Source organism: Microtus oregoni, unplaced genomic scaffold (genome assembly GCF_018167655.1).
Source record: "Microtus oregoni isolate MIOR12 unplaced genomic scaffold, Mior012 000003F_ref0000135, whole genome shotgun sequence".
Lineage (NCBI taxonomy): Eukaryota > Metazoa > Chordata > Mammalia > Rodentia > Cricetidae > Microtus > Microtus oregoni.
The window spans coordinates 29,064,273-29,135,475 of NW_024543062.1; the positions used below are offsets into that span (position 1 = coordinate 29,064,273).

Below are 71,203 nucleotides of genomic sequence, written 5' to 3' on the forward strand. Positions count from 1 at the left end.
TTTCACTCTGGAGAGGAAAGAAGCTATTGAAGGCCACAAGAATTATCCTTGAAGATTAAGGTGATTGCATCAGTGCAGACAAAATTATTTTTTTTTTAGGTCCTCTTGACCATGTAGTTCAAAATCTGAGGAAGGAGACAGATTTCCCAAACCACTGGCCTGGATGGCTTTTTTCCTCTTCGTGGATGTGAACTCGGTTTGGAGGTACCTCACCGAGCTGGTATTCAAAAGTAACCCTTCCCAATTCCTCCTTTGTTTCCCTGGCCCAGGGTGAGGCATTGCCTCCCCTCCCCGTTAAGTACAATCCTTTCCAAAACTGGGGTTGGATTCTCTCTGGTGGGGGACTCTTCGGGCAGGCTGGCTGGAAAGGGCCCCCATAGGCTGCCAACTTCGGAGGTATAGCTTCGTCTCTGGTTTTGACTCTGGCCCTTTGAGTGAGCGCAACACGTGTGGATTTAATTTTCCTTTCTTTCTTGCTTTCTCCCCCCCCCAAAGGAAACAAGAAAAATAGTCTCTCGTGTCGACAGCGCGACACTGTTCCTTCTGCCAAAGAAAATTTGTCTTTTCCAGAGCCCCAGAGAACAGTGCAGTCCCAAGTTTCCATGGCACCCTTCAGTCGGGGTGTGTGTGGGTCCAGACAGGTTCCTCTCCCCTCGCGGGGAACTCCAGACCTAGAATTATTAGCCTAAGTCTCTGGCAACAAGGTCACCACACACACATTTTGGAGCTGCTGATGGTGTAGATGCGGTGTCTACACCCGCCGGACTTTCTTCGACTTCTGAGTTGCAGATAGAATTTGAATTCCCCGGCTTCAGCGCAGCCCACAAAGTCTCCGGGTCAGCTCAGCTCAGACCCCTCACCCTTAGGGACTGGTGACCAGTCAGATGAGAGGGGACGTGGATAGCAGCTCCTTTGCAAGCAAACTTTGCTGCTCACCTTAAGCACTTGGTTGTCTAGAGAAGCATTAAGTACTTGGTTGTCTAGAGAAGCATTCCCATTTCTGATCTCATAATCCTTGATTTGAAAAACAAAACAACCCATCCACGCACATGAAACTAGAACGATAATCTCGTAACTGGTGGACTATTAGTAGGGCATAGCAAATATTGAATAATAATAAACACAGCCAAGGCTCTTCCCCAAAGGCCCAAAGTTGGGAAGCTGGGAGCTGAACAAAACATTGGTAAGATGGCTCCTGAGGTCCTGGAAAAAAATTATAATAAATCAGATTTCACTAGGCAAGAGGGAAAGTGACCCCCTGAGGGGGAAGAAAACCTTCCCACCCTCCCCAGAAGTCTTCCTTTTGCGATCTAAGTTGGCCAAAGTTTAGTTTTCTCATCATTTCTATTGTCGTTCGAATTCTTATTAACTTTCCCAGGCCTGCATGCCCTCCTCTCTACTTTCTGACCCCAGCGGGAACCCAAATGAGGCAGGGACCGAGCGGGTGGGAAGGGACACTGGACTGAGTGTGTTCCTGTGTTCTTCTGAAATTTGGGTGTGACTTACTTTAAAATGGAAGGGGGAATGTAAGTAGCCACAATAATAAGAGCAACGGCTCCGTTTGTTTTGTTTTGCTTTTAGTAGAATCCTGGGTCTTCCTATCTCTCAAGGTATTAAAAAAAAAATCAAGGCACAATTTTTGCAAAGAGAAGGAAGTACATGCGGAAGAAAAGCCCGCCCAGGAGCAAACCTAGAGAAGCGCTGTTCTTGCAAAGAAAGGAGGGGACAAGGGAGGGAGGTGTGCTGCGGCCCTGTCTCACCGAAGAGAAAGAGGAGAAAGGGACGAGCCTCTGAGGTTCAGTTTGGGGGCTGTAGTGGTTTTCTGTGACGGTTGCTTTCTGCGGAGGGAGCACTGGGCGAGTCTGAGGCTGGCCTGGTGGAACCCTTGAAGGTTGGTCCAGGTACTTATACCCGAAATTGCCAAGCAAAGGGGAAAGTGAAAGGAACTCGGCCCACTTGCCGTGCGCCCTCGGTAGGGGTTTCTCACCCGCCTCCAGTCTTACAAGTCACCCTACTCGGATGGGGGGGCAAGGATTCCGGGTTGCGTTTTTTGGCATTTGGGAGAAATCTCAGATTTGGGGTTAGAGTCATTCGCTTGGGAAACGAAAGCAAAGCTGATGCAGCAGGCCCGGTGGCCTGGACTCTTGGGAAGGAAGGGCAGCGACGTGCCGGTGTCCTGCGTCCTAAGGCCGCAGCCCGCTGTCCCCTGGGGCCTGACCTTGGCTCGGCAGCTGCTGGGCCGCCGAGTCACTGCTGCTTCAGTCCCCAGCGGACCGCGACTGAAACCGGGTCATGCTTCTGGGAATCCTAAGGTTTCGGGGAGCACAAAAACCTCAGAATAGATCCACAAATCTAAGGTCCTGTTCAGATTAAAAGTGTGTGGCTCCCCTGGGGCTGCTCGCTTAGGGGTGGAGTGGGGAACTTACCCTCGGGAAGGCCTGGCACTCGCTGGCTCCGTGTAGGGCAGGCCTAACTTATTGCTGGGCGCCGCCGGTTGGGGGAAAGTCTAGGCGGTTGGTTTCGCAACTCAAAACGGAATGGGTTTTCAAATGTACGCAGACGCTTACGCAGACGCACCCGACCGCTTAAAAATTACACCCATTGATCCAACTAGAAATAATTGCCGATTTCCACAAAACAGAATAGAGAGCGTCGCCCCTCTGCAGGACCCGGCGCTGATTTTTTTCTCCTGACAGTGCACCCCTCTCCACCCCTGCTCCCACCCCGCCCCACCACAGACTCGCACCCCGCCCCCGTCTGGTCACTCTGGGACCGATCGCGTCCCAGGACCTCACTGAAGGAGCGGCATCCCGAATGGCCTTTCTCTCTACAAGGAACTTTGAGAGCCCCTAGTAATTATTTTAGTGCAGGAGTGGACCTGCGCATGAGCTATGGCACCCCAAATGTAACCAGCTAAAACGGCCTCCTCATCAGAAAAATAAAATTGTGTAAGTAAGAAATCTTTGCCTTTTGCAATGAACTCTGGGCAACACTAGTTTTCCCTACAAATGGAGACTGAAGTGGGCCCCCATCTCACTTCTCTTGCCCTCTCTAAGAGAATCGCTCTTGATTCTTCTGGTGCCTCCTGTTCATCACCCCCACTTTCCCAGAGGGCTCTGGGTGTGTTTATTTATTTCTTTATTTCCCCAAGGGTCCAGGCATCCTGGACTTGTGTCTTACAGCAGACCTTGATAGACGAAGATGGAGAGAGAGAACTCAACCTCCCGCCACTGCCCCCCAGTCAAGCGTGACAAGGCGCGGGCTGGTTGCGTGACTTGTGACGTCTCCAAGCCCTATAGGAGCAGCGGCTGGTGAGATAGTCGCTATCGCCCGGTTGCCTCTTTATTTTATTGGGGTATGCCTGGCAATAAACAGTAATATTTAATTTGTCGGAGACCACAAACCGACGGCAGACTGGGAGGTACTTGCTTCTCTCGACAGACCTTGGAAGAAGTCTTCGCTTTAAAGGAGGTCTTTGGGGGGTATGTCCTCTCAAAACTCCTTGTGAACTGCTTTACCTCAGTGAGCTTGTCTTGACTTCTGGCCTGAAAGAAGAGGTGAGTCTTGTGAGGGAAAATTTGGGGAGAGGGTTGTAGCTATTTACAACCGGTCTTTATTTCCCCCCCCCGAAACCCCCAGCTTCCCGGGAACCCTACCTAGGCCTGGCTGAACCCCCTCCTTACTTCAATTGAGAGGCATCTCGCCCTTTGATCACTTGCAAGAATGGATCTCTTCTGCCAGGTTTTAAGAAAAATATTCAAAACAACACTGTGTGGTGGCTGGCTCCGTTCACCGTCTAAGCTCAACGAAGGAAGTGTATCTGGCTGGATTGTTGCTTGGGGAAGCCCAGATTTTCCCTCTCGGGAAGGGCCCGCTGATTATTTATGGGGATTAATTTTATCCTCAAATCTCTGCAAATGTAAAGGGATTGGAGAGGTCTGTCTGGATTTCCCCTTCCCACCACCAGAGAGGCAGGCTCTCAACCCGAGGTCAGGTTGGCTTTCTGTGCCCCGCTCGAAGTTGAGGTTGACTGGGTTCAAACCCAAAGGCCTCAGTGCAGACTTTTCGAAGTCGAGTGAACGTGTTTGCACAAATAAATTGCTGGCCTCGGGCAAGGTCAGCTTGAAGACAGACCTGGAAGGTAGAGGGCGGGGTTTCTCCCTAGTTGGCCCACATTCGCAACTGAAAAGTCCACTGGAGAAATCGTGCAGGGGCGGCCTACAATTTTGCCGCCACAGAGGCTATGTTGTTGCTGGAGCCCAGTCTGGGCATTTTTTTCCCCTCTCTCTCTTTCCAACCCTTGGCTCTAAGGGTGTAGTCTCTAATTAGAGTCCCAGAAAAGAAACGTGCTGAGAGGGTATAAGGAGGCTGGAGTGGGAAACAGAATGGGATCACTGGCGTTTGTTTCAAGCACCGCTCTTCCGTTGTCTCAGTCTGGTTCCGCTCACACCAGAACCCACTACCAGTTTCTGCTATAGACTTGCTTTCTGCTTTCCTTCACCCTCTGGACAGCGGCCTTCAGAGAGGCAGAGGGCAGGCTGAGGAGCACTCGGAGCTGAAACCCAGCCAGTCCTCAGTGACTGATTATTTTTAATAAAACTGGGCACTGCCCTGTGTGCACCCCAGTGTGTGCGTGTGTGGAGGAGTGCACGCACAATGATTTCTTGGCATCTTCGGTCCTGGTCCCCCTTCCCAAGGTACCTTCTTCCCCAAGTCCCAAGTCCTAGAGAACTGGGGGGGGGGGGGTGCGATGAGTCTGGGGTGGAGAAGAGCTGTCAAGTCAAGGCAGCTAGTCCTGGCTCTGCATGGGGCCAGGCAGGGTCACACCACTCTCTGTCTGAGGTAAGCACTGGAGACAGAAATCGGGCGAGGCTGCAGAGGCCCTTGGGTGTGTGCATGCGCCTAATAATCCAGTCTTGGTTCTCTGCATGACCAGGCCTTTGAAATTGCTGGGTTGTCCGAGAGAAGCTGGTCGGCTCTGTCCTGACTCCTTCAGCTCTTCTTCATTGCTTCCTCCCTTCCTTGCTTCCTCCCTCTCTCCCTCCGCCCTTCCCTCCTTCTTCCTTCCTTTCTTTCTGTCTTTCTTCCTAGCAGCCACTGGCTCAGCACAGCCAGATGAGATGAAGGAAGGAGGATGGAAAGGGAGTGGAGGTGGGGTATCACCAGGTCTAGAGTTGACAGTCTCACAGTGATTCAAGTGTGTGTGTGTGTGTATGTGTGTGTGTGTAGGGGGGGTTATCTAGTGAAAATTGGAAAAGGTAGAGGGAGGGAGGGAGAAAGTTGGAGAAGCAATTCTTATACTTTGTGAGCATCCTGGCATCCCAGCTGAGTTAGATTGTCTAAGGGAGGGAGGGAGGAAGGGAGAGAACAGGGAGGGAGGGAGGGAGGGAGAGAGAGAGAGAGAGAGAGAGAGAGAGAGAGAGACTCTAATACCTCAAATTCTGGAACTTTAACCCCGGAAAGAGTCTCTCTGAAAGCAGCTGGCCGAGTCCCAAGACTCTCCCAGGTCCCCCAACTCCCCAACTTTTCCTCTCCGGAGGTGCAATGGCAGAGCAGGGCACTGCGACTGTATGGTACGGTTTGGGGGTGCTCCCGGACCTGCTGTTTAGTTTCGCGTTCTTCTGAGCCCTTCTTCAGCCTGACAACTTAAAAGTATTTAGGGCTAAGGAGCAGCCAGCAAGCTGTGGAGGAGGTGTGCGCTGGAGGTGGGCAGTCGCTGGGAGGTTCCCGTAGTGGGTACTTCGTAGCAACAGTAGCAGCAGCAGCACAAACTCCAGAGTCACCATGCCTGCACCCCCACCTGGCCTCCGGCTTTCCTGCTAAGAGGAAGAGGGGTGGTGGTGAATGCTGCCGGCTGCACAGAGCGAGGTAACGGTACAAACAGATGGCCGGGCGGGAGCAGGCGGCAACAGTCGGCCGGCCCGGGAAGCGGAGAATGGCGGACTCCAGCCTGTCTCCCATTCTGCGGAGTCTGGCTTGCAGAGATTTTATCCGGGCCTGGACCTTTCAAGGCGAGAAGGAGCCGGGAGGCTGCCGAGGCTGGGGGAGCAGCGCTGAGGCTTGCAAGGCACACGGCCTGGTTCTGTCAAACCACATCTTGCTCGCCTCCGCCAGCCCCCCAGCTTCCCGGGATCCTGGCAATGGTTAGGGTGGGTTTCTCCCGGCGATGGCTGCCCGTAAATGCGAGAGTGTGTGGGGCGCCAGCCCTGCTTTCCTTTGTTATGAGAAGACCATGGGGCTCCCGTGGAAGTCTCCCCCAACTCCTGAGGCCAGAGGAAGAAAGCTGTCAGAGAATTGGGCCTCAGAAGCTGTCCGTGACCCCATTTCTGTCTCAGGCCACTACAACCCAGGTTGGGATCCAGTCTTTTTGCCTAAGAAGCTGCTAAAATTGTGTGTGTGTGTGTGTGTGTGTGTGTGTGTGTGTGTGTGTGGTGTGTGTGTGTGTGTGTGTGTGTGTGTGTAGGGGGGCATCTCTTTCATGAAGTCTTCTGGTGTTTTGAGGTGGAGGCGGTGGTAGAAATCCTTCTCTGAGGAAGGAGGCTGATCGAAGAACTTCAACTGCTTTATTCGTTGAAGCCCGGGACTGCCCTAATAACCGCCTGGGTCCCTGGCAGCCCATTCAATGCTTGCTGCCCAAGATTCATCCGGGAATGATTTTAGACTATCCTGGGAGCCAGCCCTGCAGTTTGAGTGAGCCAGTCCTGATTGAAGCTCAGAGAAGTTCCCTTTAGCCTGCTCACTCCACAAAACGCCTCCCCTCCCCTGTTCGCTAGCGGAGGGTACAGCCCACCGGCTTGCAGTTTGCTGCGGAGAGCCAGCAGCAGAATCGCTGGCCTCTCTCAGACCTACCTCCTGTTGTCTCTCGTTGCGACTACTTTTAATTTAAAAAAAAATATATAAGATTACTTGAAGTTGGGAGAGGGGAAGACTTAATTTTAAATGTTGTTTCATGTAAGGCTTGTATAGCAAGAGGTCCGCTATTCTGTTTCCTCCGGGTGCATCGCTTCAGGCCATTTCTCCCCTTGTGTTTTTTATTTTTGCAAGACGCGGGTCATTCTGGGCCTTTTGCCTATTGTGGGAAAGTAATGTTTCTTAGGAGGTTTCATTTAAAAACAAAATGCTGGCATGGCCTCCTGAATTTGACAAAGACCATTTCTCAAAGGGGTGCTGGGTTTTTGTTTTCTGTTTTGTTTTGGGTTCCTACCCGATGGCTTCCAAAAATACCGACGCCTTATCTTTATTGGCTCTTCCAGGAGTTCAGACAAATTTGACGGACAGCTCTCTTATCGCCCAGAGCCTGAGCAGGGGGCCTTGCCGCCTCCTCCCTGTCTAAAGGGGGTATTTCGCAAGCAGTGGTGCGTGGTCGGAAAGTGAAATAATAAAAAGACTTTCCACAGCCTCCTTCAGCTGGGAGTGGAGGATCAAACTGCTGTCCCCGACGTCGCTACACACTCTCCAACTCTGTCTCTTGTCCTCAGAATAGAACCTCGCGCGGGCTCAGGACCCGGGCGCACCATGGCGGATGCAGATGAGGGTTTTGGCCTCGCGCACACGCCTCTGGAGCCTGACTCCAAAGACAGGTCCTGTGATTCAAAACCCGAGAGCGCTCTGGGGGCTCCCAGCAAGTCTCCATCATCCCCGCAGGCTGCCTTCACCCAGCAGGTAAGAAAAGCTGGCCCAGCGCTCAGACCGAGGCCTGAGCCCGGCTCCCAGCCAGCGGTAACTCCCCGCCTCTTTACTGGCTAGGCTCATCCAATCTCCCCCAATTCCACTCTATTCCAATCCACTTTATCGAGGCGTTTATCTTTATGGCCTGCGTATTTTAGAAACCTATTTACATTATTGGAGAGCTCTCAATTATCTGACTATTTGGGGTCAGCTAACAATGGCCCAGATAATTCTCTCCCAGCTGCCCCGGGTATGCCTTATTAAGGGTCGGGTCAGCGGCCGCTTCAGACCGGCATGAGCGATGGCTTGACCCCCCTTAGATCTTTCTTAGCCTTCGCCTCCGCCCGCCTGCTCTGCGCAGCCCGCCTTGCCTCTCACGCAATACCATTTATCTTGCTCCCGGGTCCTGGAGGAGAGCACACGGAGGCTGGGATTAGGGCACCCGGGGCCTGAGCTCCACCTGGCTGGAAGCTGGACTCGCACCCTGTGCCCTGCACCCTGAAACACCCAGCGTTTTGAGTGCTCCAGGTGGACTTAAAAACTAGTGTCACCAGGCATTGAGCAGGGAGACTTGACGGGGAGATGGATTTGATGAAATCCTTCCTGGGGAGTTCAATTCCAGGGCTCTCTCCTTCGTTTCCAGAATCTCTCTCTCTCTCTCTCTCTCTCTCTCTCTCTCTCTGTGGTTGTGTGTGTGTGTGTGGGGTGTGATGGTGGTGGTGGTGATGATGGTGGTAGTGATGGTGGTGTGTGTGCGTGTGTGTGTGTGTGTGTGTGTGTGTGTGTGTGTGTTAATAAAAGCAGATAGGCTAAAGATTAGTTCGGGAGAAATTTTGCAAATTTTTTTAAAAAGGAAAAACAAGTCTACTTTTTAGCGGACTAATAACTGTTTCAAAATGAAGATTTTTGTCTGAATGCTTTGGTATTGGTTTTTAAAAATAACTTCCAGTTGGAAGGGAAAATGTTAAAAGGCTCTGGGCTGCCCCAAGACAAAGGCTGGGCAGGGGAGTGGCGAGGGCCTGGAAGGACTGCTAATATAGACGCTGAGAACTAATTTTTGTTTTTTTGCTGCTGGGGGTCGGAAAGAAACATTTTAAAACTGACAGTTTCCACATAGTACCTCACATGTGCTAGAATCTCAGCACTAGGGAGGACAAGGCAAAAGGACTGCCAGGAGTCTAATACATGTGCAGGGTAGTATATTCCAGGCCTGCCCGGGCTGCAGACGGAGACCTTGTCTCATGTAATAACAACAATGAATAAGATCGGGAAATTCTTGTATGTTTATAGTCACACCCAGTGATGATAATTGGCATTAATGTCTTTGCATAGCTGTATGTTTTGCATCTGGGTGACTATACAAGAATATCCTGGTGGGGTTTTCTAGATTGACACCTTCCAAGTCATATCCCAGCTACTAATGGATCAAAATTAGCTGGCCTGGTCCTCTCCAGAGGAGCGCAGTGGTGGGAGAGATGATTCCCAGGCCTCAGGCTGATGGAGGAGACAGCAGGTACCTTGAGAGGAGAGGTTGCTGGAAGCAGGCTCAAGCCTGTTTTGTGAATTATAGGCCTATGCCTTAGGTTACCCTAGAGTTTCCATCAGAACCCCCTTTCTTTGAACTTGCAGGATTGGGGTAGGGATAATAGAGAAGCAGCCTCTGCACACAGGAACCGGTTGGGAAGAGAAAGGATTGCCCGCTAATGCTTCTCATTGACAAGTTTCTCTCTGTCTCTCAGGGCATGGAAGGGATCAAGGTGTTTCTTCATGAAAGAGAATTGTGGCTGAAGTTCCATGAAGTGGGCACAGAGATGATCATCACAAAGGCGGGGAGGTGAGCCGGCTACTGGCACAGAAGCCGTTGGAGGGGAGACAATGGGGAGACTAGCCAGGGAGAGAAATAGAACAGAGACAATATTTACAACCAGAGCTCATTCTGGTTAAAGAGTCCTCAGCAGGCTGGGGGACCTATCCCAAAGTCTTACTTACCTCTGAGTGAGATTAAAGTGAACAGGGGCCTGAGCAGTTATCTAAAGAGGTTATCATGGCGGGGGTGGGGGTGGGGGTGGGGAGGGGGGGAGAGAGAGAGAGAGACAGAGAGAGAGAGAGAGAGAGAGAGAGAGAGAGAGAGAGAGAGAGAATGGAGGTGGAGAAGGATTTGGACTTGATCCTTTGCCCCCACCTCTATTCCCACAATCTCTGACCTTGGAATAATTCCAGGGTCCCACCCGACAATCGCCAACCCCTGAAACTATTGAATGTATTCGCTACCTCTTTCATTGTTTATAGAAAGCCAGCGAAGCCTTTGAAAGCGAGCGGAGGGCTCCTCCGAGCTCTGTACACAGACATGGATAAACACAGCCGATCAGCCATTGCGCAGGGACTAAAATTGCTCTACAAGGCTGGCCGGAGTTTCAACTAGAAAGGCTAGGCCTGGGGGGAAGGGTGGCAGAGCAGGCGCAAGCTCTGGGTCTCCGAGTGTCCTCCAATGCGTTTGTTTCTCCCGGCCTGGGAAAGCTACCCTATGCTTCCTAACCGGCCGAGCCCACATAGGTCCCCACCATCTAAGAGCATCTAAGAGGAAATTGGCTAGAGCCAGCGTGTGAAGAGACGGAGGCCAGGCCAGTAGGCCCAAGATGCCGGGTGTGTAAAGGCAAAGGGTGGAGTTGATTTTTCCAGATTCCGCGGGTTCTCTAGCCCAAGCCGCCCTCAATAAACTGACAACGGTGACGTTTATTATTTCTTGAAATTAAACAATGTCGGCTCCCCCGCTCAGCCCAAGGCCCTAGTGAACTAGAAGGAGGTGGGTCTGTTTATATCAGACATCTGAGGTCCCCTTTCCCATCCTACTCAGGAAGGAAAGTCCCAGCCGGCTGCCTTTTTCCCCCTCGCTGGAGCCTAGAGGATTTAACTATAAAAGGCTTGCAAAATCAGTCTCTGGTGCCTCTGCCTGCCGGGCAGGAGCTCTTGCTAGGGCAGATAAACACGAAGAGGTCCGGGCTCCGGGCCTGTGACAGAGGCCTTCTCACCGCTCTTCTCACGCCGCGCTCCAATTTAGGTCCAATGACTTGTCCCGATGCGCAAAACCAGTCGGATGCCCTGCTTTCTGTGGCGCTGTGCCTCACCAGACCTTAAGGAAAAATTTCTAGGGGGCCCGAGGCATGGAGTGCCAGGAATCCGAGTTCTGCATCAGTTCGGTGCCTGCCGTTAGCTTTCTAGTACAGGCTTTGGCTTTCTCTAAAGCCGATTCTGGAAAGGGATGGAATTTCTTTCCCTAGTGCCTGGGAGTTTAAGCTCCCCAGGGAAACCTGCCAAGCTCCGTGGAGAAGTTACAGATCATTTATGAGTAACCGCACGCTGGCGATGCGATGCGGGGCTGGAAACTAACCCGGCGAACTTGGGAACCTCTTGGCAGTCACAGTAAACCTGCACCTTCAAAAGCAGAGGACAAAAGTTAGTATCTTAGGTGATGTGTCCCCGGGGTGCCACGTTGGTTGGCGGCCACAGGACCAAAGTGAGAAGGCCGCTAGCTTTGTTGGAATGACCGGCTTTCTCACCCTGATTTCAGGTTCCGCACAGAGTCTCTAAACATAGAAGTCTGTAAGCCATGCTCTCCGGGCCCTCGTTTCTTCCTAGGTGCCTGCAACCGCTGCTGCTGCCTTCCTTCTAACTTCAGGGGAAACCCGGGGTGGATTTCACCGGGGATGGAGTGGGGCCAGTGCTCTTTATTTCTCCAGGAACTGCTACAATATCAGAAAGGGCTTTTCTGAGTATTGGCATTAACTCCCCCCTCCCCGCTTTCTCTCTGTGTGTTCCTCTCCCTCTCTCTCCCAGGCGGATGTTTCCTAGTTACAAAGTGAAGGTGACTGGCCTTAATCCCAAAACGAAGTACATTCTTCTCATGGATATTGTTCCCGCGGACGACCACAGATATAAATTTGCAGATAATAAATGGTAGGCGCCGGAGTTCCAGAGGGCAGAGAGCTGGGAGGGGAGTGCAATGTCTATTCCACCCCCAGGAACTGAACCAGTAAACTCGTTAGTACTTTCATTTAGCTTCCACTAAGGCTCAAGACCTGTGTGCCTATTCTATTGCACAGAAAGGGGCTGCGACAACTAGCTCCCATTTCATAGGCCTGAAAACTAAGGCTGCCAGGAAGCGAGGGGACCCTGTGTACTTCTAACTCCACAAGGGCTACACATTTTTTTTATTATTTTATTTTATTTTTGTTAAAAGGGTATTGTTACCAAGTACTGGTTATATTTCTGCGGGGCACAAAACCATTTACAGTTATTTTTTATGAGTTACCTGCTTTGAACATGACTCTTTTTTTTTTTTTTAATGAAACTGCAAAACTGGCCCATGGCTTTACTGGTAAAGCAGCCAGGAGAGGAGAAGCCATTGCTGGGCTCCACAGCACTGTTGAGAAGTTGAGGCGGAGGCCGGAGGCCGGAGGCCGGAGGAGGAGGGCTCCTTTGAAAGCAGTTAGGGAGTTTTCAAGAATTTTGCATGTGTAGATCTTCAGCTCTCACCAATAATTTGTGTGCAGCAGAGGCCTTGAGGCCCCACACACTCCTGGAGCTGGGCTGGGGAAGGAACTGAGGGTAGGGGAAGAAGAAAGAATCAGCGTGGGGTTCTCTGGAACAGCGGAGGCTGTAACCCGCTGAAGGAGACCAGCTTGTACCCAGACCAGTCGGGTAGCAGCCTTCCTCAGGCCAGCTGCCTCTGGACCACAGAAAGCCCAGCAGCTCTCACTTCCTTCACCCAGGTCCGTAACCGGCAAAGCGGAACCTGCCATGCCGGGCCGCCTCTATGTGCACCCGGACTCCCCGGCAACTGGAGCACACTGGATGCGGCAACTTGTCTCCTTCCAGAAACTGAAGCTCACCAACAACCACCTGGACCCCTTTGGGCATGTAAGTAGCCTGATCCCCATCAGTGTGTGAGACAACCCCCCACCCACTCACCCTCACCCCATTTTCTCACTTCTCCCTGGGACTCTATCGTCTCCTTTTATCTATCTATCTATCTATCTATCTATCTATCTCTATCCATTCATTCATTCGTTTGTTTATTTATTTATTTTGGTTATGCTTCCCCACTTCCCTCGTTCTCTCTCAAAGATTCCATTCACATAGTCTCAAGCTGTCCCTCAACTATTTGGGACCCTCTTCAGGGTAGGATTATCAGTAAGAGCAGCCACACCCAACCCTTCCTCTACCTTTCTGACCTGGATGTTTTTTTTTTTTTTGTCCCATCTTCTTGCCCCCTGTTCTCAGCTTCCCCCTTTCTCACATTCTCAATTCACTGGTACCTCTGCCTTCTTCTTCCTCTAGTTCTTCTATCTTCACCACTCCTTATCGGAGGGGGACAATCCCAGTGGTCTATCCTAGCATCTGCCTTTCTTCTTCCCTGGGTGGCTGTCAACTTCAGGCCACCCTATTTCTAAGCCCTAATTTGTAATTGAACTTTCTCAATGAAAGGGGAATGCCAGTATCCTGCCCCTTCTTTTACAGGTGGCAAGTGAACCCTGGCGCCAGCGCCTGCTTTAAGCTTGGTGTTCTTGGGCAGATCGATTCTATTTTATCTTACTATCCAGTCTCCATTCTCCTTTTCATGCTTAGAGTAGAAACCTAAACCTGGGATCTCTTTAACTCTGAGAGGGAGGCTTGGGGAATCCTCCCAACTACCTGGGGTACAGTGAGTGTGCAGAGCAAGTGTTCATAGTGAATGTGTGTAATGAGTGTTTATGGCTCCTCTCTTTAGTGAGCATTGCCTTCCGTGGGTTCCCAGCCCAGCCTCACCCTTATTTATCCAAACAAACTATCAAAAACAAAAACAAAAACCAACCAAACAAAAACCCCACAGGCTTTTGGGAGAAATAGTCCCAAATCTCTCAATTGCTTTGGCTTTGAATTCTGCATTTAGAGCCCATTGCTAGGTGATTCAAACATGCTCATCTTTGGAAAGCTGTTGCTCAAAGTTGTTTTTGCAAAGGGAAGTGGGGGGTTCATATAGTTTTTTGGGGGTCAGAGGATTCACTGGGAGGGGCATATAGTCTCCAGTTTAGGGAAATGAGGCCTGGATAAGATGGACTTGGGGCTAAGTTCAAATGTTGAATCTGCTCTTTCTGGGTGATAGTGACAGAGGCCACCTGGGACCTCGGTGGCAGGATGGTCCCCTGAGGGTTCTCTCTATGGGAGGAAAGCCTGGGTTGTGGCTCCAGTGGCACAGATGGCCCAGAGCTGTCCAGGTGCAGGACTAGAAAGTTTGGGGTGTTCCCGTGGTTACTAAGCATGTGCATTAAGGTCCTTCCTGCCTCCTCATGTGTGCTGGGACCCTCAAGTGGGGGCTTCTGTGAAACTGTCACATTGTCATCTCAGCTCTAAACTGCCCTTCTGTTTTTCTGGCAGTGCTTTTTGGGGTCACTCTGGAGTAGACATCCAGGAGAGGTCCTTAGCCCCATCAACAAATGCAGGCCACTTAGTGGTTTTTGTTTTGTTTTGTTTTAGTTCCTTCTCAACAACCTAAGGAAAAAGAGAGACTACTCAACCCCAACTTTGAATCTAGAGTCATCCTGATGGAATTAGGGGCCATTAGATCACCCTCTTTCTGAAGTCTCCACACTGTCCCCAGCTGTCAAAGCAATTTGGTTAAGCCGGGAGGACGGCTGTGCTGGCCCAGGGGCTGTGGCAGTCAATCTGGGGCCCCAGTGCAGTCTCTCTGTCGCCACACCGCCTGTGTCAGCCAGCGTCACTAGAAGTCTCTGTGTGTGTGTGTGTGTGTGTGTGTGTGTGTGTGTGTGTTTAGAGGCAGACACCCCCAACGGGTCGCATCTCAAGGGCCTTGCTCCGGGGAGTCTGTAAACCAGAGACACCAAGTGGAATCCTGCCTCTGTTGAGGATTGGGATCCTGTGGGGGAAAGCAGACCAGGTTTGGGGAATGAGTAAATGTGGCCTGTTGCATTAGAGAAGTTTTGGTGACTTTTAAACACACACACACACACACACACACACACACACACACCAGCATCGAAATATGGGCATTGTCTGGACAGCAAACCTGGTTTTATTACTCTGAATGCTTATGCAGTTGCCTGGACTCCAGCTAGAGCTGCAACCAGGCTCCTCCTCCATCTCTGTCTCCTGACAATACTAAGGTAGTTGTAGCAATAGCCACAACAGCAGGGGTAAGCCCCACTCAGGGTACCCCAAGAACGGAGAAGGACAGAACCTCCTTTCCAGCAGACTTCTGTCTTTGAGTCCCATATGTTAGAGAAAAGAAACCTCCAGATCAACCCTCAACGGGGTTGACAGTGGGGGGGGGCACTTCCTCCCCACCTCACTGTTTTAGGAAGTCAGACTCAGCTCTCCCCCACCAACAGTCAGTCTCTCTCTCTCTCTCTCTCTCTCTCTCTCTCTCTCCTCCCTCCTTTTCACGTTTCAAAACAAAGGGCCTAGGTTTGAGATCTGTCTGTCTGGGGTTTCTTCAGTCCTTAGTCTTCCTCAGAAGGACTTTGAGGAGGGGTGTGTGCCATGACTACTTGTATGTATGGACATACATTCTTCCTGTACCTCCCCGGGCCCCATTGCTGTCCGGCTTTCCCAACCCCCACTGGTTCCTGCCTCCAGACTTGCCAGGCTCCCCGTTGGGGGCGGGAAGTGCCCTAATACACAGAGTTAATTTATTAAGCAAACTTTATTAAGAATTCTGATTTACTGCCTTGTGTGCTTTGGGTAGGTTCCTGGAATATTACCTTGACTTTCTCATGTGGAAATTGTCATTTTTGAAATGTTTCTTTTAAACGAAATCACTGGCCCCTTTTCAAAACAGAAGAAAAAAAAAGGCTATTTTTTTTTTCTTCCCGGAGAGCCTATATAATAAAGCTAATTGGCAGTACAGATGGGGGAGGAGCGAGGATCTAGCTGGAAACAAAGGGAGTTTTGATTTTGTTTCTTCTGACAATCTCATTTTCTGTTATTTTTTAGATTATCCTGAACTCCATGCACAAATACCAGCCCCGATTACACATCGTGAAAGCAGACGAAAATAATGGATTTGGTTCAAAGAATACTGCATTCTGCACCCACGTCTTTCCGGAGACCGCGTTTATCGCCGTGACTTCGTACCAGAATCACAAGGTAAGCCCCACTCTCTGGGAGCCTGCAGCGGCAGATGCCTGCTGGTTTACATGGACGCATGCGCTGGGTTCTGGGTTTTCGCCGGAATGCCGTCCTTTAAAGGCTGAGGGTGGGTCCGCAGTCCCGCAGACTCAACTTCTAGTCTCCTTCACGGGCCTGGGCAGGGGTCGAGTTGGGTTTGTTTGCATTATATTCATGGTGGGGGAGGATCTCTCTCATCTACCCTTTTCTACTTAGAACCAAATTTGTTATTCACTTAACAATTGGTGCAAGCCTGCCGATAGGGTAGGGAGAAAGGTGCTAGAATTCTTGGCTAATGCTACCCTTGGATAGGATAGCCTTTTCTGTTGAGACCAGTGTCCTGGGTTTTTAAAAAAGAGGTCCCTCAAGAGGCAATGGGGCAGATAGCATAGCCGATGCTAACGAGTATGTGCGTGGGGGCGGGTGAGCTCAGTGAGGGCTGACCCCCTGTCGTGGACCCTGCCCCACCCCCTCAATCTGGGTGAAGTTAGCTATAGGTTGCCAGGCTGGCAGGGCAGGGCATGGAAGGGTCATAGGCAGGTTTAGTTCCGGGTCATGCAGTGGAGATCATTCTGGTGCTGGTTGGGTGATAGATAATGCCTCAACCAATCCTGTTACAGCCTACTGTGGGTAGTCTCTGAATTCCGACTGTGAATGGCCAGACTATGATGGATGGATGATCCCTTCCAGATCTAGGGAGAGTTCCCCTTCCTTGCCCCAGAAGAAACCCCTGCCCCCTCCCCAACACAATTAACTTTTTAAAAGGGAAAGAACAGAGCTGACCCCAGCAAGGGCGAAATGGTAAGGTCAGCTGAGGTGACTTAGCGAGTCAACCCTGAGTTGATCCTGGGTGACTCTGCAAACCCAACCCTCCTTTAACTGTGGCCATGTCACTGCTTAAAGAGTTCCAGACCCGACACACAAGGACCACAAATACCTCATCCTCCTCCCACTCAGGCAAACCTAGGTTCACGGAGGAAGGGTAGGGTGTGTGTGTGGGGGGGGGGGTATATAAATGCTATGATTTGCTTGTCCAGGTCAAGGCAGCACAACTTGTGGGGATTTACTCTTTCTTTCTAGCTTTTTGTGAGTCCTGGGGATTGAACTCAGGTCTTCAGACTTGGAGGCAGGCCCCTTTACCTGCTGAGACATTTTCTGACCATCGTGTGTGAGTTTTGAGCACAGTTTAATGAACTCTGGTCTAAATGTCTCAGATCTGCCAGCGCGGTTCTTCAGCCACACGTCTGGGCGTGCATTTGATGACTGCACAGAAACCCCACTCACAGGAGCGGCTTCCTGTCTTAGTTGGGTGTGGCACTCTGGTTGAACTGCACAGGAAAGCCTTTTTAGCCAGGTGGAGAGATTTGGGACACACAGAAGAGGGGAGATGAGTTTCTGCCTCCCTTCGTCTTCCACAGAATCTTCCCCACTTCTTACCTGTTGTCCCAGAGTTGTGACCAGAGTCCCAGAGTTGTTAATTTCCCACGTGAAGAGCCCTAGGTGATGCACTTCCCAGTCAAGTTCAAGACCCTAGGAAACTTTCCTCAGGTGGATATGCAACGTGTAACGTAACTGGGCCATGGTTCCTTATGATCTGTGGACAGCGTCTCTAGCTCTATTGTCCCAGCTGGAATGGGTGTTGAGAAGGCTGAGGGCGTGGGTAAGCCCACTGAGAGGTTAACACTACGTGGATTAAGGGGTGGACCCGAGGACAGGGGAGGGGCAGAGTGCTCAGATTCAAAGGCGGGATCTAACTCAGTCTCCCCTCTGTAAAATTGGATCACGACAGCATCCACCTCATGAGGTTCTCTTAAGGATTACAGAAGATAATCACAAAATAAACCCAGGGAGTGGCGTAGGCTTCACGACAAGGCAATGGTGTGGCTCTGGCCCCTGGTCAGTTAGTTTGCGGGTCAGCTCTGTTCAGATTTTTTTTTATTTTTTTATTTTTTGGTGGTGGTGGTGGTGGGATTCTTTGCCTGCTCACTGTCACTCTTTGGTTGTATTAAAATCAGAATGAATGACATTTTAAAATTAGGTCTATTATTGTGGTTAAAAAAAAAAGAACTACGAATGTCAATGTTTGTGAACTTCTTGGTTCATTGTCAATCAAGAACTGGCTTGGTATGTTTTGGATGAAAGAGTCTGGGGGGGGAATATTCTGAATGAGTGGACAGCCAGGAATATCTGAGGAAAGCAAGCCACTGTTTGGGGAGGGGTTCAAAGAACTCAGAGCCCCCTTGATGCTTTCTCCAGAGAGCCAGGTAGGGATGAGTACTTAGCCGGGCTCCTGTCTTAGGCGATAAGGCATACGCACACCCTTTCAGCACAGGACTCTCAGTGGCGACTGTATTTCCTCAGCCCAGCTGTGATCTTAAGCTGGGTTCAGGAGTTATTTCCCCAGATGTTTGGCAGCCTGAAAAAAAGATATTTAAAACCTCAACTCCTCCCCAGCCACAATGGACGTTCACTCCGGGAAACACATTTTGTTCGGGTTTTCGCGGCGGTTGTCAGCAACTCCCAGCACACTGCCTAGAAATGTGTAGGTGTTAAACACCAGTCACTCGGGCACTCCATTTCCCACGGCTCTTGCTACAATGGCCATGCGTGTATGCAAGCATGCATGTCCCCCCATGTTAACTGACTTTTCCATTCCGAGGTGCCTTGCTCCAGCTTGAGCCCTTGTGTATGGAGTCCATATTTATGAGGTACTAGCTTTCTGGCCGGTACCAGGAAATGAAGCCCCTAATAGAGAGACATAATTAAGATTTTTTTGGCTCTCGTGAGTTGTTTTTTTTTCCCCAAAAGTAAGAATTTGCAACAATTATTTTCATTAATTTTTACAACCGCTGTCTCACCAGTTGGAGCCAGCAATTATATTTGCCCCCCTTCCACTCTCTCCCTCCCCGGATATCCGGTTTTATGCTGATTTGAGAAGGGAGCACCTTTGTATAGTAAATAGAAGTAGGTTTCCCAGGAGCTTTTGGTAGATGCGGGGCTTCCAGGTGTGCGGATTTGGGGGCTCCTAAGCTGACGTGCTGTCTGCAGTTTATAGACTGGTTTATAATGTATGAGGCCGTGTGCAAACTAAGATGTGTTTTCCCGCACAGCCTGTCTAGAAGCATTTCTCAAGGATGATTCTCTGCGTGTGTGTACATGTGTGTGTGTTGTATATGCATGTGGTGTATATGTGTGTGTGCACATATGTATATGTGTGTTTGCCTGTGGTGTGTGCACATGTATGTGGACATGTGCCTTGGGATATGTGTGTGTGTGCATGTGTGCACTCTGTACACAGTGGAGGTCAGATGACAACTTGAGAGGATCAATTCTCTCCTTCTCTCCTCTCAGTCCTAGGGATAGAGCTCAGGCTGCCAGGCTTGGGGACACACATCTTTACCAGCTAAACCTCTTCAGGGGCACCACCTTCTCATTGAGACAGGGTTTTTCACTGAAGCTAGAACTTCCCGATTGGCCAGACTGGCTAGCTAATGAGTTCCTGGGGATCCTGCTGTCTCTGTACCCTGAGAGTCTGTGCTAGAGGCAATCTACACCTGTCCCATCACCCCAGCCCTCCCTAGCAGTGCCTAGATCTTGGAGGTGTCTATGTCCATTAAAGAAGGGAGGCTGGGATGTGGTGCAGCTCTGAGCCCTGGAACAGTGTGTGCCAGGCCCTGGATTCTATTCCCAGCACCGCCTAAAAGTAGATACATTTAAAATCAATACTTTATTTATTTATTTATTATGTATACAATATTCTGTCTGCAGGCCAGAAGAGGGCACCAGACCTCATAACAGATGGTTGTGAGCCACCATGTGGTTGCTGGGATTTGAACTCAGGACCTCTGGAAGAGCAGGCAATGAGCCATCTCTCCAGCCCCCTAAAATCAATACATTTAAGTGTATCTGTAACTATTTTTTTTTACCCTATGCAACAAGTTTTTGTTTCCTTTTTTGAAACAGAGTCGCAGTAAGGGGTTTCAGATTCATGTCTCTCCTGCTTCAGTCTTGTGCATGGTGGCATTACAGGTGTGAGCCACCATGCCTGGCTGCTGTCCTTGTTTTGTACAAATTAAGGAATAGTGAAATTGCAAGAGACTTGAAGTGTCATAGAAGAGTCAATGTGAGCAAAAAAGCATTGTGTGTGGTGTGTGTGTGTGTGTGTGTGTGTGTATGTGTGTTTGTTTTGGCCAATTTTTATTTCTTTTTTAAAAAATGATTGTTTGAGTGTTTTGTCTGCATGTATGTCTGTGTGTATGTGTGTCTGGTGCTCACAGGAGCCAGAATAAGGCATCAGATTTCCTGGAAGTGGAGTTTCAGGCACTTGTGAGCCACCATATGCATGCTGAGAGTCAAACATGGGTCTTCTAGAAGGGCAGTTCTGGACTGGGCTCTGATTTCGTCTGGGTTCCCAGTTCATTTGTGCTCAGTGTTGCATTGACTGGAAGGGCACAGCTGCAGGGGCTGCATGGGAGGCGGGGACACAACTGAGGATTGTTCCATCCTGTTAAAGTGGTCTAGTTATTGCTATTTTGTTTGTTTATAATAGAGTCTCACGCAATTCAGGCTGATTTTCAACTCGGTATGTAGTCAATGACCTTGAATTTGTAATCGTCCTGCTTCCATTGCCTGAGTGCTGTGATCACAGATGCCTGACGTGGTGCTTCATTTACGCTTCTGCAATTGGACCCGGGACTTTCTATATGCCAGGCAGGCAACTAAGCTCCATGCCCCCTCCAAATTATTATTATTATTATTATTATTATTATTATTATTATTATTATTATTATTATTATTGGGTCTTGCTTATGTAGCCCAGACTAGCCCCCAACTCTTGATCCTCCTGCCTCAGCCTTCAGAATGTTGAGATTACAGGTATGTGCCAGCATACATGGCTTTGGTTTTCAGTTAATTCTTTGCAAATTCATTAAAAAAAAAAATCCATCCTTTGTTGGATTGTACCTTCTGAATTCAGAAGCTCATGATTCAAAGATAGTTTCTTGAAATGGCACTGCCGGGTCCAGACAAAATCAGAAAGTGACAAGCGTGGCCACGCAGGCCTGTGATGCCAGCACCCAGGAGGCTGAGGCAGGAGGATCAAAAGTTAGAAACTATAATTCAGGAGAATCCAGGCATGACAGAGCCTTTTGGTATTCAGTAAAAAGATGTCAAACTCTTTTGATGTCCACAGAAGGTTCTGAGACCAAAGCCTGCCTTCTGGCTTTAAGGAGACAATTGTTGCCATTAGAGAAGGTTCTAGGACAAGCTGGTCCTGAACTAAAACTCTCTCATGGAAAACTAGAGAGTTCATGGATCAGATTGAGCCGTTCTGTGTCTCATCTTCTCACAGAAAACTAGAGAGTTCATGGATCAGACTGAGCTGTTCTCTGTCTCATCTTATCCAAACTCTGAGAACGATCTCATCGGCCCAACAGTACACACTCTTCAGAAAACAAACCTTGCTTCCCAACTTGACGGCCTGAGCTCCATCCCTGGGACCCACATGGGTGGAAGGTGAAAACTGACTCTCCCAAATTACCCAATGCAGCAACCCCCCACACACTTAAATAATTTTCTGATAAATTTAATAACTTGTCTTAGGGCCAGTGAGATGGTTTAGTTTGCGATACACCTGCTGAGCAAGCCTGAAGACCTGAGTTCAATTCCTAGAGCCTCTCTAAAGGCAGAACGAGAGAACTGGCTCCGTGAAACTGTCCTGTGACCTCCATATCTACTGTAGCACACACACAGACGCATTTACACAAGCAGTAACGACAGTAATAATAAATAGGGGCGGAGATGATGGCCTGGTTGTTAAGAACACATACTGCTCTTGCAGAGGACTTGAGTTTGACTGCCAGTGCCCACTTTAGGTGGCTCACAACTATCCAGGACTTTAGTTCCAGGGGATCCAGTGTTCTCTTCTGGCCTCTGCAGGCACCTTACCCAGGTGCACAAACACATCATTTAAAATAAGGCAAATCTTTTTTAAAAATAATGGTTGATTTTAATTTTGGGGCCGGGGCTTTTCGAGACAGAGTTTCTATGTAGCTTTGGAACCTGTCCTGAAACTCACTCTGTAGACCAGGCTGGCCTTGAACTCACAGAGATCCACCTGCTTTTGCCTCCTGAGTGCTGGGATTGAAGGTATGCTCCACCGTTGCCCAGTTGATTTTAAAATATTGTATTTATACACTTATTTCCTCCCTTGGTTTTGGTTTTGTTGTGGTGTATGTGTGTGTGGTTATTCAAGACGGAGTTTCTCTGTGTAGCCTTGACTGTGGACCAGGCTGGTCTCTGACTCACAGAGATCCGCCTGTCTCTGCCTCCTGAGTGCTGGGATTAAGGGTGTGCACCACCATGTCCACTTCTTGGTTTTTTACTTAACCATGTCCGTTTCTGCAGCTTCTTTGCTCCCCACCTCCAACTGATACAATCCATGAACTCTCTAGATTTCCGTGAGCGAGTTTTACTTTAGAACCAGCTTGTCCTAGAACCTTCTCTAATGGCATCAATTGTCTCCTTAAAGCCAGAAGGCAGGCTTTGATCTCAGAACTTCCTATGGATATCAAAAGAGAGAGTTTGTCGTCTTTTCTTTATTGAATTCCAAGTGATTCTGGTGCTCTTGGATTCTCCTTTGTTGTATAGAGTCGTTAACAGTATTTCCAAGTAAAATAGTTTCGAATAGAAAGGGAGTTGATTTAAATAAAAATAGTAGCTGGGTGTGGGGGCTCATATCTGTTCCCCTATAATCCTAGCACTTAGAATTACCTCAGGCTGGAGGCCAGCCTGGGCTACATAGAGACCCTGTCTCAGAGAAACAAAAGTAAATTTAAAAAAAAAATCTTAAAATTGAGCTGGCTCGGCATATAAAGTACTCGCAACACAAACCTGAGGTCTGGAATTCAGATCACCTAGCAACCACACAAATGCTGAGATGGTACAGCTGGGCACCTACAGTCATGTTACTCAGGAAGTGGAGACAATTGGATAGCTAGGCTAGTTGGATCTACACGCTCTGGGCTTGATTTGGGAGTGTCATATAACAGCTCTGCTCGCTGGAGCAGAGACACCATGCTCCCCTCTCCTGGGCGGACATGGGGATAGCTCTGCTCTCTGAGACACACACCATGAAGCTTCGACCCAGGATGGACATAGGTTAGAATCTTCCTGGTAAGACCAGTGCTCACAGATTATTAGAGATGGGTTGATCGGGATATCAGAATTAGCCAGTAAGGGCTAGAGCTAAAGGGCCAAGCAGTGTTTAAATGAATACAATTTGTGTGTTGTTATTTTGGGGCATAAGCTAGCCAGGCGGCCGAGGTGCTGGGGACGCAGCCCCGCCGCTCCCATTACTACATTGGCTCATGGGAGAGATCCCGCCACAGCATATACGGTGGAGGAAAACCCAGGAAGAAGCCTAGTGTCAACTTTGGGTCTTCACATGCGTGCTCCTATACACATGAACATGCATGTACACAGACATGTACACACACATACATGTAAACAAAGCAAAACAGACCCCCAGTTTACGCAAAGCAGTGTACAGATGCTCTCAGATGTGGCAGAGGCCCTGAAGGGGAACCCTGGGCCCCTGATGGCAGCCACAATGCCCTGGTGTCTGTCATGGGAATCTTTGTGTGGCAGCTAAACTCACACACAACGTTTAGGAAACACTTGTAGCAAATTCCATATGGATGCAGTCTGCCACCTGGATCCACTATTACATCGATGCTAATATAATACGTGTTGATGGCTTAAATTAAAGAGCTGGGCCCTGAACCAAAGTGTGAAAAAACACACAGTTCTGCTTTGGGGTTGTGACACAGATTTTAAAGACAGAGTCCCCACCTCGTTGTCTAGAAAACCATAGAGGGTCAGAGCCACAGGACAGCTCCCCTCTGTGGGAGCCTCAGACCTTGGTGTTTATTGTACTGGGTAGCGTTTTACACCTGGGGTCTGCAAAATGCTGAAATGGGGCATGACCAGACCTTTGAAAGCAATGATCAAGATGTGTTTTCTGCGACAGGGAGATTACCACATTGTGTGGGAAATGCAGTCACCACGTCAACACTCACGGCTGTCTAAGGAAGAGGAGCCAAATGTTGAGGCTTCCTTTCTCTTTGAAATGCAAAATGCTCCACACACATGGGCACGCATGTGCGTTCGTGCACGCGCGCGCACACACACACACACACACACACGATGCAGAATATGACTCCAATTAATGAATAAACCAAATCCAGGTTTTCCCCTTAACAACCTTCTGACCGAGGACATTTTCAAAGCCTCCACTCTAACGTGGAGTCCCGTCACTGTGACGGGCTGTCCGGAGCCTCTTTTCCCACGATTGTTATGCACTCTTGTCCCAAGGTCCTCTTGTGGTAATCAAGTGTGAACCAACTTGTTCTCCCTCCTCCTCTCAGATTACACAACTGAAGATTGAGAACAACCCCTTCGCCAAAGGCTTTCGGGGCAGCGATGACATGGAACTGCACAGGATGTCTCGGATGCAAAGGTAAGAAATCGGGGCAGAATGCACCCCACAGATCCTCCCAGCAACATTTATGCCATCCCACAGAGAAAGAGATCTCTCGTTCTCCTCTCTCTCTCTCTCTCTCTCTCTCTCTCTCTCTCTCTCTCATCTGTCCCTATATGTTCTCTCTCTGTAGGTCAAACGTCAACACAGGTACCTTCCTCAATCACTTCTCTACTTTTTTTTTTTTTTGAGACAGAGTCTCTCATTAAACCTGGGCTCCTGATTCAGTCAGGCTGACTGGCCATTGAGCTCCAGGGATCCTCCTATGACCACCTCCCCACAAGTGGGATTGTGGGCAAGCCTCAGCACACCTGGATTCTGGGTACCATGGGTTCTGGGGATCTGAACTCAGGTCCTCATGCATGGGCAGCGGGCACTTTATGGAATGGGCCACTTCCAGGGCCCCTAGCCCTTTCTCTGATAACCTTTATGATCTGGATGGGCGCTTTCAGGCAGACTGCAGCGTCAACGGTGTGGTAGGATAGGATCCAGCTGGCCCGGGTTCCAAGGCTATATGCCTCCTCTTCTGTGTGTCCCTCCCCCCATCAAACCCTTCCCATTCCCTCATCCGTCTCAGCTGTTGAAGGTTGTTCTTTTGGCAACAGCTCTCCATCAATGAGAGAGAAGTGAGCAACCCCATTTCCTGAGGGCGAAACACAGACCAACTTGACACCAGGTGGTTTCCAGGACAGCTCATGAGCATGGGAGTTCCAGTGGGGAGCCAGTGCCAAAAATCAATTGCTAGCCGGGCGGTGGTGGCGCACGCCTTTAATCCCAGCACTCGGGAGGCAGAGGCAGGCGGATCTCTGTGAGTTCGAGACCAGCCTGGTCTACAAGAGCTAGTTCCAGGACAGGCTCCAAAAAAAACCACAGAGAAACCCTGTCTCGAAAAACCAAAAAAAAAAAAAAAAAAAAAAAAAAAATCAATTGCTAGTTTTACATATCCTGTGGTCACAGTCGCTGAAATGACAGATAGAAAGGGCCGGAACAAGCATACACAGAGAGAACTGGGTCTGATGGAAATGGCTGAACAAGTAAGGCAGGTCGTCAATTGATCTCTCAACTTCCAGCTTGACCACTACATGGCAAGAGAATTAGAAATCACATCTTGAGCTCCTTGATCAAATGTGTGTGTACAAGCACACGCATGTGCACGCACACACATAAGCACACAGTTACACATGCACGAATACACGTGAACACATACACAAGCACACAGATACACATGCATGCACACACATACATGGTGGGTGTACACACACACGGTGTACATAGAGATACACATGCATGCACACACACACGCACACACACACACACACACACACACACACACACACGGTGGATGTAGACATATATTCTCTCATTTTCTCTCTGTTTCTCTTTCCCTCTCAGTGCATTTTGTGATTCAAAATAAAATGAAATCATTGATGACATTCTGGAAGAGAAGAGAGAAGAAAAGGGAAAGTTAGTTATATTTGGAACATGGTCATTCAAAAAGGGTGAGGAATCAAAAACAGAGAAAGGGATGGAGATCCCATAGTCTTGAAGTCTAAACATTGGTCTAAAAACTGTGTGCTATGAAATCAGTTTAACTTAAAAATATTATTTTATTCATATGGATATTTTCCATGCACATGGAAAATGTGCTATGTACATTCAGTGGCCATGGAGGCCAGAAGGGGGTGTCAGATCCCCTGGAACTGGAGTTACAGATGGTTGTGAGATGCCACGGGGGTGCTGGCAATTGCATCCAGGTTCTCTGGAAGAGCAAGCGCTCTTAATTGTTGAGCCAACTCTGCAGCCCCAGGAATATCTAAATTCAATATTTGCAAAATGGATTTTTAAATTGGCACTTGCTATAGTTCTAGGGTCAGTGGAGTCTGTGCCAACACAAATCCCGTCTAAGCAGAGATGGACGCAACTACCCAAGGCTCCCAGACAGCCAAGTTCAGAGTCACATTCCATGCTGATGGTAACTTTGCCTCAGACGTAGCAACAGCCATTCTGAAGCCCTCTCTGAGAGCTCCAGGTGAAGCCCAGGCATTGCCTACCTCTTCCATCTTTCCTACAAGGCCACAGTGGATTAGAGAGGTCAGGAGGCAGTGGCCTGCTCTAGCCCCAGCAGTCCTAAGGCAGCTCTTTCTGTGCTGAGGACCGAATTCAGGGCCTTGCACGCAATAAACCCATGTCCTACTGCTGAGTCCGATTCTTCTTGATGCGTCTTAACATTCAGCACCTGTCTCCTGCCACACTGAACTCCAGCCCTCCTTGGCAGGGGCAGCCTCTTGACTTACATACGTTGACTATAGCCCCTTCTCCTTTGGAGCCTTCTCCAGGCAGTCCCACACAAAGCCTTGCTGAACACAACCAGACAAGATCACTGCACATGCAGGAACTCCCCAGGTTTCTATCACTGTGGAAGGAGGTCCGGGAGACCTCTTATCACTGACTTCACACCCTTCTCATCAGATCCCGCTACCCCTGGCTTTGTTCATTTGGCTCACGGTAAAAGAGGCACTCTGTACGCTTTTTCTTGTTTGTAGCCTTGGGACGTGTGTTCAGTTTGCCCCTGATCATTCCCCTCTCTCCCCTTGCTTTCCTTAATAGTCTTTCCCTGATGGGAAGCTCACAGGAGCAGGTGTCGGATACTAAAGGAGAGGCAGGTGGGGAAAGGGCAGGTGTTTGAGAGCTAGGACACATGGATGTCCTAACCTGCCTTCACTGCCACCGCTGGTCCAGGTCAAGCAGGTCTCTTTCCATTCAGGTGTCAGATGGGAGAGAGGAAAAGGGAGGGTGTAGTAAGAGCTGTGGGCCTCTTCCCACAGCCCGGCTCCTGGCCACCTGGCTAGCTTATACCCTGAAATAACAACACACAAACTGTATTCATTTTAACACTGCCTGGCCCATTTCTATTAATGTGTGTAGCACCAAGGTGTGCTTACCGGGAAGATTCTAGCCTACGTCCATCCTGGGTCGGAGCTTCATCATGTCTGCCCCAGAGAGGAGAGTCTGAGCTCACTTCCTCTTCCTTCCAGCATTCTGTTCTGTTTACTCCACCCATCTGTGTTCTAACCTATCAGGGCCAAGCAGTTTCTTTATTAATTAACCAATGACCTTCCTCCATCAGGAGGGGGTGAGGAGGGAGGGGGGACAAATGGTAGTGGCTTGTCATGTTGGAGCCTAAGATCTCTCAGCCTAAGAACCATAGGTCTCTGTGGTCACAGGAGTTGTGTTGGGGAAATGGGAGAAGGCTAGACCTTCTTGGGGATTATCCAGCTCTTTGTAGGTGGCTTTAGGGACAGTGATGGAGGAAGCAAAGTGGCTGATGTAACAGAGTTTCAAGGTCAGTCAAAGCTGGGGTTATCCCTTGCTCTGTGTCACTTGTAAGAATTACTTGTCTGGGAGGTGGTAACACACGCCTTTAATCCCAGCACTCGGGAGGCAGAGGTAGACTGATTTCTGTGAGTTTGAGGCCAGCCTGGTCTATGAAGCCAGTTCCAGGACAGCCAGAGCTACGTAGAGAAACCCTGTCTCAAAAAACAAAAATGAAAAACAAATAAGCAAAAAAAAAAAAAAAAGCATTACTTGAGAAAATGCCACAGGGAACCTGGGTCCTAATTCAGGGAAACTGTCCCGGGACTCTGAGTTCTGACTTTATTCAGAATTTATTTTGGGCTGTTGTCTCAAGCCCCAGGTTGCTGTAGGTAGTGACAAGGAGGAACCGCAGCTCTTGGAGTCAGCTGTGATAAAGGCCGGCTCACTGTTAATCTTGTAATTCTGTTTCCTGTCCCCCACACACTGAGTGACAGCTGATGGAGGAGGAGGAGGAGGAGGGATGGAATCTGGAAGAGAGAGAGCAGCAGGGCTCTGGAGGCTGTACAACTCTTCTAGGGCAGCTTGGCCAAGACCTGGACACCGTCCCACTCTAGCTCCGTGCTCTCTCTCTTCCGATTCTGCGTTTGGGCAAACACGGCTGTGGCTTAGCTATTCTTCAGGATTCATTTACGGTGTCTGGTTACAGGAGCCATCACTGCTTATAATAAACACGGGAGAGCTGGGGGAAAAATTAGACCACATAAAAGGCCCATTTCCAGCTTCCTGTGACAGTGTGCACGCATTCAGGTTGTTAGGAAAGGTGGGGACTGCCGTAAAAACAGCTTCTCACGGTCAGTGTTCCTCAAAGTTCTGAGAGATGAGTGATGGGGGAGCTGTTTTTAGAGGGTGCTTGGGCTCACCCGCGTGTCAGGGCTGAGGTTTCAAAGATGCTTCTATGTAGAGAATGAGACTAAGTCAACAGGAGGGGAGGAGGGAGGAAAGGAATGAAGGAAGGGAGAGGGGGAGACAAGGCAGAGGGAGGGAGGGAGGGAGGGAGGGAGGGAGGAAAGAAGCAGGCAGGACGGCTCCCAGCTGAGTGGAGGAAATGACTGACACTTGCAATGGGGTCGGCGTCCAGAATAGGTAATGTCGAATAGGTGATGCTGTCGAGATAACACAAAGACAGCAGAAATCGTGCACCTGCATGCACACCCATGCTCAGCCACTAGGGAGGACTGGGACTCCTCTGTGGCCAGAGACAACCCTACACCTTGCCCTTCGCTGATGTCCCTGCCTTGAACTTGGCTTCGGTGTCTATGAAGTATCTAGACAGCTTGAAGACACCTGGGAATTGCAGACGATCAGCGCCTGTGAGGTAATGAGATGCTCTAACTCAGCCTTCCAGCATTGCCGCAAATCCCCAAGATAATCACCTTCATAAGAGAAAAACTTAATTTGGGTCACAGTTTCAGACATTCCGATCCACAGTGGGCGGGTGCATGGTTCCGTGGAAAGGCAGAAGCCCAGGGCAGAAAAGAGCAGCAGATCCAGAGACTCACCTTGTAGCAAGTGTGAGAGGGGGTGTGTGCGGGGAGGGGGGGCATCTTCCAAGATCCCTGAGGAGGGCAGACCTCTGACTTGCCTGCTATATTTTATTTCATGTGTATGATTATTTGTAAATCTGTGTACCACTTAGGTATTAATGCTCTCAGAAGCCAGAAAAGGGCACTGGAACTGGAGTTACAGATGGCTGTGAGCTGCCTTGTGGGGTGCTGGGAATGGAACCTGGGTCCTCTGGAAGGGCAGCCAGTGCTCTTAGCTACTGAGCCATCTCTCTCTCCAGCTACAGGTCCCTCTCAAGTCTTTGGGAGAGACTTACCTACAGGATAACTCTTGATGTCAAACAGACGAATCCCAAACTGTCCTCGATGGACTGGGACGTCCTGTCCTGAGCTTATTCTGTCCGTTCTTTGTGTGTGACTATCTGAGCCAGAAAAAGTGGAACACGGGGTCACCCCCAAATTCCCCAAAATGCATCTCTAGGCTGCATACAGGAGAAAAGGGTATGGGGCGACCTCAGTTCTTCCACAGAGGACCTTGGGGCGGTTGAAGGACCGTGTTGAGTTCCGTGTTGCAGAGTTCAGTGAAACCCGTTTATGATCCACATGCTGACCAGGCCACACACTGCTTGTGATTTCTGGATCTGGGTGGGGCTGGGAGCCGAGGGCTGTGACTTAAGGAAGGAAAGGTAGGTTCTCAGGCCATCCCCTCACGGTCTGCATTCCATGCTGCCAGTGCACTGGAGCGCCGCACACAGCTTCTCCAACACAGGCACTGGCTATAGGAGGAGGTTCTTCGTGCCCTTCATTGACCTAGATGGAGTGACCCTGAGGTTTAAACTGCCTGGCAGGCACAGAACAGGGACGTCCCGTGTTGCTTGTTGGCCGTGCTGGGTGACAGTGCATATCTTGGAGAGGTCACAGGGCTGGTGGGCCTGTCACAATCACACAGGTGACTGAGATGCAGAACCCTCTTTATGAGCAAGGAGGTCCTGGGGGTGGAGGGGAGTCCCCTCCTATATGATGAGAGGTGTGGAGGGGAGCCCCCTTCTACAGAAGTAGGAATGGGCATTGAATTCAAGGCAGCTGCAGAGGCCCCTGGGTGCTCCTTGCAGAATGACCTTGAGCCCTGGTGGCTGTTCTGCTACAGGTGGTCCAGACTGAATGTCCCTCACCCAAAATGTTTGAGCTCAGAGACCTTTCAGAGTTGGGAGTTCTGTGAATTTTGGATCATTGCATGTACATGGACGATTTCAACTGCGCATACGAAGATTCATTTGTGTCTCCGTGCCTTGTACACACACCCTGAAGGGAATACTATACAGTATTTTTATATTTATTGATTGATTGATATTTATTGAGCTCTACATTTTTCTCTGCTTGCTTCCCTTCCTCTCCCCTCCTCTTCAACCCTCTCCCAAGGTCCCCATGCTCCCAATTTACTCAGGAGATCTTATCTTTTTCTACTTCCCATGTAGATTAGATCTGTCTAAGTCTCTCTTAGGGTCCTCATTGTTGTCTAGGTTCTCTGGGATTGTGACTTGTGAGCTGGTTTTCTTTGGTTTATGTTTAAAAACTACTTATGAGTGAGTACATGTGATAATTGTCTTTCTGAATCTGGGTTACCACACTCAAAATGATGTTTTCTAGCTCCGTCCATTTGCCTGCAAAATTCAAGATATCGTTATATTTTTCTGCTGTGTAGTACTCCATTGTATAAATGTATCACATTTTCCTTCAGTCAAGGGGCATTTAGGTTGTTTCCAGGAGTTTTGTTGTTGTTGTTTTCAGCACTTGTCAGTTCTTTGGATTACTTATATTTTGTTCTTGTTTGCTGGGGACAGACTCCGTGGCTTTTGCATATGCCAAATAAGAGATCAATCATTGAGACACATCACCACATTGAGTCCTACACCTACATTGTTTATTGTTATTATTATTATTATTACTATTATTATTATTGTGTGTATGTGTGTATGCATGTGTATGTGTGTGTGTGTGCATATCATGCATGTTTGTATTGGAGGTAAGAGGACAATTTTGTAGAGCTATCTTTTTCATTTTGCCCTTTTGTGGGTCCTGGGGATGAAACTCAAGTCTCTAAGCTGGTCCAACAAGCGCCTTTCCCTGCTGAGTCTTCTTGCCGGTGTTGTACCTGTGCTTTAGATTACAGCAAGCGTGCAGTTTCCCAGTCCAGTGCTCAGAAGGCTTCAGGCCTTGGAGCGTTTGGATTTGGGGGTTCAGGATATGCAACTTGTGTTCCCTGGAATCAGCTAATTTTGTGGGTCAACACACTTCGTGGCTGTGATGCCCTCAGAGAGGAGTGATGCTATCTGTGTTTCTTTGTTCTTTTGAGAGTAAGGTAGATGTGTCTAGATTTTGAGCTGTCCTCAGCAGACAGTGTGGGGAAGTCTGGGTCTCAGGACACAGTAGCCAGGTCAGAACCACCCACCCCCATTGCTCAACAGTCTTGGAGGAACTCATCCTGGCTACATTGTACATGATCATTCATTGTCCTCCACCTCTGCTCAGCCTTGCTTGTATCACTTTTTCCACTATATCCTTTTCCCTTCTTAAAGTCAAATGAAAGCAGCTGGTAGTGGTACAGGCCTTTATCTTGGGAAGCAGAGGCAGGCCATCTCTGAGTTTAAAGCCAGCCTGATCTACATAGCAGAGCTACATAGAGAAACTCCGCTCCCCCCCCCCCCCCACAGGAGCACACACACACTAGATTAAATGAACTCAAGAAAGACCCGGAATACACTATATACACAGGGAAAAAAATTCAACGATTTTAAGGGACTTGTGGGGCTGGGGCCCTTCCAAAGTTACAGTTCTTCTGTTCCTGCCTCTATCCCTTCTGCCTGTAAATCAAATTTCAGCCCCTGACCACATACATGTCTGGCTTTCTTTTTTTTTTTAATATTTATTTATTTATTATGTATACAATATTATGTCTGTGTGTATGTCTGCAGGCCAGAAGAGGGCACCAGACCCCATTACAGATGGTTGTGAGCCACCATGTGGTTGCTGGGAATTGAACTCAGGACCTTTGGAAGAGCAGGCAATGCTCTTAACCTCTGAGCCATCTCTCCAGCCCCCATGTCTGGCTTTCTTATGGAAGGCTTAGCGCTCTTGCTTTCCCTTGCTTGTGGCTGAAGACCATGCCAATGTGCGGTGACCGAGAAGTGACTTGAGACTTCTTTGTGTCAGCAATCCAGACTCCTGACTCTGCTGTAATTGTGGATTCTGCCCCTGCTCCACGGGGTGGGGGGTGGGGGGTGGGGGGATCATGTTTATCTCAAACAAGAGGAAGGTTGAGGTTGTAAGTGGAACGTTAAGCCATTCTTTCCCCTCCTCCCTCCCCCCTTCGCTCTTGTCTTGCCCCCTTCCCTTCCCTCCAGGAACACCTAGTTCTTACCCCTCTGCAAATTACCACCCGCCCTGTGCGGCACCATCACCCTGTGCCATGCTGGCTACTCGGTGTCTTTCTAGAGCTTATTCCTCATGCATGCCTGGAACTCTCTATTCCTTGGCCAGCCTGACTCCATGCCTCTTCCTTCAGCCCATGGCAGCCACCACTCTACTCTCCTGTCAGAAGTTGGCCCATTTTAGGACTCTACCTAGGAGTGAGGCCCCACATTCTATCTTCCTGTGTCTGGCTTCTCTCCCTTAGCACAACACCCTCCAGGTTCATTCATGGTGTCTCCAGTGAGAGGAGTTAGTCCTTTTTGAGGTTGACTTATCTGCTATACACACACTCCTCATTCCCTTTATCCGTTCACCTGTAGGCATAGGTTGTTTCAATTTCTTGGCTCCGGTGACCAGGACAGTGATGGGCATGGGAATCCAGTCACCAATTCTATCCTTTCTGCATGCAGACCCAGCGAGGGACTGCTGGATCGTACAGTACTCCTATTTTTAGCTTTCGAAGGAACTCTGTAATGTTTCCCGTGATGACTGTGCCAGACCGTATCCCCACCAGCAGTGGAGAGGGTTCCCTTTTCTCCACCTTCTCGCTAACACCTGTTATCTCATGTCATTTCGATAGCAGCCATCCTAGCAGGTGTGAGGTGACAGCTCCCGGAGAGACCGACCGCCTTGAGTTTCCGCTGCGGGTGGTGGAGTTGACCCTTTCCTCCATTCCTGTGCCTTGTTGAAGAAATCTCTGCCTAGATCCTTTACACAATTTATATTTTTTATTTAGTTAATTATTTTGGGGGATGCTGGTGGTTCATCTCAGTGCTTTGATCTTGTTAAGCGTGTGACTCACCACTGAGCTACACTCCCAGACTCCCACACCATCATCACCATCATCATCATCACCATCATCACCACCATCTATCTCTTTCCCTCATCTGTATCGCGGCAATATTTATCAGTTTTACAAGCAAATTTGCTAGAAAAGAGTTCTCTATGTCTCTCTGGCAGTCTGTGGCTCCGGGATGGGACAAAAGCTTCCTACACCTTCCTGCTCATGTGTCTTCTTTGTCACATATGTGCCCATCTGTCTGCCTGTCCATTCTTCCAGGCCATCTCTCTGGTGCACCTACATAACCATCCACCCATCTACCATCCGTCTCTCCAATGTGTTCACGCCATTCCTCCACCTATCCTTCTCACTATAACATGAAATTTAAACTAAGCCAGAGGAATGAGCCAATTCACCCCAAACCCTTCAGCGTGTGTATCATTAACTAAGATTCAATTTTTCTTCACAGTTCTTTCTTTTCTTTGAGATTTCTAGAGTGAAATGTACGTATTATAAGTTTACCTTCCAGTTCTTGATAAGTGTACATAATCGTAAAATCTAAACCCCTGTCAAAATCTAGAACATACCAGAAAAATCCCCCCTTTCCCCTTATTTATTAGCATTTATATGTGTGTGCACATATGTATATATGTCTCTGTGTATGTATGAGTGCATATGTATATATATGTGTGTGCATGTGCACATGTGTATGTTTGTGTGTATACATATGTATGGGTGTGTATATATGTATATGCATTGTGTATGTGTGTGCATGTGTGTGTGTGAGTGTGTATGTATGTGTGTATGTATGTGTGTGTGGCCTCAAGGTTAATGTTAGGTGTCTTCCTAGAATGACATAAGGTCCTTCACTTGAACTCAGTGCTCATTAATTCAGCTGGTCTAGACGCCCAGTTTGCTCCTGGGATCCCCTGTTTCTGCCTCCCTTGCACTGGGATTACAGATGGGATTCCAGTCCTGCTTGGCACTATGTGAATGCTGAGAACTGAATTCTGGTACTCAGGTCTTTAGAGCAAGTTGGTTGCCCACTGAGTCATTTCTCCAGCTGGCAAACTTGTCAGTATTTGAGACTGGACTGTTGGGTCTGCGTTGTGCAGTGTGCCAGGCATGAGGAAAGAGTGTTTGATTGACAGCCTGAGCTCTTTAGGGCGCTGCTCCATTCAAGCCCACTGCTGTGCCTTCCGCGGAGCTTCCTCCTTGTGACTCCCAGATGTCCTGCAGGATGGGCCTTGGTTTCCCCTTCCTGTAAACGGAAGAAAAGAGACAAAGGGACAAAGGGAGACAGACCCAGTTTGCTCCATGGCTTCAAAGCTGTCAGGAGCACTTGCTAAGACCACCTTTGGAGTGTCAGGCCCCTTTCAGGGAGCGGGGTGCAAACACACACCTCTGTCTAGGAAACTGGCAAACCCCAAGTATCTGATCTTTGAGATGGGCAGGCAGTTCAGAGCCCATTCAGAGCCCCTGCTAGGTGCCAAGCTCTGCTTCAGAATGTGCTGTGCAGGATGGAGTTGCGTATTCCTGTCCTCCTAGCATCCAGAAGGCTGAGACAGGAGGATCGGGAGTTGGGAGCCAATTTGACTGCATAATGAGAGCCTCTAGCTAGCCTGCCCTATAAAAATCTCAGCTGGTAGAGTATTTGCTTAGCATTCATAAAGCCTGGGTTCCATCCCCAGCACTACGTTACTACATTAACCAAACCTGATGGGCATGCCTAGCATCTCAGCTCTCAGAAGCAGAGGAAGGAGGATGAAGGTCAGGGCTGGAGAGATGGCTCAGCAGCTAAGAGCACTGGTGGCTCTTCCAGAGGTCCTAGGTTCAATTCTCAGCACCTACATATCGACTCACAACTGTCTATAATTCCAATTTCAGGGGATTCAGTGCCCTCTTCTGAACTCCTTGGGCACCAGGAACACATGTGGTGCACAGACACACCTGCAAGAAGAACTCTCATGCACATAAAATAAAACAAATAGGCCTAATTTCTAAAATATAAATTTAAAAAATGGGTCTGGAGAGATGACTCAGTGGTTAAGGGCACTAGTTGCTCTTTCAGAGGACCTGGATTTAATTCTCAGATCCCACATAGTGACTGAAAACTATATATAACTCCAGTTCCTGGGGAACCAGTGCCCTTTGCTGGTCTCCATGGAGACCAGGCACACACATGGTACACAGACACACAGTCACACAAATCACTCATACACATAGAAAACAAAACAAAACAAAAGTTGAAGGCCATCCTCGGCTATGTATTGAGTTTGAGGCCAGCCTGGGTGTTCTCTCTCTCTCTCCCTTCCTCCTCTCTTTCTCTGTGCTTAAGTATGGGCATCCACCCAACCAGGCCAGCATCAGAACCAGGAGCCAATTCTCACCGTTGCTCTCTCTAGAGATGTATAACCACGTGACCCCATAGCTGCAAAGCAAGGTTGTTCCTAAAGTTGTCTTTAGCATGAGGAGGAGTCCCTGAGAGTCTTGGTCCCTCTCAAACCACACAACCCTAGTGGGAAATTTCATAAAGTATTTGGGCCTATTCTCCACAGCAAGATGGTTCTCTCTGCCTTTCTGCTGTGAGCCGAGAACCAAATTTATCCGTTATCTGTGCTGATCTGTATGATGCCTGGGCTGTGTGCCACCTGAGGTGTGCCTTCCTGGTTTCCCATGGTGCCCACATATGTCCGGTCATAACAACTCCCCCAAGTAGATTAGAAGGTGCGCGCACCAGGAAAGCTCCCTAGGGGCCGTATTTGCCTGGCCCATTTTAATTTGGGTCTCAGATGAAAGTAGGGAGCCCGTAAAGGAATGTGCCCCACAAGAACAGGACTTTTATGGCCCTCACCCCACTTTGGTTGTTTAAAAATGCTGCCAGAAATTGGGTAAGCATCTCCTAGAGAAAACAAAACTGAACAAAAGCCCCCTCCACATCAGCTCTCCGCCACCTGCTCTCGTGAAAAGGTCGATTCAATCGGGTCGGGTGCAGTGGAAAACGGATTCATTAGCTGGCGGCGAGCTGATGGTGCAGATTGGCCCTCGACTTCAATCTTCCCTTGTAATATTTTACAACCCAGACCCAGTGACAATGGCGTCATTCACTCCGTGCTCACTCGCAGGGAACAGAACGTCAGGGAGCCTGAGTCAGGGAGGGTCTGCTCTGTGGGTTCTGGCACCCAGGGAGAGCCGAGGGACCCGAGATCTGGCTTGGGTCTGGTGCCTCTGAGCAGAGCCCGTTTGGTGGGATTGCCGGAGGATGACAAGGTCAGCAGGGCGTCAGGAACAGTGGGACTTGCCCAATGACCTCAACCCTGCTCTGTGTAGATGGTTCCCAACTCTGTGATCATAAGCCTGTTAGCAGTGCGCCAGCAGAGCCTTCCTGTCACCACAACCAAGTTTGTCCTCAAGAGTTTAGGAGCAGAATGGACTTTGAATGGATCCGCTTGTTGGCTCTTTTAAGCTCTCCGAACTTGAATTTTCCTATCTGTATGGTTGCTCCTAAGTATTTGCACGCAATGAGGAATGGTCTAGGAGCAAATGAGGGAAGACATTGAAGACAGTCAGTATGGTGGCTGGAACATGGGTGAGTGCTCATGAAACACTACCAATCATGGTAGTGATGGCGGCAATGGTGATGACAGTGGTGGTGAAGATGATGGTGATGGTGGTGGTGATGGTGGTGATGATGGTGATGTTGATGGTGATAGCGGCGATAACGATGGTAGTGATGCTGATGATGGTGATGGTGGTGGTGGTGATTATGGTGAAAACCTGCCCTCCATGGTTGCCTTACACACACATACCTTTTTTCAACATTTACTCTACTGTGATGCTCTAGCTTCTTCACGGGTGTCCTTAAGCTTCAGATGAAAACAACTTGTACCTTCCCGTCTCAGGCACCATGTTGATCCCACCAGAGAGACGCTAACAGTTCCCCTGTACTGATGGATCCTTTGGTGGGTCCACTGAAGAGCTCCGTGGGGTATCTTCCCTGTGTCTCTCTCCCCTCACTGGCTGGGGAGGCACACTGCCTTCCCTTACCCACAGCCTGGCACCGTCAGATGGCCTCGGGATACAGCACCTCAGGCACTAAACAAGATGTTCTTGATACACGCTGGGGATGATGTTTGAGGCTCCTTAGAGGGAAATAAGCTGTGAGGGACACGTGGTTATTGAGGATAATATCGCTTTTCCACTTCTGGAAGTGTTTATAAAACAGGGTTTGGCCTTTCTCGGGATGAGTAATTCTGCAGTTTGGCAAGGCTGGATGGGAGAATTCCATGGAGCACACTGGTACGATCCCTTGTAAATTCCCTCAGCCAATATTTTTGGAGGCTTATTTTCTTTAATTAAAAAAAATAACCATCCCCGTTAAACATATAAAACCCCAAAACGTTTTCTCCCTTCCTCCTGGAGTGCTGACAGCCCAGCGCTTGACCTCAGCAGACCCAGGCAGAATTACCGGTGAGAATTGATGGCTTTGGTAGTGTTTTATTATTTTGCTTTTTCTTTTATTCTTGTTTTTCCATTACATGGTTTGAACCACAAAGCCAGAGCTCTCGAGCTAATGCCATTCTGCTTAGCTTCCTGGCTGACTGGTGGCCATGTGGAGCATCCCAGCTGGCATCCAAGATGGCACAGGCCCCCGGGAGAGGCATAGCCAAGAGACTCTTGGGTGTCATGAGTGGTGGGTGTGTAGTATCATGGAAACTTGGCAGGCTCTTCGTGTCCCTTGCCTGGCCACCATGATGTGTTTTCTCATAACAGACGTAGACAGGGGCAGAGAAGTCTATATCCCTGGTGCATAGAAGGGGACCTTGATCCCAGGCCTCTGTTTTAGATATTGAAAGATGTATTTAGGTAATGGTTGGGCTAGAATTCTGGTTGTGTCTCTTAACAAGTTTTGAGTCTGTGGGCAAGTTGTCTCATCTCTCTGTGCTTCAGCTTCCTAATCTGTAAAATGGGCACAGCAATCATAACACCATCATAATTCATGAAAAGTGTGCCATGAACTCATGCCTGTGGCATTCTCAAGAATTTTTAAGTAGGGGCTTGCTACTGAGATTGTATAATGTACGCCTTGTACTTTATTTCATTTTTAATTTATTGCAGTTCAGTTATTAAAACTCAGAGTCTTATACATCCCATGAGAATACCACTGAGCTCTATTCTTAGTCTGTTATCAATTAACTAATTAACAAATTTTGGTGCTGAAAATTGAATCTCAGCTTACTAGGCATGTACTCTACCACTAAGCCACATCTCCAGCAATGTATGTAATGTATGTATGCATATATGATTTGTGTGTATCATGCATGTGTGTATGATATATATTAGGATGTGCATATGTATGTATGGTGCATGTATGTGTGATATATGTATGTACGATGCATGTATGATGGATGGATGTATTGTGGTGTTGGGAATTGAGCCAAGAGCTTCATGCATGCTAAGTGTACCTCTGTGCTGTACCTCCAGTCCCAAATGTATGCTTTAATTTCCACAAGTAAGCGTTTGTTTTAGCTGCATGGAAGGAGCTGAGTTGGTACCCCAAGCACTTACTTTCACCGTGTGTTTGATTGTTCCATAGTGAGACTAAACCGATTTGGGTCAAAAATTACTTTCAAAAATGCCTAAAGAAATATTTGATTCCAGGTTATGCCAAAAAAAAAAGTTCTGACTCTTGGAATTTCCTGATCCATATGTGTTTTGTATCAGAATATGTTCCTAGTGCCAGAGGTATCTGGCTGAGTGCTGAAGCCTATAAATTTCCTAGAATACTGTGATTAACTCATAAATCACAGGCTTTAGACAGGAGTCTAATCATGCTGAAATGCTTATCAAATTATTATCATGTTATTGTTATTTTGAACTCTGGATCCTCCTGCCTCTACCTCCCAAGTGCTGGAATTATAGATGCAATCCACTCTGCTCGGTTTATTTGGTGTTGGGGATCAAATGCAGGACTTTATGCATACTAAGCAAGCACTCGACCAACCCTACATCCTCAGCTTGGGAGGGACCAGATTCTGAGAGCCTGGGAGGATGCTGAGCAGGAAGCCTCAGGGTGACTGCTGAGGCTCAGCAGGGTGTGTGTGTGATGCAAGAAGAACCTGGATTTGGTTTGGCCTCATCTTGTTGTGTGATTTCCATCTTCTTTATCTTCCCATCTCTCCCTGTCCTGTGTCTCTTCTCTCTACTTAAAACATTAGCCACAGTGAATGGCACTTGCTGTGTCCTCTTCATTCCTTTGCTCAACAACCCTTTAAACTGGGAATTTTTTTAAAGTGGGGCATTTTCACTCGTAATCTCTTGAATGTATATTAAAAATTTTAATTATGCATATATGTGTGTGAGAAGGGGATTATGTGCACACAAGCGCAGGTATCTACAAACTCCACAAGAGGGAGTTGGCTCTCCTGGAGCTGGAGTTACAGGTGGTTGTGAGCTGTCCGATATAGGGGGTTGGTAACCAAACTTAACTACTGAGCCATCTCTCCAGCCCTTGAGAACTTCTTTTAATTATTATTATTAGTGTGTGTGTCCCCATGCATGTGTACATGTGATATGTATTTGGGGCATGCATGTGCCATAGTGTGTCAGAGCACAACATTGTGGAGTTGGTTTTCTCCTTCCATCTTTTCGAGACTTCCAGGGACTGAACTCAGGCCTCTAAGCTTGTGAGCAACTTCTCTACCAACTGAGTCATCTTTCCTGACTGTGAACTAGGGATGCTTATTGCCCCCAACTTACAGATGGGAAAAAGCAAGACACAGATCAGTTAAGTACAGCAGTGTGACAAAGACAGCGACTTCAAAGTCACAACCAGGAATCTGAGCACAGTAGAAAGACCTAAGGCTGTACCTGACTGTCCAGAGTTCTCTGCTCTACTTGAGCAAAGACGTACCCTTTAAAAAAGTATTCAGAAGTTAAGCCTAAATGTCTGGGCAGCCATCCATCTTTTGAATTGGACAATTCAAAGACATGTGGATGAGTTGAAGTAGTTCTGATGCCCAATGTCAGGGTAGGTTCTTAGGTGTCCCCCTGGCTGTTTTCAGGCCTACTTGCTAAATGCAGGAGATGTGAAAAGTGAGTGCCTGAACATATGGATTCGTGGTATGGGATGCCAGAAGTGTCCCTGGGCCATCTTGATCCCCAAAGACCCCTTGGTTTTCATTTGTTGACGTTTCTGGTGGATTCGTTGGCATGTGGCTCAGCAAGGGGGCTCAGCAATAGAGCACCGATGGACCTAACTTTCTGTCTTCTTCCTTCCAGTAAAGAGTACCCCGTGGTTCCCAGGAGCACAGTGAGGCACAAAGTGCCCTCCAACCACAGTCCTTTCAGCAGTGAGACCCGAGCTCTCTCCACCTCATCCAATTTAGGGTCCCAGTACCAGTGCGAGAATGGTGTCTCGGGCCCCTCCCAGGACCTTCTGCCCCCACCCAACCCGTACCCACTGGCGCAGGAGCACAGCCAAATTTACCACTGCACCAAGAGGAAAGGTGAGTGTGGCAGGCCTGCCAGCGCCCCCTCCCTTACTGCACTCCTCCCCAGGGTGGAATGCACAGGGCATTATTCTATTATCATTTTTTCAATAAATAACACAGAAACATAGAAGGGATAGGAGATTCAAACCATGCAGGAAACAAGTAAGAGATTCATTTAGGATGTCTCTCAGTGCAGCCTCCCCTTGAGGAAGATGGAAAATGTCTAGATCTGCTTTATAAAGTATGCATGCGTGTGTGTGTGTGTATAGCATGTGCATACACACACATACACATGCACAGAAATACGCAATACTTACATAAAATTTATACACAGACAAGCATACTAATACAAAGACGCACACATCATACACATTGCACACACATAACACCATACAAACAGCACACATACACCTCCCCTCTCTCACACACACCCTCTCTCTCTCATTTACACCCCTCTCCCACACACATACACAGAGTCTTTACATCCATGCAGTAAGGTGTCTCAGGCATGCCATAGTTCCCTTATCAAGTGAGAAATTGATGACTTTTCCCTAAGCTGTCCGAGCCAAGGAGTTTGTGTCAAGAAAGTAAACTCCATCAGCCCCTTCTGGGAGCCAGAGCCATCTACCATCATAGTTAACATGTGCACTGTGGTTGAGTTTAGCTTATCTGAACATTTGTTTGTGTCTATGTGTTTTGATACAAGGCCTCACTCTGTAGCCCAGGCTGGCCTAGAACTTGCAATCCTCCTGCCTCAGCTTCCTGAGTGCTAATCCTCTCTGGGTTTCTCACTTGTAAATGGGGACAGGCTTCCCAGAGCTGTGGAGGCCTGGTCAGCACCCAGCAGACTATGGCTATCCCACATAGGTGGCATGGAGTCACTGTGGATACTGAGTCCCTGGAGGATGTGAAGATACAGTCACTGTGAGTCACACAGAGGGGACAGTGTGGCCTTCAGCCCATGTTCTTCAGGGTCAGACACGAGGGATGCGGCCCCACCTTTGGGAGTCGGAAGTGTTTTTGTGATGTGGGCTAACTTAACCTTGGTCTCCTCTGATTTAGAAGAGGCCCTGGTGTTATGTGTCTTTTGGAGTTTGATGTGAAGGAACAGTAGGTGTGTGCATATGTTGTGTGCTTGTCTGGGGTGGGCTCCGTCAATGGCAAATGTTTTGTTCTAAAACACCTAAGTCATAGTCTGGCCTGTTACCACTCTCCCCCACCAGTGCCTATTGGGCGCCAGCAGAAGTGCAGTGACCTGTTTCTGGACCTGTAGTTAAGCCACTGTCCTCAGGCGCCGCCAGCAAAGCTACTTCTGTAGAAGTTGTAGTAGAATTCTCAGGAGCTGGGCTTCCCGGAGGAAGAAAACATGTTCTGAGTGACTAGCCTAGGCTGCCCCATTCTTGCATTCGGAAAGGATAGATGTGCTGGCGTTGGTCCTTGCCTAGGGCTGATGCCTGACTTCCAGATGGACCCCAAACCCTTCAAACTCCTTGAATTTCCGAGGCCTGAACAATGTCACCCCAACAGCCCCCAGCCTGGCTCCCCACACATCCACCCCCAGGTGGGCTGGATACCAGATGCGGCAAGCTTGTCTGTTCCCTCGGCTTGCAGAGAGGGAAAGAGTATCCAAGGAGGAGTTCCTGTTCAAGCATCCTGTCTGGTATGATGGCTAAAAGGGTCCTCACTTGTCTCGGTCTCTGAGTAAGTCTTCTCCCAATGTAGGTACGGGGACCTCTACTTAAAGGTGGTAAACTGAGGCACAGAAAAGGGCTGGTGGGTTTTTTTTCTTTTAAGAGAAGGTCAAACTTCGTGTATAGCTCAGGTTGGTCTGAAACTCACTGTGTAGCCCAGGCTGGCCTCAGACTCACTACGTAGCCCAGGTTGGCTTTGAACCAACCTCAGTTGCCTGTATCAGCTTCCCAAGTAGTGAGATTGCAGGCAAACTCCACTGCACCTGGCTGGCCAGTGGTTCACGAAGGTGGAATTGGAAGCTAAGTCTGGTTTGCACACCGATACCCTGTGTCTCTTAGCAGCACACTCTTGTCGGTGTTACCACCAAGCACACTCTCAAAATGTCATCTCCAGAGGGAGACTGCCATGGAGACTTGGTCATACATAGCGATAGAGAACTCAGCAGGTTTGCGTTAGGGAGCTCTGTTGATTAAATTAATGCCAGACCTAAAGAGAAGAGAGGCTAGGAAGAAGATTGAGAAGAATCAAAGCCTGTTTGGGGTCAATACTCATAGCAGAGCCCTTAGCCACGCCTTCTGCATGCATGTGGTGCTGGGAAGGCTGCAAAAATGCCAGAGTCAACCTCTCTGCTTAGATGCACTTAGAATCAGCATAGCGGGCTGAAGCAGGGGTCTGCCTGTTGCAGAAAGGGTTGCAACTGCTGTCCACTTGCAACCAGGTGACCCTGGGCAAATCGTTCACTTTTCTGGACTTGGAGTACCTCTAGTGGTGAGTCCTACCAGTTAGGTGGATGAAGGCATGAGACGAGAGAATACTTGGGAAGTACCTGGCCCGCTACCGGCATAGCTGAGCACCTGAAGCAGCAGCCCAGGCTGTCCCCTGACCTTTATATACGAGGGTCTACACGTGTCCCTCATACATGCAAACATGAATGCCACACACACAGCTTCAGATTGCTAACGGATATCAAGCTGGAAAAACAGATGGGGCATGGGATCAGGGAGAGTGGAAGGCAGCTAGGAGAAGGGTAAGGGAGGGTGTGGGTGTCCACCCTCTCTGGAGAAGGTTGGAGCGTGGGTTCCCAGAGCAAAGGAGAAGACTGGAGAGAGAGGCAGGGCCAATTAGGTGCCTCCTAAGCCATTTCTATTACAGACTCAAGTGCTATCTGAACAGGCATGGGAGGCCGTCAGGGGATCAGCAGCCTGCAACTGTCCTGGTTAAATGTTGTGTTTGGCAGCATCACTTGGCTGTGATAGGAGGGGACAGGAATGACACCAGACACCTGTTGAGGGGTGACTGTAGGTTGTGAGGACTGCCATGGTGGCTCAGAGCTGGAGAAGTGAGTGGAACCAGAACCTTGGACTGGCTAGAGATAAGAATGTGAAAATGTGTCCCCCTACTCTGTCCCTTCAGATTGGACACTAAAGCTCAGAGAGATGGAGAAATTTTCCCAAAGTCTCTTAGTCAGTGAGAGGCCTGGCCCAGCATCCCCAGTGAAGCCAGTGGAGCTGGGGTACTAGGGAGTGCAGTATATACTCCACAGAAAGCCTCTGGTCTTCCCAGAAACTTCTGCCTTCCTTGCCACCTTCTATGCTCCCAACCCCCAAAGGAGCTTTGGGTGACAGGGAAGCCAATGGGGTCAGAAGGCAATTCATCATCGGTCCCCACGGTGTGAGGTGATAAACGAATCAGGGAGGCTTCCTTCCAGTTTGGGACTCCCTAGGAGAGATAACTCTGTGGGTGGTTTCCCCCCTGGCCCCAGCCTGGCCCCCGCTATCTGACTTCCCCTCATTGTCTGTCGGCCTTCCAGCCAGCCCAGGAGCCAGGCCCATGCAATGTCAAAGAGCCCCACAGGCCAGGAGCCTATCCTTGTGTTTGGACACGGCTGTCTCCAGCCTATCTCTCTCAATGGATGGAGTCATAAAAGCTGGGAAGGTCTTTTATCAATGCCACTCCATCAAATCCAGGATCTGAAGATCTGAGCGAGCACTTGTCTTTCTTTCCCGTGTACCCTGACTCTCACCATGCTCTCATTAGCAAGCAAACCTACCCAAATTAAGATGTAGCAAAGACATTCACAGCACTGGCTATCAAAGGGAAGGCCACAGGAGAGATGAGGAGGGCCTACTTGTTTCCCATGCTATGAGGTTTGTAAAGATTTTACATGTGTTTGTTTTGTGTGCATGCGCATGTGTGTAAATGTGCGTGGGTGCACATTTACCACGGTAAGTGTGTATAGTTCAGAGGACACCTTGCAGGAGTTGGTTCCAGCCTTACCTCCTGCGGGTCTCAGGAATCGAATTCAGGTTGCCAGGCTTTTCAGCAGGTGAGTTTACGGGCTGAGCCATCATGCCAACCTGATGTTGTGTGTTTTTAAAAGTTTTTAGAGCTTCAGTGTTTTCCCATAAGTGATTTGTTCAGGGCAGCCTGAGCTGGAGAAATGCCCAGTCCTCCTTCCTCTGCCCTGTGCACCAATATCAAATTCTAAGGTAATATGACTGATGATGAGTGATAAAAGGCAGAACTGGGGAGAAGTCAAAGGCGTACTTGCTGAGAACGTGGTGTACACTGGGCCCTGTAAACAGAAAGCAGACTGGAGAGAGATCTGTTCTCATGAAACATGTATTCTTGTGGGGAGACAGGCATGAAGCCAGTGGGTAAACTCATTGTAGTGGCTTGGGTTCTGAGTCAAGGTGGTTTTGTTTATACTTGAGATCTACCCATGATGCCATTCCAAGGTCTCCATTTTAACTCAAGTACTGAGAGTTTGGGTCATATATATTCAAAATCTATCATCCATTCATTTATTTCTCCATCTATCCATCCATCTATCCATTTATCTATTTAGTCATTCATCCATCCACCCATCTATTAATCCACCCACCAACCTATTCATCCATCCATCCATCCATCCATCCATCCATCCATCCATCCATCCATGTAAGGTGTTGGCTGACCCTATTGAGTTACATTAACAGCAGAAAGTCCAGGGTCACCCATCCTCACTTTTTTGTGACTCAGAAGGTCGGAATGAAGCCATCTTCTGACCACCTGCAGATCCCTCAGCCGAGAGTTCTATGAGCTTGGTTCCAAGGTCTCTGTCTGTGGAGATGCCACAACATTTCATTGCGTTAACTCAGCCAGCAAGGGATATGACCCACTTGGGAACTGTGACCATATTTGCTCAATGGGATCAGTGACTTGAAAAGTGGCCCTGGGAAGCTTCCAGCTCTGGAATCCACCCAAATTCCTCTGAGTATTGGGTGACCTTCAGAGCACCATCTGCCTAGTATGCTAATAGAGAAAATTAGAGAAAGGGAGGAGACATGGCTTATGCAGATGGATAAGGTTTGAGGTAAGAGATTTCCTACTTCAAGTACTGAGCTGACTGCTGTGTAAGGCAGACAGACAGGAGGCCACACTTGGTATTTCCTTAATTAAACCTAAGGAGGAGTTTGGGGATTGCCCCCCGTGACAGTCAGGGACTGAGCTTAGAGCAGTTCAGGTCTCCATCCATGGCTACTTGAAGCATAAGCCTTGGAGTCATGACTCTGCTTTAAAGTCAGGATTCTGAGCTCATCACTAAAACCATTTTATCCCCGATTAAAACAACCCCCCCCCAAACAAACAAACAAACAAAAACATGTCTCTAAGAAAATATTAAAAGAGCAGGGCTTCCTGCAGTACTATACTGTATTGGGTGGTCAGATTCAAGAAGAACTTCCCTGTTACTCAAAAGAATTAGCCGGATTCGCAGGGTTGCAAGTGTCCTTGAGCATTCTTGCTGCGTGTGTGCTTAGAAGCAGAATCCTCAGGTCCTCGACTAGTCAGTCCCATTAGAACACTTGACATCTGCTTACGGCTTTTTCCACCGCCAGGGAAGCTAAGCTCGACCCAGACAATAAAAAGAATGAAACCAGGTCTTCGCCCTGGACACACACTGAGACTGCATGCAGTGCTTTGACCTGACCTGAAGCCTGGACCCTGCGGTAGAATTCCTTTACAGTGTGATGACGCCTGGGAAGACTTGAGAATCCTCAGGTCCTGTGTTCAGCAGGAACCCGGGTTGGGAGTTTTCCTGAGCATTCTGCACCAGATCTTTCTGGGTCTTAAAGACTGGAATGCATAATTTTACGATTTTCCAAACTGTGTTCCGATCTTTTTCTTATTATTCTTCCTCCTCGTCCCACCCCCTTTTAAACTTGTAATGAATCTGGAAGGGATCAAAAACTTAAAAATGGTTCCTTTTTGCCTTTCTTTTTCTCTTGCCAAGGGTACCCTGCAGCTGTACTTTCTGTTATTGAAAGGGGGAACGCCCTTGTTAATAATAATAATAAAAAATCCAAAGCTATGAGCCCAGCCAGCAACAGTGAGATCTTTGGGTTTAAGGTCTGGTGGGCTGAAGGAAGATTGGGAGGAAGGAATCTAGAGAGGAGGCGGCAGGCATGAAAATGAGCCCAAGGTGGCAATGTCAAGAGTCCAAAAGCCCTAGCTAGTTAAAAGTTGTTTTGTTTTTTTTTAAGTAAACACTGCAAAACATCTGGATGTCTTCAAACATCTGCGTGGTTGGCATTGTGTACACAGAACACCTGCAGAAGTGACTGCAAGAGTTTCCTTGGGGGGGGATGTTTTGAATTTTTTTTTTGGTACCAATGTTTGGGCACCCTATGGTTCCCAGATGTGTTGCAAATGTCTAGCTAAAAATAAACGTACAATGCCGAGAGGCAGGCACAAGCCACACTGCGCAGGGAGGCTTCCAAGCTGCCTGCTGGCATCACCTGGGGAACACAGTGACGTGTGCTGTGTGGCTGAAGCAAGGTCTACACTTACCTATCCATTGGAAGAGCGTTTAATAAACCAACCTATGGGCTGCGCCGGCAAATGGATGCTTACTTTATTACCTATCCATTGGAAGAGTGTTTAATAAACCAACCTATGGGCTGCGCCGGCAAATGGATGCTTACTTTATACCCCAGTCCTTGCTCTGAGTGACAAGCTTTTCTTTAGTCACTGTTCCCAGTTGGAGGGACATATGTCTGCCTGGGTCATAGCTCCAGCCAAAACACCTGGTCCACTGCCTGGCACTTGGCAGAGCTCAGGCAATACCCGCTGGGTTGCCAGATGAATGGCATTGACCGTCGGAAAGCTGGAGAGCAAAGAGACAGGGCGTTGTAGGCACGGGAAGTCAGCGCCCGCTTTGATTTCTGTCCCTGTCACTTCTCTGAGGTTCACTTCCTGCTATGAGAAATGGTAGCAAAGACAGACATGTTGAAGGGCTTTGTAAGACAGAGTGGAGTCACATCGTACGTGCGTTGTGAGTAGTTTCTTCCTCGTGGCGTTTAGCCTAACATCTAGCTCCATGACTGCTGACCATGCAAGAAAGATCATGACCAAGACAATTGTACTTCTCAAAGACAGCCATGGCTTCCTCCCCTCCCCATCCTTCCTCTCCCTTTGCTCTCCTTTCCCTTCTCCCTTCTCCTTCCTTCCTTCCCTTCCTCCCTTCCTCCCTCTCTCCCTCCTTTCGGTAACAAAACAATTGTCACTGATTGAGCCCACCCCAGACAAGCCTACAGCATACACACAAGCCTATACCTTCATGACAAACCCCAAAAGACACAATCTATCTGGAGCCTGAAGTACGGTATCCTTTAAATCAGACAGAGGAGACCAAGGTTAAGTTAGCCCACATCACAAAAACACTTCTGACACCCAATGGTGGGCTGCACCCCCTGGTGTCTGACCCTGAAGAACATGGGCTGAAGGCCACACTGTCCCCTCTGTGTGACTCACAGTGACTGTATCTTCACATCCTCCAGGGACTCAGTATCCACAGTGACTCCATGCCACCTATGTGGGATAGCCATAGTCTGCTGGGTGCTGACCAGGCCTCCACAGCTCTGGGAAGCCTGTCCCCATTTACAAGTGAGAAACCCAGAGAGGATTAGCACTCAGGAAGCTGAGGCAGGAGGATTGCAAGTTCTAGGCCAGCCTGGGCTACAGAGTGAGGCCTTGTATCAAAACACATAGACACAAACAAATGTTCAGATAAGCTAAACTCAACCACAGTGCACATGTTAACTATGATGGTAGATGGCTCTGGCTCCCAGAAGGGGCTGATGGAGTTTACTTTCTTGACACAGACCCTTTGACTTCTCACCCTTCTTTTCCTACCCTCCTCATTTCTTACACACACACACACACACACACACACACACCCCACACATGATCAAATCTGGAGCAAGAACTCTGCCACTGGGCTGCATTCCCAGCTTCGTAAGTTATTTGTCAGCATATGTTGATCAGAAAGAGATCAGGAGATGAAAATTGATAATCTCCAATCAGGAGGATCAGATCTGTCCCAGGGAATGGGCGTGTTTGAAGTGACAACTTGGCAGATATCTTCAGGTATGGCCTCCCTGCAGGGAGCAGCTGGCAGTGGCTAGAGACCAGGTCTTCCATGACAATGATGTGCCGTCTTGTCCTGGTTATGAGAGACGTTCTTTTTTTTTTTTTTTAAAGATTTATTTATTAAGCATACAATGTACTGCTGGCAAGGAAGGCACCAGATCTCATTACAGATGGTTGTGAGCCACCATGTGGTTGCTGGGAATTGAACTCGGGACCTCTGGAAGAGCAACCAGTGCTCTTACCCTCTGAGCCATCTCTCCAGCCCCCTAGAGAGACGTTCTTTAAATTATCAGGGGACTAGCGACTTGAATTCTTCTTCTTCTTCTTCTTCTTCTTCTTCTTCTTCTTCTTCTTCTTCTTTTTCTTCTTCTTCTTCTTCTTCTCCTTCTTCGCTGAGTTTTGAATTGCATACATGTGATATATTTTGACCAAATCCATTCCTCTTTTCTCTCCTCAATTTAATCTTATTATCAAGTGAGGTCTGCATCACTAACCTGCATCTCAAGTGATGAGATGGTTGTTGGGGGGTGGACTCCCCCTTTCCACTTCCCCTACCCTACCACCCTCCTGGCAACACACTAAGAGAAGAATCAAACGATTATGTGTTGAGGGCTCTTAGCCTGGGGTCTGGGTCTTAGTAAGTTTTTGGCACCCCGAAAGTTGTGGAAAACTGTGTGTGCATACATTTTCAAGACATTCTTTTTCTGCGAATTCTTCTAGGAAATGACCCATGCAAGCATATTGGTTAGCTCCCAAGAGGGCTAACAGTCCCAAAGTGCCTAATGGAGACTCTTCTGGAGATGAAATTATCTCCATTACCCTGTTCCGAGACTAAGTAGTGCACAGAAGAGGGATATGATCCAGTCCACAAGACACAGAGACACAGGGATTGATATTGACTCAACAACTAGTAAAGGGGATTTGTTCAAAATTACATTCATCCACCCACCCATCCATCTATCCATCCATCCATCCATCCATCCATCATCCACCCACCCATCATCTATCCATCCATCATCCATCCACCCACCTACCCATACATCCATCCATCACCCATCCATCCATACATCTATCCATCCATCTATCCACCCATACATACATCACCCACCCATCCATCTATCCATCCATCCACCCACCCACCCATTCATCCATCCATCTACCCACCCATCCATCCATCCACCCATCCATCCATCATCCACCCATCCATCCATCCACCCATCCATCCATCCACACATCTATCCATCCATCCATCCATCCAACCCCACCTACCCATCGTCTATCCATCCATCATCAATCTACCCTTGCATCTATCCACCATTCACCCACCCCATTGACTCACCTGTCAATCCATCATCCATCTACCTATCCATTGCATGGGATGCTTATTGTTTCCTTCATGCAGTGTGACATTGATGAGCAGACACTTTATAGTGAGATAAGCAGATCACTACTCACAAAGCCACCATTATCAGCCACGGTGTCAGGCCTTGGGCAAGCTTCTTACCCTCTGCGTTCCTTTTCTCTCACATATGAAACAGGACTACTAGCCCACCTCATAAGGTTGTTGTGAGGATTGAGTGGGTCATCTTGTGGGAAGTGGTTAGAACACGGCCGGGCATTGTCAGCATCGTGTGTATTTGTTGTTATTGTTGTTTCTGGTACTTCTGTTGTTTCTATTATCTCTGCACTTATACCAGGTTTGGGGTGATAGAGAACGGATGAGATAATGGACAAGAGGGGGAAAACAATGGTACTACTAATGTTATCATTAATAATAAGGCTGAATATGATGATGATGATGATGATGATGGTGATGATGATAATATGGTGATGATGATGGTGATGGTGATGATGGTGATGATTATGGTGATGGTGGTGATGATGATGATGATGATGGTGATAGTGATGGTGATGATGGTGATGATGATGATGGTGATGGTGGTGATGGTGATGATGGTGGTGATGATGATGATGATGGTGATGGTGATGATGGTGATGATGATGATGATGATGATGGTGATGGTGATGGTGGTGATGATGATGATAGTGATGGTGATGATGATGATGGTGATGGTGGTGATGGTGATGATGATGGTGATGATGGTGGTGATGATGATGATGATGATGATGGTGATGGTGATGGTGATGGTGGTGATGATGATGATGGTGATGGTGATGATGGTGATGATGATGATGATGATGGTGATGGTGATGATGGTGATGATGGTGATGGTGGTGATGGTGGTGATGGTGGTGATGGTATTGATGGTGGTGATGGTGGTGATGATGATGATATGCTTTGTGGAACTTTTCTGTGTACCAGGCTCTGGATTGCTTAGTGGACACATTTTCTCATTTAATTCTCAGTGTTCCTCTCTGTAGGAAGTGCTATAGAGGACTTCGTTACATTTTGTAGATTCAGAAATTAACTTAGTTCAAGGTCAAGATTTTGACTTAAAAGTCATAGCCCCAACCCTATGGCCATGATGCTCCACTTTTTTTTTTTTTTTTTTGGTCAGAATGGAGGTTGGAGTCGACAGCCCCTAGTGTTGGGCCCAGTGGCTATCTCTGGTCTCCGCTGTGGTGTGGGGTGGCTAATTTCTTTCCGGTCTTTGCAGATGAAGAATGCTCCAGCACTGAGCACCCCTATAAGAAACCGTACATGGAGACATCCCCCAGCGAGGAGGATGCCTTCTACCGCCCGGGCTATCCCCAGCAGCAGGGCCTGAGTGCCTCTTACAGGACTGAGTCGGCCCAAAGGCAGGCCTGCATGTACGCCAGCTCCGCTCCACCCAGCGAGCCCGTGCCCAGCTTGGAGGACATCAGCTGTAACACGTGGCCCAGCATGCCGTCCTACAGCAGCTGCACGGTCACCACGGTGCAGCCCATGGACCGCCTACCTTATCAGCACTTCTCCGCTCATTTTACTTCCGGGCCCCTGGTCCCTCGGCTAGCTGGCATGGCCAACCATGGGTCTCCTCAGCTCGGCGAGGGAATGTTCCAGCACCAGACGTCAGTGGCTCATCAGCCTGTGGTCAGGCAATGCGGGCCTCAGACTGGCCTTCAGTCTCCAGGGGGCCTGCAGCCCCCTGAGTTCCTCTACTCTCACGGCGTGCCCAGGACCCTGTCCCCACACCAGTATCACTCGGTACACGGCGTTGGCATGGTGCCAGAGTGGAGTGAGAATAGTTAAAGGCAGACTTTTGCCAGAGAGGGAGGGGCAAGAGAGAGAGAGGAGAGGAAAAGAGAGAGAGATGAGGGACAGTAGCAATGAGAACCCCACAGATGAGAAACTCATGTGACCTCTTGTCACCTCTGTTCCTGAGGCTCCCACGGCCACTGATCTGATCAGTGAAGTCACCATTCCGAAACTGTGGCTCTGTCGTTTTTTTGCTTCAAAACCTACAAAACAGGAAAAGAGACTAGTCCCACCCCGACAACCTCCATCAGCCAGGTGCACCCGCAGCGCCCCAGCCGCGTTCCCCGATTGTTTCTTTTGGTTCTAGAACACACTGCCTCATTGAGTGTTTGACCCCGGCGCACAGTGAGAGACATTCTGTGTCTTGGTGTTAATGTTGACTTTGTTATATAATAAATAATAATATATTTTTTTTCTTTGAATTTTCTTACTGGGACCCAGTCCCTTAATGGAGGGAGAGCAGAGACAAATATGTCTCAAAACAATTCCTTTTGGGGCTTCCCTCCAATAAACGAGCTAAGATGTACATTCAGACACCGTCCTCTAATGAAAATACCTACCTCCGTCACGTGAGATGTCTCTGAAGGTCCCAGAGGTACCTGCTAGCTTTTGGATTGGGTTTTGCTTTTTTTTCCCCCTTTCGGTTTTGACCTGCCCTCCCCAGCTTCATGGCATTCAAAGTTGCCTTCTACTGAGCGGATGGAGTCAGGACGTCGGACTTCATCTGCCGTCTCGCCTTTCAGCGTCTTTTCCCCAGCTCCAGGTCTCTCCGTCTGTGGCTAGATCGGGGCCTATGACTTCTCGGCTGGAAATCTTGCTTCCACAAACTGAAAGAGCCCTGGTGATAGAGGGGAACAGAACTGGGATTCAGATCAGGGGGACAAGCACCCCGTTTCCAAGATGTAGGGGAGGGGGAAAAAAGCGAGAATAAGTATACTTCATGGTTAAAAAGCAAAGCAAAGAAGACAACCAGGAAGTCAGCCCCAGGCTGGCTCAAACCGCCCCTGTGGCGAACAGGAGGCACACAAAGCTAACCAGCTCCAAGTGCTGAAGGAGAGGAAGCCATATTACCGGTGCCTCTGCCTGCAAGAAACTGCCCCAGCGCCAATCACCTGGGACACAAACCACACGCATCAAAAGTCGAAAAACAGTATTAAAAAAAGGTGTGTAAGTACTACATTATTGTAGGGTTTCTCAGATGTAATATTTTACTGGTACTATTTATTTATAAATAGGAATTCTAATTTAGTAACAGGAAACCCAGCCTGGGGGCTGACCAAAACCTTTTAATTTTATTGGTACTCAAAACTACGTTTGTGTTTTTTCCTCTCTCTCTTGCTTTTGAATGTGTTTCCCTTTCTTGGTCTTTTTTTTTTTTAAGGTTTTGTGTCTTTTCTTTCTTTTCTTCATTTTCTTTCTTTTTTTCTTTCTTTCTTTTTTTTTAACTGACCCTAATAAACAGAACAGGGTAATCTGTGTGGTTGAGGATGCGGAAATCAGTGAGCGAGTGAGTGTGTTTGCACGTGAGTGTCCTATGCGATTTTTGTCTTTTTGTGTCTCTAAGGGGGGGTGGGTGAGAATCAAGTAACCGTTCCTTACATTTGTGTGCCCATTAATGCCTAATAAATACCATGTGCTTAAGAGAATACAGAAGACGTGGACACCCGTGGTTTTTTTTTGTTTGTTTCTCTGTTTTCTGCGGACTGAATAAGGGGATGGCTGTTGGGCAGAGGGAGCAGGGAGGCTTGTGGCTGACTTTTGCCTGCTATGTGTTCTGTCCTGCTGACCTTCAGGGGTATTTCAGACCCACGATTCCCAAGCAGGGTGGAGTGGAATACATTATTCATAGGATTAGGATCTTGGGATGTGATGTGTTTAAAACTGAATTTACCTGGGCAATAGAACCAAGGACCTTCAGGAATCCAGTCTGACAGAAACAAGTTAAGGGAGGAAGGGGTTGATTTCTGTTCAGGGTTCTGGAAGGTTCTGTCCATGCTTGTCTGGCTCCATTGACTGGAGCAGAATGTTGTGGAGGTGGGAGTTCTACAGTTCACGGGGGACAGGAAGCCCCCTAGTGACCCACTACTTCTGACTGGACACAGCTTCTCAAGATGGCAAGCCCACCAGGAGCAAATACTCAAAATAGAAGTGGGTAATGTTTCACAATCAAACCATAACACAAGCTGGTCTCAAAGTGGGTATATCCTACAGTAGCTACTGCCTTGGCCTGGGTTTTCTGAGGTGTCTTTTCCTGAATTATTTTTAGGTCAGCTGTGTTGAGTGGTTCTCCATCCAAACAACTTATGAGCAAGTGATGATGATGATGATGATGATGATGATGATGATGATGATGATGATGATTGTTTTGTATGAGCTAGGGTCTGTTTATTATGTAGTTCTGACTGTCCTGGAACTCTCTTTATAGATACTAGGCTGGCTTGTAATTCACAGAGATCCTCCTGTCTCTGCCTCCTGAGTTCTGGGATTAAGTATGTACACCACCACCACCACCCTGCTGAGCCAGTATTTTTTTTCTTTAAAGTCAGAAATTTCAGATTTGTGCATCTGTCACTCATGACAGATGGAGCAAGCAGCAGATTGGCTGAGAAGTAGTACTGGCTGGGGACGGGGAGTTGTTTGGGCAGGGAAAGTGGCTGGTCTGTGACCAGCTTCCACCTCCAGCCAGCATCCATACTTTGTACTTCAATCATGGCTACTGTGAAGTTTTTCATTGAACCGGCAGGGCTTGGGTGTAATACCCAAACGCTCACATCTTCTCACTGTGTGTCTGTCAAGAGGTACAAAGGTCATTGCTGCATTATTAATCTGTGTAGGGAAAGCTCCCTCTGACCTAGACTGACTGTCAGTACTGGGGATGCTGGGACAAACGAGGTGGTGGGAACTCAGTCCTCCTGAGTGCTTGTAGCTTAATGAGGTGAAAGGTCTGTAATCTTATGAATGCAAATGGTCCCCACAGGCTCATAGGGGTGGCACTGTTGGGAGTTGTGGCCTTACTGGAGTAGGTGTGTCACTGCGGTTGAACTTCGGGGTTTTAGAAGCCCAAGTCGGGTCCAGTGTTTTCTCTCCTGCTGCTTCCAGATCTGGGTGTGGAACTCTCAGCTCCTTCTCCAGCACTGTGTTTGCTTGCGTGTCCACCATGTCTCCCACCTTGAGGAGAATGGACTGAGCCTCTGAGCTGTAAGCCAGCCCCAGTGAAATGTTTATCAGAGTTGCTGTGGTCATGGTGTCTCTGCACAGCGACAGAATTCTCAGACTCCGTGGATGGACTGTCATGTTGGGGAATCGTGAGGACCTAGTTTACAGAGCCAGTGAGGGATAGGACAAGGGGACTGAACAGGGTCTGTGGTGGTATGTGTGAATGTGTGAATGTATGTGATGTGTGTGAAAAGATGTGTGTGCATGTGTATATGTGTGTGAGTGTATATGTGGTGTGTGCGAAAGTATGTGTATGTGTATGAAGTGTGTGAATTTGAACATGTGTATATATGTGTGTGGTGTGAACATGGTAAACATGTATGTGTGTGTAGAGTGTGAACATATGTGTATGTATGTATGTTTGTATGCATGTAGTGTACATGTATCTCTGTGTGTAAGAGAGAGTTGTTTGTGTGTATGGCATTTGAGCTGTGTCTAGTGATGAATGGGAGCAAACAATTGGCAGAATCAGCATTTCAATAGAAAGACAGCAGTGGGAGGCTGAGAAGCAGGTGAATAATGGCAGCCATGTATGCGACATGCATTTGTCCTATAGGCAGACACGCAGTAAGACTGCCTTGTCTGTGGTATAGATCCTCGCTTGTGATAATGCTGGCCTGATCAGTGACAGAGCGGGCAACCGCGCCAGCTGGCCAGCTGTTAATCACAGAATGTCCTGTCTCAGAGACAAAGGAGATGCCTGGATATTTATGTCTCCACTTCCCCACGCAGCTATTTGGTCCTCTTGGTGCAGGGAGCCTGTCGTCCTGGACTCAGCTCTATTTTCCTTGTTAGCAAACATACTACTCACAGACAAACACAGTGCATACACTCATATACACACATCTTCCCACACACTCCCACACACTCATCCCTTCACACCTCACATACAAACACCCCTTCACACTCCCTCACACAGACCCACATACACTCACACCCCTTCACACCCCTCACACACACTTCCACATACTCACACCACTTCACACTCCCTCACACACATACACACATTCACTCACACCCCTTCACACTGCTCACACACACTCCCACCTACATTCCCACCCTTTCACACCCCTCACACACACTCCCACCTACATTCCCACCCTTTCACACCCCTCACACACACTCCCACCTACATTCCCACCCCTTCACACCCCTCAGACACACTCTCACATACCATCACATACATATACTCTCTCACATTCACACACATGCTCACTCATACACACATGCACTCTCTCTCACACTCACACACACACTCACTTACTCACTCACTCACTCACTCACTCACTCACTCACTCACTCACTCACTCTGTACCAGACACTTACCTCTGTTTTGTGACCCAAATTATTTTATTTATCTCACGCTTGCAGTCCCCGTGGCTTTGGGTAAGCCACCTAACTCCGTGGCCTTCTATTTGATCGTCCTTGGGGTGGGAGATTCCATTGATTATGGCAGGGACAGTTGGCTGTGGTGAGGAGGCAGTGGGGCTGTGAGCGCAGACTGCAGAAGCCCAGCATAGAGAAAATGCCTGGGCCCCAGCTGGTAAGAAGAGCAGTCACTAGCTGCTATTACTGCTTCTTACTCCCCTCCTTTCTCTTCCTCATCTCTTTTCTTCAGAAATTCACCCCCACCATCTTCTACTGTAGATTTAGGCTGAGTGTGGTGAGAAAGACACCATACTTACTGCCGTTATCATACCACTGTCTCCGACATCACCACTGTCTCCGTCATCACCACTGTCTCCGTCATCACCACTGTCTCCGTCATCACCATCACCACTGTCTCCGTCATCACCACTGTCTCCGTCATCACCACTGTCTCCGACATCACCACTGTCTCCGTCATCACCACTGTCTCCGTCATCACCATCACCACTGTCTCCGTCATCACCACTGTCTCCGTCATCACCACTGGCAGTATCATCACCAGTACAGTCACCATGATGACCACCATCACTATCCCCATCACCACTATTACAGTCACCATCTCTACCATCATCATCTCTGTCACCACCATTGCAAGCCCCACCTTCGCCATCACCACCATCATCACCAGGATCATCACAGCCACCACCTTGCTTCCTTCCCCAAGGCAGTTTGGAGAACTTTCCTTCCATGCTGGTCCTTTTCATTTCCAGAACTGTGGGTGTCTAGGGCCAGGAGATCTCTGCAGGAGTAGGGACAGCCCAACTGTTTGTTCACACATCAGATGTGCTCCTCAGAGGACACAGCCCACCACTTGGGCAGGGTTCTGTCTGTCATAGGATGTATCTATCGTCATATGACCTGTGTGTGTGTGAGGGAGAGAGAGGAGAGAGAGAGAGGAGAAAGGGGAGAGAGAGAGAGAGAGAGAGAGAGAGAGAAGAGAGAGAGAGGAGAGAGAGAGGAGAGGGGGGAAGAGAGAGAGGAAGGGAGGGAGGGAGAGAGAGGGAGGGAGGGAGGGAGGGAGGAAGGGAGGAAAAGAGAGGGAAAGAATGAACTCACCCAAGCCTAGCCCCACTGACTTTGCTGGAACTACCCACAGAAACACGGATGATTCTAGTCATTATCTATGTACTATGATGAGCTACAAAGCCTGCCACTCACAAGTGAGGACCTGAGTTCACATCCTTAGCTCCCACATAGCAGCCTAGCATAGTGGTGCATCCCTAGTGCTAGAGGCAGAGACTCATAGGACAGCCACTTCCACCCCCAGAATTGTTGTTTCATCTGAAATATACATCTGAAAGCCCAGCTATAAATAATACCTTTCTCCAACTTTCTCCGCCATCTGCCTCTTTTCCTTGAATAAGAAGAGAGTGGTTGAAGAAAGAGGATGGAGCAGATGGGGGTGGGGACAGCGCTTGAGGCTGAGACAAGGTACAACTCCTACCTTATTCTACCTTCTGGCACACAGAAGCTGTCTTTGGCAAGAAATCCCCGTAATCCCACCACCCCTCCCCCACCCCCTGCCTTAACCTTGTGGCATTAAAGATAAACTCCTAGGAAAATAATTTTTCAAGTCCTGCCTGATCAAAGATCCATATAAAAGCCCCCCTCTTTTTTGTGTCCTCCAAGGAGTGGGGGAGAGCCCAGCCCCCACCGGAGTTCCAAATGAACCAGCGATACTTTTGCGGACAGTCAGCTAAAGTAGGGCCATCCCCATCGTATCCTTCACTGGGACAGAACCAGAAGGAAGCAATTCTGTGCCCACTGAGCGTCCAAGCTGGGGGTATGTTAGTGATTAAGGGGATCTTGGCCTGGGGGAGGCAGAGAGATACGGCTCAGATTCACGAAAGCACCATAAATCTCCCATTTTATTCAAAATGTGTGTTTTATAGTCGTTTCCTGGCCAATGGCTGCCTTGGATAAATATACGACATATCTAGGTTTAGCTCTTGGGCTCTGAGCTGGGGCTCGCCTGGCGGGCCAGGCGATCTGAGGATTTCCAAGAACAGAAGAAGAGTGGGTCACGAAGCTGTTTGTCTTCTGGAGTCCCCCACATCCTCCATCAAAAACAAAAACAGAAGTCGGCACCAGTTGGACCAAGAGAGATGGAAGTCCACCTGCTCTTCCGTCAGCCCCCCACTGCCTACTGTCACCCCCACACAGCACCCATTTCTGAGGGCTCCTCCCCAGGTTTCCGCTTCTAAGCTCCATGGACTTCATTTGGTTAGATCTGCCAGCTCCAACATTTGGCCAAAAGACCTTGGCTTGGCTGATCAAAGGTTGGCAAATATAGCTTTTTAAAGGGAAATTTGTGCGTGCGTGTGCACATGTGTGCATACATGGGAAGTGAACCCAAGGGCTAGGCAAATGCTCTCCCACTGTTCTACCCCCAATCTTCTTATTACACTTTAGAGACAGAGTCTTCCTAGGTATCCCAGGCTAGCCTCAAACTTGTGATCTTCCTGCCTCAGCCTCCTGAGTAGCTGAACTTACAGGAGTCCGCCACCATGCCTGGTTTATGCAGCAGAGCCAGAATTCGAACCCAGGGCTTCGTACATGTCAGCCAGGTGGATAACCAACTGGTCACATTCTCAGCCCCCGTTTCTTCATCCGTGATGTGGAACACTTCCAGCATGTTGAGCTATGGAGCCAAAGCCCTCAGTTTTGACCATGAAGAGATCTCAATCCAGTGTGGCATTGGGTGCCATGTGCTTGAATGCCCACCTCCTGCCTCGGGCATCTGAGGATGCTCTCAAAAATATATACAACTAGACCAGGAGTGTTGGCTCAATCCTTTAACCCCAGCACTGGGGCAGCAAAGGCAGAAGGATCTTGAGTCTGAGGTCAGCTGGAGTCACAAAGGGGTACCCAGTCTAAAAGAACAAACAACACAAAGGCAAAAAAAAAAAAAAGCCATCCATTTGAAAGATGGGGAAGCCAGCAGCAGCTGACACCTGCCAAGGCTTCATTTGTTCTCGATGACTGCATTCGTCCTGAAGGCTCCAACTCTCTTTCAGTCTCTCACCCTTTTTGAAGTTTTCTCTGGCATGGGGTTCCGTTCTTGCCTTGAATGTGGAATTGGGAGCAGAGGCTCAATTTAGACAGAGTGTGGCTGAGCATCCTGCTCCAGCACCGTGGGCTCGGCAGAAAGCAGCTCCCGCAGAGGCCACAGCTGGGTTAGCTAGGCACTGAAGGTGGAACACACACCTTCAACTCCTTTTTTAAAATGGAGGCTTCTTTTTTTTTATTACTCTCTATAGGATGCACTAATTCATTTAAGCCATAATCTGTTTTATTTGAGGTGTGTTTTTATTTATCTATGTATGTGTATCTGCATGTGGGTATGTGCCTATGAGGACACTCACCTGTAGAACTCAGAAGAGGGTGCCAGATACCCAGAGCTGGCATTATAGGCACTTGTGAGTCACTCTGGGGATTCTGGGAACTGAACCAGGGTCCTCTGAAAGAGCAGCAAGCACTTTAAACCACTGAGCTATCTCTCTAGCTTGCACCCCAAACACTCCCTGACACTCAGCTTCCATTCTGGGAGAAAGCATAGCTTAGCCCAGTGAGGCTCACAGGGTTAAGAGTTGAGACCTCAACCTAGGGAGAGCACCCTCTCCTCATCTCAGGAGCGAAGAACTCCCACATTCTGGCAGGACTTTTCTTGCCATGGCACTAAGTCAGGCTACCCTGGTCTTGCTCTGTCCCCATGCAGGCGCTAGGATCTAGGAGCATTGTAAGTGGCAGGTTTACAACTCTGCATTTTAGGAGTGCTGGCTTCTCGGCCTTCTGTCTGGAACACTCTGTGCAGGTGAAAGAAATTTATGTGTCCCGAGCCTGATGTCTAAACAAGGAGCGTTAGAGTTAGCCGCGAGAGTCTGCACGCTGACCAGAGGCAGATGGAGGAGTTCGCTAAAGTCAGGGGTGGGTAGCTCTTGGAAAGATGATGTAGAATCTTGTATCCTGTAGTTGTTGGAGCTGGGAAGATGGCTCAGTGGTTAAGAACACGTACCTTCCTTGCAGAGGACCTGAGTGGGGTTCTCAGCACCCACTCTGGACAGCTCACAACTGCTGGTGATTGCTGTGGGACAATGGTCTGTGTCCTGTCAATTATATTTTAAATAAATGCTGATTGGCCAGGAGCCAGGCAGGAAGTATAGGTGGGACAACCAGGCAGGAAGTAGAGGCGGGGTGATGAGAACAGAAGAATTCTGGGAAGAAGAAAGTTTGATCCATAGGTGTGATCAAGCCACAGAAGAAATGAGATGTGACCATCTCGCTGAATAAGGTACCAAGGCACGTGGCTAACATAGACAAGAATAATGGGCTATATAAGTTATAAGAATTAATAAGAAGCCTGAACTATTGGGCCAATCCATTTATAACTAATGTAGACCTCTGTGTGATTTCTTTGGGACTTAACGACTGCTCCGGGAACCAGGCAGGACAGAAACCCTGATAACAGATGATTCTGCTCTAGTGGACCCTGCAGAGTCTTCCAGCTCCATCTGCACTGGCACGCGTGTACGCCCACTCAGACAGATACACCTAAAAACATTTTAAAACAAACAGGAGGCAGAAGCAGCAGGAGCTCTGTGAGTTTGGGGTCAGCCTGGTCTAAAACTCAAATTCCAGGACAAGCAAAGCAAAAAAAAAAAAAAAAAAAATCAGTTTTTTCCCCAGTTCTTTCTCAGTCTTGCTCTGCAGCCTGGGTTGGTCTCCAAACTTGCCATTCTCCTGTGTTAGCCTTCCAAGTGCAGGAATGGCAAGCACGAGGCTTCTTACTTAGGCTGCTCATTCAGTTGATGGCATCAGTGTGGTAAACCCAACAGTAAACATTGTAGGACAGAGTCCCCTAGATCCCTCACTGTAGGACAGGGTCCCCTAGATCCCTCACTGTAGGAAGGGTCCCCTAGATCCCTCACTGTAGGAAGGGTCCCCTAGGGCCCTCATTGTAGGACAATGTCTTCTCAGGCCCTCATTGTACTAAAATCCCCAAGTGAAGATTCAGAGATGTCAGACATCAGGTAGCCCACATGGCGCTACTGAGCCACAGCGGTCTTCATTGCTTTGGCTTGAATTTAAAGAGACATTTTCCAGGAGCTCCAGATGAAACCCCAATACCCAGGGTAGAGTCAGGGGCAAGGTCCAGAACTCCTCGTGGTGTGAATAGAGCACAAATAGCTGTATTTCGTTAAAAGTGATCCATCCTCAGGATAGCTCATCTAGGATCAGGGCGACTCATTTGTTAAGTGATTATCTTGCAAGGATGAGGTTCTGAATTTGATCCCCAGGACCCACTTTTTAAAAGTGATTTTATGTGGTAGTGTGTGCTGGAGAGGCAGAGATGGGTAGGTCCTTGAAGTTCACTGTCCAGCTAGTCTAGCTGAGTCAGTGAGTCCCAGGTTCCAGCAAGCTACTCTGTCTCAAATTAAGGCAACAATGAACAAGAGGGATGTCTTCTGAAGAATGACAGCCGAAGTTGTCCTCTGGCCCTCTCTCTCTCTCTCTCTCTCTCTCTCTCTCTCTCTCTCTCTCTCACACACACACACACACACACACACACACGACAAAAACAGTCATGGTACTTTAAAAGGCTGGCCTTGCAGTCTTTATTCAAGGCCAGAGAAACAGTGACAGACTAAGAAGCTCCCAATTTTATCAGGCAATGGGGGGGGGGGGATGAGAGACCAAACTCACCTTTACCAGGCTCAGTGTGGGCAGGTGTGGGGCGATCAGCCCAGGGGAGGCAGCATCTATGAACAGACATGGCGAAGAAGAAACCTCAAGAATCACTGGTCACACCCATCACCAGAATGCCTGCTGGAGAACAGGGAGGACCATAAATGATGATCAGATATTGAAGGTGACTTAGCTGACTTAGCAGAGAGAAGCTGCAAGAAGTCAACTCAGATTTGGTGTAGGGTCTTCCATTTGATTAACGCAGCCCCTTTCCCAGAGTGATCTCTCCTTCGTGGGGCGCTAAGGTCATCAGAGGTTCGTTCTGGACTGTGAAGCCCTCAGATCATCATTGTGACCCCAGGCACGTTACCTTCTCTGGTTTCTACTTCTTTGTCTCTGAGACAGGGAGAACAGCCTCCCCACTTCACAGCAGTCAGAATGGCTGCAGCACATGCGGAAGAGCTAGCGAGCAGAGCGCCAGAGTGGTTGCACTGAGCCTCCCTTCTCCCTCACTTTCTCTTTCTGGCTCTCTCCCCTCCACTGCCACTTGAGAGAGACAAGCTGCAGTTTCAAGTGGTTCTAGTCCTGTGGGAGGAGAGTCAGAGGAAGGACAAGACAAAACTGCATCTCCAGCACCCAGCACCCAGCACCCAGCACCTGGGTCAGGCCAAGGAAGGCTAAGCAAAGGGCACGACCTCTCAGCTTGGAAATCCCATTCTTGGGAGGAAACTGGCCAGCTAGGGCATCCTGTCCCTAAAGTCCTGCTTCTCCCCTCCCCCAGGAGGAGACAGTCAGTCCTGCAGATAGTGTCAGGAAAGATGGATGAAGGGGGCTTATCTTGTTGAAAGAGACTTGGCTTCCCCCTCTTCCTTCCCAGTCTGGGAATGAGGCTTTCTCCTAGGCTCACAGTGGTGTGTGTTCTTCATGTGTACGCCATAGGAAGTCTCTTCCTGTATGCTAGAGAGCCTCACCTGGCCTTTCTCTCCACTGTTTACAAAACAGGACACAGTCCTGACCTCAAAGAGGCTGAGAGTCTGGAAACTTGGATAAAGAGGGAGGTGAGAGAGAAGAGAAGAGAAGAGAAGAGAAGAGAAGAGAAGAGAAGAGAAGAGAAGAGAAGAGGAGGGGAGGGGAGGGGAGGGGAGGGGAGGGGAGAGAGATGAAGGGAAGGAGGGGGAGATGAAGAGGAGAAGGATAGAAAAGAGGAAGAGATAAGGGAAGAGGGGGGAGAAAGGAGAAAGAAGAAAAGAAAAGAGGAAGAGATAAGGGAAGAGGGGGAGAAAGGAGGAAGAAGAAAAGAAAAGAGGAAGAGATAAGGGAAGAGGGAGGAGAGAGGAGGAAGAAGAAAAGAGAGACAGAGAGAAAGGAGGAGGTAAAGGAGGAGAGAAGATCAGCCTCTTTCTTTGCTGACCATCCCTACCCCTCCACCCCTGAGACTGAATCCAACCCTTTAATACAGTACTCACATTGTGGTGAGCCCCAACCATAAAGTAATTTCATCGCTAATTCATAACTGTCATTTTGCTGGTTATGAGTAGTAATGTAAATATCTAACACCTAGGATATCTGATATGTGACCCCCCCCAAAGGGGTCTCGACCCATAGGTTGAGAACTACTGTTTAGACTCTAGAACTGCATTCCAGAGCTGGGCACTCTTTCTGGATTTGGGGCAAGGAGATGGCAAGGAAGTGGAGATACAGTCTCGGACCGAATCCTAAATCCAGAATGTAGGGACAATCTTGTAAAATTGTTAGGCTCTTGATGTATCTTGGTGGTAGAGCATTCTCAATGGTGACTTCCTCTGAGGTTTGAGGGGACCAAGGAGGGCCTGTGACTTTATCTAGAAATCCGATTTTGACCTCTCTCTCTCTCCTCTCCTTTCCTTCTACACTTCTTCCTCTTTCTTTTTCCCCTCCCTCCATGCCGGTCTTTTTCTCTTTCTTGTGTGCAATACTGGAGATAAAATTTTGAATGACAGTTAGGATGGAGAGTCAGATACTAGCTCATTCAATGTCCATATTTGACAGGATAAAACTAAGACTTAGAGAAGGGAAGGAGCTGGCTCAATCAGAGTCACACAGCAGATCAAAGTCCCTTGCAAGCCAAAAGGGATCCTAACCTGATTCTTTCCTCTGTGCTCCCAGGGGAGGACGGCAGCAGGTGACAGACACATACAGGCACTGCACATTGTTCCTCTGCTCCCATTCAACAGGGACATCAGGCACATTAGAGAAAGAGCCAGGGCAATCCCATGTCTCATGCTGTCCCGGACTTAAGGCTCACAAAATGTAGTAAATGATGGGGGGGATGAGCTAAGATCTGTAGGCCAGGGTTGGAGAGTCACCTGATGTGTGTGGGGAGGACATCAGGAAGCAAAAAGGGAAGTGCTACCACCCACCCACCCACCCACCATCCACACACCCGTTCAGCCATCTGCCCATTTACTCATTTCCTATCTTCACACATTCTCCCCCCTCCATTCATCTGTTTGCCTATCCATTCCAAACCCTCATCATTCACCTGTCTACCATCAAGCTACACAGTCCCCATTCGCTTATCTTCTTATCCATTCTAGAATCATCCATCCATCCACCAATATGTCCATCCATCCATCATCCATTCATCCATCCACCAATATGTCCATCCATCCATCCATCCTCCACTTACCTATATACCCATCAGTCATCTACCCATCCATCCACTTATCCACCCATCTACAATCCATTCATCCATCCATCCACCAATATGTTCATGCATCCATCCATCCATCCACCTATCCATATAACCAACCGCTAATGCATGCATCCATCCACCCACCCATCCATCCATCCATCCATCCATCCATCCATCCACCAATATGTCATCCATCTACCCACCCTCCATCCACTTTCCACCCATCCATTCATCCATCATCCACCCATGTATCCATCCATCCACCCTCTGCCCATACACACATCCATTTATTTGTCCATTCATCCACTCACCTACCTTACCCATTTGGCCTAAAGCCTAGGGCCTGTCTCTCTGGAATAATAAGGCCAAATAATCAAAACCAGTGGTTTATCCTCAAAACAGAAAAGGGAACATGTAAGTAATGGATATGTCTCAATTTGGTTTCTCCAGAAAGTAGATCCTGAGATAATTTGGTTTTGACAGGTTTATTAGGGGGTGTTTTGGGGACCAACACATGGGGTATAGAAGAGAGAATGAAGAGTAGACATTAGCGGGGCAGGCTGTGGCGAGGCCTTCCTGGAGCAGAACCCGCAGACAGCACTGGGTTGGTTGTCTATTTCTGTACCTGGTACAAATTTGGCATGTGTTCATCATTTTACAGCGTGGGAGAGTCAGGTGGCTCTCCAGTGACTCATGGTCCATGATTCAGGGTCTTCCAATCCCCTGAGGCCTGAGTGTGGGTTTCACATTAAGGATAGGCTGTGGAAAGGCCCACTTCTAAAACCCCAGGGCTGTTGGGAGAATTCCGTTTCCTTCCGGCTACAGGACTGTGATTGTTGCTGGAAGCCTTACTTGGTTTCCTGCCAGTGGGTGTCTCCAGCATGGTCACTGGCTTCATCAAAGCCAACAAGACACCCCAGAGAAAGCTGGTGTCCCAGTCTTAAAGGACTGGATGTCAGAGTGACAGTATCATTCTCTTCTGCATTCTATGTTTTAATGCATGCACATGTGCACACATAATGCATGTTCCTGTGTGCAGGTGCATGTGGAGGCCAGAGCTAACCTTGATTTTCACTTCTCAGGTACTCTCCACCTTGGTTTCTTTGAGACAGGATCTTTTGCTGGCCTGGAGCTCCAAATATGATCAGCTGACTGGTCAGCGTGCCAAGCGATCTGCATGTCTTAGCCTCCCCAGCCCTGGAACCACAAACATACATTTCCTGTTGTTATTTTTTTTAATGGCTCCTGGGGATCACATCAGGCACTTACTGGCTGAGCTATTCTCCTGGCCCCTTTTGTGCATTCTAGAAACTAGTCTCAGGTCCTACCTATATCCATGAGGAGAGGAGTCTACAAGGAAGGACGTGAGAATAAGAGCAAGAGGATATTGGATGCCCCCCTTAGGATCTATCAACCACCATCTTTGAGGCTGGAATGGCTAATCTAAGCTGTTCCAAGTTGGAGACAGGATGGAGCCATCTTCACACCTCCCCATAAAACTATCATTGGATGTGAGCCACCACAGGAAAAGACGGTGACTTTGGCAGAGGTGACTTTCTGTTGATGAGGCCTCTCTGACAGCTTGACAGCTGAGGGCTGTGAGCTGACACTGTTTTGAGTGGGGACTCATCTCTTCGTTCCCTTTTCCAAAGGGGGAAATCCACAAGCAGCTTGGGTTTACAGCCATCACAGTGCTATGCAGCCAACATTAGACTCGACAGAAGTCGTCCCTCTATGGAGAGAAAGTAGAAAATGAAGACTCATCTATGTCCACACAAATGAGTGATTCACTCACATCCCTGTCCAGATTCCAGCACCCAGATGCTATACCCATGTTCTCGGACTTCCTGGCAGGATTTACACTCTTGATGCAGCGAAAAGGTGGCTTGATTTGTGATACACTGATTATAATTTATCCAGTTTATGAATAAATGGATTGATGAATGAATTGATTCAATGGAAGGATGAAGAGAAAGATGGCCAGCTGGATGGATGGATAGATGATAGATAGATGGATAGGTAGATAGATAGATAGATGATAGATGGATGGATGGATAGATAGATAGAAGGTTAGATGGATGGATGGGTGGGTAGCTTGGTGGATAGGTGGGTGGACAGATAGAGAAATGAGATGGCGGATGGGGTGAATTCAGTAAGTAGAAAAGTTCTCACCGGCAGACATCCTGCTCTCCATGCTGCCATGGCTTTGCAGATGAAGACGGGTTCTACACATGGGAAACAGGAGCAGGTGGCAGAATGTAGTCTCTTAGGGGAGGTAGAACTCAGTGGCTCAAACCTCTGGTTTTCATCCTAGACCAGCAGAAGGTGAATGGTCCTTTCTGGCAGTTCCACACCAGGCATAGAACAGCACAGACTTCCTATCCAGAAGGCATAGTCCCCAGGGTGACCAAAGAAAAGTCACAGGAGGTCATGGTGATCTGTAACCCCACACAAGGATGAGGAAGAAACTCTGGGGTCCGACTCTAAGAACCGGTTTGCCTCAGGAGTGATGTGCTGCTACCCGCCTCCCAACAAATTCCAAATTTATCTTTGTCACCAAAGAGCCTGACCAATCCCGGCGATGGCCCACCTGAAACAATTCTCGGAAATGAATTTGCTCACAGCTGGGTTAGATCCAACACTTTTATTACATGCCTCTGTGGGGGTTAGATTGCCCCTGGGAAGTGTGCGTTGTGGATGCCGGAGGAATCTAATGTTGTTTGTGTTAATCCAGCCTTGATTAGGCTAGCCTGGTCACCTACCATCCCAGAATCTGTTCAGTCACACCAGGAGATTTTTTTTTATAAGGGTCTCTGTGGTTTGCAAAGGCTTGGGGGAGGCAGTGTTGGGTTTGAACCAAGAGATTCAGAGAGAGAAGAGACATGATCTGGCCTTAAACTGCTCCCAGACAGCAGGCTCTTAGCGCCTAAGCCTCGAGGAGTGAGACACTCTCCTCGAGAGACATCGGAGCCAACACCTGGAAGAGATTGATTGGGAGACAGCTAAATGCATCTGCGTGATTTATGAACCAGGGCTATTGTGACCAAGGTGTGCGGGCTGTTGGGGAGGATCGGATGAGCCTAGCGACTTACTTGGGGTTCCACCCTGGAATGAGGGGGAAGAACCTACAGAGGGGAGTGGGAGCTGGCTCCAAGGCCAAGTGGAGAGGGGCTGTGGGAGCTTGTTTCTAGGGATCCAGGAGCCCGCGCCTCACATTCATCATGCAGATGAACGGCCTCTTGTGAGCTAGCACATCTGCCAGGAGGCCGGGAGCTTGCCCCAGTTCATCCCTTTGGCCTCAGCAAATGCCGATCCAGCTTCAGATCCGCGCCAAGGGTTTAATCCACACGTGCACTGCTGAGAGATCAAGGCTTGGATTTGGGGCTCTCCGTACCCCACTCTTCTTTCCAAGAGCCTTTTGCTTTGTTTTGCTTTTTGTTTGTTTTTGTCTTTTTCAAACAAGGTCTCACTTATGTAGTTCAGGCTGGTTTTGAATCCAGGATACTCTCCTGTTTTAGTCTCCCAAGATGTAGGATTACAGGCAAGAACTCCCCAATTCTTTTTTTGGCGAGGGTTCGAGACAGAATTTTTCTGTGTGTAGACTTGGCTATCCTAGAACTTGCTTTGTAGACCAGGCTGGCCTCGAACTCATGGATATCTGCCTGCCTCTGCCTCCTGGGAGTGCTGGGATTACAGGCATGTGCCACCATCACCCAACTGAGCTCCCCAGTTTTTTTGAGGGTACCTTAATGACCTTTGCAGTCTTTTGGGCATTTTGGTGACTTCTGATGAAGTTCTTTGTAACTGTCTTCTGGAGGTCCTGTGTGGGAACTAGGGAAGAAGTGAGTTCTCTGTCTCACAGGCCTTTGCAGCAAGGAGAGACACGACACCATAGGGTTTCTAATCAGGCAATGAAAATCAAGACTACATTAAATAAAACTCTTCCTCACTGGAAAGAATGTAAGGGCCAGCAGGGATGGATGTCTCCAAGGACAGTGTCTTCCAGATGCTGCAGGACTGAATTACCTATGAACTCACAGAGACTGTCACAGACACACAGGCTGCTCAGGTTCAATCCAGATGCCATCCCAGCACATGGAGGCGGAAGTGAGCGCAAGCTAACCAAGACCCCATCTGTAATTGATACCCACTGACAAGAGAAAAATTAGTTTTCTCCAACGGAATCTCACTCCATGCCCAGGAGTTGTTGGTCAATACAAAACAAATTCAGTGGCATTTTTGTAGGGATTTGGCCTCATTTTGCATTGCAAATTTGCAAGACTTTTTTTTTTGTCTTGTTAGTCTTTTACTTGTATATTCTGGTTTTCATTTTTTGGTGTTTTTATGTGTTTTGTTTTGTAGAGAAAGAGAGAGGAGAGAGGAGTTGGGTGGGCGGGGAGAAGGGGAAGAACCGGGAGAGGTTGAGGGAAGGGAAAAGCATGATCAGAATATACTGTCTGAATGTTTTTTTCAATGAAAGAAAAGTGGGGGAGAAAAGAATCCACCTCACCCCAATAAGAATGGCTGCCATCAAGAATGTGGACAAGGATGGCACAGGAGAAAGAAGCCTTCACTGCTGGTGAGGATGCCAAACAATCCAGCCACTGTGGAAGCAATCTCTAAAAGGAACTACCATGGCATCCCACTGTCTGCCTCCAGAGTCCAAACCCACAGGGGTCTACACGGCCACTTCAGAGACACCTGCACACCCATGTAATATGGAACACTGTCCACAAAAAGCTAAGACACAGAGCCAGCACCGATACCCATCAGTGGATGCATGGACAAAGAAAACCCAGCACAGATACACAGCGGAGTATTATTCAGCCCTAAAGGACAAAGTCATGCAGTGTGATGGAAAGGGAGGGGACCACAGGCCATGCTAAGTGGTATGAGCCAGATTCAGAAGGACAAATGTTGTATATTTCACTCAAGGGCAGAATAGCAGAATCTAGATTTTTTTTTAAAAAGACAATAGAGTAGAAGGGGAAACTTTGGAGAGAGGAACTCTAGTGGGAAGGGTGAGAGGGGACAAGAGAGGATCATGGAGGAATAATATGCTAACGTAGAAAAAGATCGAGGGTCTTTGAACCCAAGAGAAAGAGTCTGCGTCCTGACTGTGCAACCTGGAGCAAGTCACTTAACCTCTCTGAGCATCTCTTACTCATCCATGACATAAATCACAGCTCTGTGTTCAGATCAGAACAGATACAATGACAAGACGATGGTCCTTGACTCAAGAGGCAACCCATCGCATGAACTCAACACAGGAGACCCAAAATAAGAAAAGGAGAAATCTGCCCATCTGAAGCTATTGCTAGTGTTGCACATATACTCTTGGATCATGGATAATTCTAGTAAAGAGAAAAGTTCTATAATCTACCAGATGTTTAAAAAATTGTGTGCGTGCACGCACATGTGTGTGCACGCTATGCATGAACTCACACATGTGTGGTGGCCAGAGGAGAACTTGGGTGTCCTTCTCTATCCATCTCTTCCTTATTCCCTTAAGACAGGATCTCTCACTAAGCCTGGAACTGGCAAGCATGCCCCAGCACCACCGTGGGTACTGCCCTCTAGTTCCCAGAATGCACAGTGCCTCTAGTGTGGCCAATGAGGAAATTCTATCCCATCTGCCACAGTAACTGGTGGGTTCAGGGATGCTCCTGTGACTTCAAACCTGTCCAGTGAAATTCAGCATGGGAGGTTTGGTTGGTGCTGCTGGGATAGGGAGCCCTGACTGTGTGCAGGCTTTGGCTCTGAGTGGAGAGGGTCACACGTGGTGACTGTACTGGTGGCCTGTCTCCTTGAGAATGGCTTACAGAGTAGGTCCTTAGAGTCCTCTCTACAAAAAGAAGTTCGGAAGACAATGAGGATGCTAGTAACTCAAGGCATCCATTCTATTGTGT

The 71,203-nt window shown here is 48.5% G+C and overlaps 1 protein-coding gene across 4 annotated transcripts; it reads left to right on the forward strand.

The window, feature by feature from the left end:
• The first annotated feature begins 3,428 nt into the window (after positions 1-3,428).
• On the forward strand, positions 3,429-53,674 carry Tbx5 (T-box transcription factor 5). 4 transcript variants are annotated; one of them, XM_041648768.1, is made up of 9 exons: positions 3,429-3,557; positions 7,479-7,662; positions 9,408-9,502; positions 11,503-11,622; positions 12,438-12,585; positions 15,658-15,810; positions 24,258-24,349; positions 40,778-41,004; positions 51,711-53,674. In XM_041648768.1, exons 2-9 carry the CDS (start codon positions 7,516-7,518, stop codon positions 52,283-52,285), a joined length of 1,557 nt encoding a protein of 518 aa, XP_041504702.1. In that variant the 5' UTR covers positions 3,429-3,557; positions 7,479-7,515; the 3' UTR covers positions 52,286-53,674. The 4 variants fall into 4 exon arrangements, with proteins under 4 accessions (XP_041504702.1, XP_041504704.1, XP_041504705.1 ...); XM_041648769.1 differs by lacking the exon at positions 3,429-3,557 and adding an exon at positions 5,838-5,868; XM_041648770.1 differs by lacking the exon at positions 9,408-9,502.
• Positions 53,675-71,203: the final 17,529 nt, after the last annotated feature.

Bases quoted from the DNA above. Each gene is read 5' to 3' on its own strand.
- Tbx5 (XM_041648768.1), top strand. From the start codon at position 7,516: ATGGCGGATGCAGATGAGGGTTTTGGCCTCGCGCACACGCCTCTGGAG. The intron at 7,663-9,407 runs GTAAGAAAAGCT...TCTGTCTCTCAG, and splicing joins AGGCTGCCTTCACCCAGCAG to GGCATGGAAGGGATCAAGGT. The intron at 11,623-12,437 runs GTAGGCGCCGGA...TCCTTCACCCAG, and splicing joins AAATTTGCAGATAATAAATG to GTCCGTAACCGGCAAAGCGG.